A 72,089-nucleotide genomic window follows, 5' to 3' on the forward strand; every position below is an offset into this window, starting at 1 on the left:
TTGTAACTCTCAGTTTGCAAACACCATGAAGCGATATGGAGTATTCCACAGGGTTGGAACTCTGTATCATTCTCAAACTAGTGGGAAAGTTAAAGTCTCTAACTGCGAATTGAAACGGATTTTGAAGAAATCCATAAGTCAGCACATGAAAGATTGGGCAGATCATTTGGATGATGCCTATTGGGCATATCGGACAGCGTGTAAGATAACTCTTGAAGCAATCCCTTATAGGCTGGTCTACGAGAAAGCTTGCCATTTAATCGTTGAATTGGAACATAAAGCATACTGGGCTATTAAGCAATTGAATTTCGATCCTAATCTAATCGGCCATAAGAGGAAGTTCCAACTAAGTGAGTTGGATGAATGGCGCACTATGGCATATGAAAATTCCTTGCTTTACAAGAAAAGGATTAAGGAGTATCATGACTGACACATTAAACAAGGTAAGCACTTCAAGGAAGGGGACTAGGTTCTCCTCTTTAATTCGAGGTTACGACTCTTCCCGGGGAAGTTAAAATCAAGGTAGCACAGACCCTTCACAGTTTCACAAGTCTTTCCCTATGGTGCCATTGAGATAACTCATCCGGAGAAAGGTACATTTAAGGTTAACGGTCACCGACTGAAGCCATACCTATCTTGGAGCACTTCCCTTGGACTTCGAGGTAAGTCCCCACCATTTGATCCACCATGAGGTAAGAATGAAGGTACATCAAGCTAATGACATTAAACAAGCGCTTCTTGGGAGGCAACCCAAGTCTTTAAATTCATTGTCTTTAAATTTTCGTATTTCTTTTAGTTGCTTAATTCCTTTGTTGTGGTTGAACGCTTATGTTTGTGAGTTTCTCGTATTTTTGTTGTTGTGCTCACTCATGCTAAGGCTTGTTTGCTTGTCTTTGGCCTTGAATTAGTATTGTTTAGATGTGATTCATTGTTATTTTGGCGTTTAAGAGGTTGTAATTCGTATTTTATTGAGTTTGCAAGAGGAACCATGCCAATTTTTTCGATTTTCCAGGTCCATACGGGCTGTATACGGCCCGTATGGACACTTATGGCATGTTCCAGGGCCTTGCGGGTGTCATTGCGGCCGCAAGAGACCCCTCATGTGGACTATAGCCTAGTGGGCTGAGGGTCTCACGGGCGCCATGCGCCAGCGAGACCGACCGTGAGCCTCCCGGACCCGCGCGGCGCGCGGCCAGAAACGCTCACGGGCGCCATGCATCCGCATGAAGCCCGTGATGCTCTCGGGCTGGATTTTTCTAGCCTATGCGGGCACCATACGCATGCATGGGACCCGCATGGGCTGGGTAGCCTATTAAAGGGGCATTCTTCCCCTTTCTCTCTCTACTCCAACCTCCATCTTTTCCTCTTCGTTTTCTCTCATTTCTCTTTCACTCTACCTCATTTCTCCACCATTTTTCTTGGTTTTTTCTTATCTAATCTCCTCTCATCCATCTTGCAAACTCAATCTTGGGATTTAATATGAGTTTTACCATCTTTTTCGCCGGATTTCTTCACTCCAAGCTTTGAAGCCGTAATTCAAGGTTTTGCTACAAACTTGGGCTTTGTTGTGTTTTTATTTGATCTTTGAAATTTGAATGACATATTCAGTTGTTGTGATGTGGTGTGTGCTTAATTCCTAGAGTTTTTCCTTCATTTGTAAATTTTGGGAAACTTCATGTCAAGGAGAAACTCTCGGTAAAAAATTTTCACGAGATACTGTAGCAAAGGTTGAATTTTTTCGTTCTTCACATTGAAAATGTTGTGCACTCAATTTTTTCTTAATTCTATGATGATATGGATATCTCCTATGATTATATTCATGAAAATTGTGGTTTGATCTTGTATTTTGTGGTATAGGAATGCCGGTCAAGCGTGTTTTATCAAAGCGGCCAAGACACGATGCGGCACCTAGTGGAGTGCCATCCTTAGCCTTACGACAACATAGGGCATGCTACAACCTCTTGAAGTCCAAGCTTTTGGTGTTATCCAGAAAATTGAAGGAAATGACCTCGAAGTTCTAGGTTTGACCGAGACCGTGTCAGAATTAATCAATCATGATGTTTGGGACCAGATTTTCTCAATTAATGATCCGGCTTACCGTGAGCTCACCTTGGAGGTCCTAAGCACAATTAAATTAGTAAGACCATCCCGGATAAGTTTCCAAGTCTTTGGGACAATGCGCACCATTAGTGATACACAATTGGGTTGTTTCTTGGGCTTGAATGATGAGGGATTCGTGAACACACCCGCATTTCATCGTCTTCTTACAGATTTTCCGGCCACCATGACACACACACGGTTTTGGAATATTATCTATGGCCGGCGCACAAATGAGTCAAGGAAAGCATCTCGTCTTCACAATCCCGCGCATCGATATGTTCATGCACTCTTGAGTCGAGGTATTAAAGGCCGGGGTGATAGCACTGGGGTAATCACACGCTCCAATTTACTAATGATATACAGTATCATTGAGTGCTAACTGATCCAACTTGATCACATCTTTGCAGAGTTATTTGTTCATCAGGGTACTTACACATGCCTTGGATCTATTTTTGATGGGCCGTATATCACATGTATGATTCGAGGTATGGGTTTAATCGAGCACACCCGGGACATGCTCATTGTTGGTGGATTTTCATCCTTGGGGATGGCTACTATGTTTTCTATTGGATTGGTGGAGAAACTTGGTGACACATATGCCGTTATCCGGTACTCAGTCATAGGTCAGCACATCCCTGCTTCTCCACCACAGTCCGATTCTGAGCCAGACGATGCACTACCTCTAGTTGAACTTCACCTTCACGAGATTAAGGGCGAGATTCGTTCCCTTCATCAAGGACATCAAGAGAATACTGAGACACTTAGACAGTTGGCAAGGGATATGCGCGAATTTCTCTCTTTCGTGCATGGGTCTTCCTCATCCTCTGGCACCACCTCAGGGACTACCACATCATTAGCACCTGCTGCACCTGCTGCACCTACTAACGACCACCACCCAGCCTAGAGCAAGACTTTTATGGACTTGAGTTTATGTTTTGTATTTTGCATTGTTTTGTGGCTTGCTAGTTAAACTTCTTTTGTTAGCAGGGGCTCCTTCCCTGCTAGACTTGTATTACTTTTATTTTGACTATTATGCATGTTTTCCTTCCCCTTTGATTTTCTTATGTGTCGTGATTGCCTTGCTTATTTTTGCAGGACTTTTCAAGGATTGTGCCCCACCTCCTTTCCTCTTTGCTGGCCTTATTGTCCATTGACTACGCTTTCACTGCACAATCTTCATCAACCAAATGGGGCAGTCTCTTTACCCCTTCCTTTCATGCTTCATTTAATTATTATGAATTGTACACCTTGTTCTGCTGATTAGTGTACATTGAGGGCAATGTACTATTCTAGGTGTGGGGATGGATTATTTGCATGCTTACTTCACCAGTGATAGCTATAATTTATTGTTAAGAACCTCCTGGCTTGAATGAATGATAGTAATGAGTTGTAGTGTTATTTGTGCGTTAAGGAAGTCATGTTTTCTCTCTATGGCTTTCTTCACAGCTTTGACACAGAACTTCTACCTTGTTTGCCCCACCTAACCCACTGCTTTGATTTAACGGGTGTCCATTCACCTTAAACACATCCTTCTCCGTATGGGTAATTTCAACAGCACCATGAGGTGAAACTTTGGTTACAGTATAAGGCCCAAACCATCTAGACTTGAGTTTCCCCAAAAATAGTCGCAGGCAAGAATTGAACAACAACACTTGATCTCCAACTTTGAACTCTTTCTGATTCTTGATATGCTTGTCATGCCACTTCCGAATTCTTTTTATGTAAATCCTTGCATTCGCGTATGCCTTCATCCTCCAGTCATCTAACTCATTGAGATGAAGCATTATTTGTTTCCCCGCTTTGCTCAAGTCAAAATTCATGGCTTTAATGGCCCAATAGGCTTTATGTTCGAGATCCACATGCAAATGACATAACTTACCATACACCAAGTTATCGGGTGTGGTCCCTATTGGAGTTTTATATGCTATTCTTTGAGCCCAAAGTGTGTCATCTAAGCGCTATGACCAATCACGCTTCTCGTGCTCCACTAACTTTGTCAAAATCCTCTTAAGCTCTCTATTTGTGACTTCCACTTGACCACTTATCTATGGATTATAGGGGGTAGCAAGGCAATGATGCACTCCATAGTGTTTCAACACTTTTTCAAGTTGAGTGTTGCAAAAATGAGTTCCTCGATCACTAATGATAATTCGTGAGGTTCCAAATAGAGTGAACAACATCTTTAGAAATTTAACCACGATTCTAGCATCATTAGTAGGTAGAGCTTGAGCTTCCACCAATTTAGAAACATAGTCCACCGCTACCAAAATATATTGATTGCCATTAGACCTTGGAAATGGTCCTATGAAATCAATCCCCCATATGCCAGACACCTCACAAAATTACATTAGATTCTGAACCATTTCATCCCGTCGTGATATTTTTCGGCCCTCTGATAACTGTCGCATTGAAGAACAAACTAATGCGCATCCTGGAATAAATTTGGCGAATAGAATCCGGTAGCCAAAGCTTTTTCATCAGCTCTACTTGAAGTATAATGTCCCCCAACTGGCCCAGAATGACAATGTGCTAGGATATCCCAACCTTCTTCCTTGGATACACATCTTCTAACCACATGATCTGTACAAATGCGGAACAAGTATGGATCATCCCAAAAGTAATTCTTAAAGTCCCTGAAGAACTTCTTCTTTTGATGGATGGTTAGGCCCTTGACAAGGTCCCCTTGCGTATATCCCGCAAGTGCACGGGTTTGTCGAAGTAATAATCCTGGGTGAGCGGGTATCGAATCCACAGGGAGTAGGGAATAAAAATACTTAATTCAATTCTTAGCTATGTAGAAGATCAATGATAATGAGTGTGACAATGATTCAATTCTCAACAATAAAAGCAACAAGTAAGAGAGCAAAAGTAAAGAAGGGGTAAGGCAATCGATAAAGATGGGGTACCCGGATAATGCTCAACCTAGGATAATTGTTTCAAGTACAAGAACCCTCTATTATGCTTCCTAATCAATGCAATGATGAGTCGTGGAAATCCTTAATTACATAGTCCCAAATCTAAGATCAACTATGCCTAACTCTATACATGTCCCGAAGGAGAAATCGAACAATCTCAACACCTCGCACTCTCATAGAGTTGCAATGAGCTCTAGGGATCCCAAGTGATAAATCTCTTCCTTATTATAGACCTAACCCTTTGGTCCAGGTGGAAGGTCCCTAACCATAATTGAGCCCTAGATACTAAGATCACCTCAACGCTTCACTCCGTTGCACGCAGTCCCATAATTAGGGTTGAATGATAAACTCAAGCATTCAAAGTAAGAGCGAGACTACAATATGGATCCCAAATAATTAACTAACACACAAGAGTTTCCCTAAGATTAAGGAGCTCAACATGTCATCGATCATAGACCGTCATTGGTTAAACACTAATCATTAACAAAGCAAGCATGCAACCTCGCCCACAATGTCCTCTATTTAAGATGATGAACATGGAAAACAAACTTGAGACAACACAAAATGGATGGGGTTAGAAAAACTTTACAGAACACGGAGAGTGATGTTGCTGCGCTCAACGTGTGTGCTTTCAACTCCAAGCAACCATACAATTCCTGAAAGCAATGAAGGACACAGGTGAAGCTCCTAAAATATGAAAATATATAAAAGATAGAAAAGACTAAAAGGAAACTACAACTATAGTAACAGTAAGATAGCCAAACCAAAATGTAGCCGGGGACTCCCCATGCTAACTGAGTCAAAGGGTAAAATAAAAAGGAAGAAAAACAAATAAATGAAATGACAAAGGATAGAGTGTGGCTGAATTGATGAGCATTGAAAGGTGCACTCCCGACACGAGAATCGCTACCCGATCCAGAAGACTCTCGCAAATCAGAAGTGTCAACCCTGATATGATGACTAGGGTGCTCAGTGGATAGTCTCACAACCAAATGCTTAGCTATCCGTGTGACACTCCTCCATAGCCATCGGAAAGCTGTTGTAGAACAAATAATGTGGTCTGGGGCATGAGGTGGTGATCCAAATCTTAGGTGCAAAGTGGTGTCAGTTAGTGGTGGGGCAGGGGTATCCTCACCGGCCAGGTTGTACCTCAGAAGCAGCAGTCGAAGAAATAGACTGCCGAACTCTATACTCAACTCCATGATGAGTGCACTTTGCATACATGTTTTCATACCCTAATTTCATTATTTTAATTGTTCTCAAGTGTATTTTTATACATGAGCAGTGCTATTATGGGTATTTTTGTCATATGTGCAGAAATTAGGGGCTCAGTTTGATTTGGAGCAAATTCAGGATGAAAATACCCCATAGGAGTTCAAGTGTTCAAGCCTGACACGGGCGAGACACGCACATGTCATACCCCCTGAAGTTCTTAGCAAATTGTTGACTCAGTGAGATTTCAGTGCTGAAGGATATTTGTAAGATTGATACGGTCAGGACATGATCGTGTCAATGCCCCCGAAAAGTCCAGATCATTGGTGAATTCATTGGAAAATTATTGACACGAGCTGAGTGTCCATGACATGATTGTGTCATAACTTTGCACGGTAACAACACGATTGTGTCCTTGCCACGAAACTTCTCAGGCTGAGACACTCCTTGTTACTTATGTCGCCCCAGCATGATACGGTCTGAGACACGATCTTGCGCAGGCTGTGTCAAGCTCGAAAAGTGCCTTTTTAACTCCAAATTTTAGGGTTTCCTCTTCATCTTGGTTCGGGGATCTTCTTCTCCACTGGGAGGACTTTGATGAGGATGAAGATTGAGCTTATCCACAACTTCTAGGGTGTAAAGTAGCAAGTGGGAGGCACAAGAGAAGTGGTGTTAGCACAAGGAGCTCAACATCGGAGGCAAATCTTAGAGTGAAGGGAGTCATGACTTCTTTCTCTAGATCTAGCCTTTTCTCCTCCACGTTGTACCCACCCATGAGGAGCTAACCAGCCATAGTGCACCGAGGTGGGATCTTTGTACTTTGGATGCTAAAAACACTTACACTCTTTTGATCTATGGAGTTCTTTTGGTTCTTGTGTTAATCTTTTGTTGGTATAACTTGATGTGTTTGATTTGCACAGTTTCTTGGGTATAACTTGATGTGTGGATTGCCATAGTTGTGATTACCTTACATGATTGCAAAACTTGATGCGCAAGACGCCATAGTTATCTTAGCAAAACATGGTGTATATGAGAACCATAGCTACCACATTTCTACTGAGCACACACTAGAACCCTAGAATGTTCCTGGTAGAACTTGAGAGTGAGTGAGTATTACCGAGTGCAAGGGGAATATCCTGGGGCATTGTTCTTTTCTATTGAAACTTGATCCAATCACCTTTATCTCCATCCTTTCTCTTCATTATCTTCCATTTTAATGGTTCTTTTATTTTGCTCAACTTCATTATCTATTTAATTATTACTAAACATCAGTGTTAAGTTAGTATTTTTGGCCCATTCCCAAAGGTTTGATAACCCAACCCCTTACGGGGTACTACTATATCACCTGTGTGCGACCCGTATACTTGCGGAGAGCACATCAAGTTTTTGGTGCTGTTGCTGGGGACTGGCAACTATTTAGAAAGCTTATAATCTCGTGTTCTAGTTTGTTTATATTGTGCATATTTGTGTATATCTGCTTTCTTTTTTGATGTGTTCTTTACTTTGTCATTAATTTCTTGCTTTACTTTAAATTTTCAGTGAGCTAACATTGTGTTCATCTATGAAGTGCAAGTACAAGTGTATGACCCATGGGAGTACATCGACCCCACCAGTTAAACCTGATCCAAAAGTAGAGAGAACCTTCAGAAGGAGACTACATCTAATTAGTTTGAGTAATACATGGTCTGTTGAAATTAGAGTGGAAATGGATCAAGATGTAGAAATGGTCGGCAATCACCCACAGAGTATCTTATATTTTGCCCTACCAAATCTAGAAGGGGTCGGTTCTAGCATTGTTTATCCTCCTATTGCCGCAAATAACTTTGAGTTGAAGCCGAATTTTATCCAGTTGGTGCAACAAATGTGTCAATTTGACCGGTTTTAGGATGAAGACCCATGTGAGCATCTTAGAAATTTCTTGGAAATCTATGATACATAGAAGGCGAGCAATGTCTCTGAGGAGGTAGTTCGCCTGAGACTCTTCCCATTCACATTGTGAGGAAGGGCCAAGCAGTGGTTTAATTCCTTGTTACCTGGATAAAGTGCCTAAACCTACAAACATGACTCTCCAATTGGCAGACTGATCCACCCAAATACCACGGGGCATAATTGAGGATGTTTCGGTCAAGGTGGACAAATATATATTTCTGGTGGACTTCGTCTTCTTGGATATTGATGATAAAGTGGAAGTGCTGTTAATCATGGGATGACCATTCTGGGCGATGTCCAAAGCTCTCATTAATGTGAAAGATGGCTGAATGACTCTTCGAGTCTGTGATGAAGAAACCAAATTTAGGCTTCCCAGCTCCATGCGACATATGATGGATTTTGATGATACTTGTTATTTTGTTGATGTGGTTGATGAGCTTGTTTCTGATTTAATACTGGAGACATTCTTGAAGGATGAACTCAATGACCTTTTGGAGGACATCCCATTTGATCATGATGAACTGGGTTTGGCAATAGAGGAAGTCTAGGGTCTTGTAGTGTTAGTATGCATGGACTCTAAGCCACCTGAGAGGTAAATCTCCCGGGTAAAGAAGTGGTGGAAGAAGGTAACATGCAAAAAGAAGAAGACACTCACTTCATCGCCTAAACCGCGCGTCCCTCACCATGTTGGTACTCGGGCATTTGGTGAGATCCATTTAATTAACATGTTGCCTTCATATTTATGCAATTCTGTCTCGCATTGCCCAGAGAGGTCTCAATTTCAAGAACCTCCATAAGAGCGTAACAGGTACGCTAAGATTGTGACGTTAAACAAGAGCTTCTTGGGAGGTAACCCAAATTATATGTTTTGTGTTGGTTATCTCCGTTTTTTGTTTTTGTTTTGGGTTTGCTTTCTCCTAGCCTCATGACATCTGATCTCTTATCATCTTATGGTTGTCATGATCTCTTTGGTTTGATTTTCATGTTGTTTTCTATTTCAAGTTTGTCATGTGCTTTATCATTTATTTTGGGAGGAAGATTCTCTACTCTGAAAATTTCCAGGATAGACACAGGCAGGACACGGGCAGGACACGCTCATGTGTATGTCCCCAATTTTCTCTAGCCAGACATCTTGGTAAAATTTCAGTGCAGACACGGGCCTAACATGATTGTGTTGATGTGAAACATGTATTCTGTGCTCCTTGCACGATCATATCAGTGTTGAATTGTTAATTTCACCATTCTTCATTGATTTTGGGGGGAATTAGCACCCTTGGTGACATGATCATGTCACCCCTTGATTTTTGTGCCCAAACCCGCGATCGAACATGCACGTGTCATAGGTAGCAGCACCCCTTCGCTGCACCTCTTCCCCTTGATTCGCCTGACTCATCCTCCTACTTTTAGGCCTATTTAGCGGGGTACATTTGGTTGCAACGTCCATCGATGGCTCCCTTTTGTTGATAACCATCTTTTGTTTTTTCTAGTGTTTCCACAATTTTAAAATTTTTCTTGGTTTTATTGCAAATTCTTTCTATTTTGAGTGTGTGATTATCCGTTTTCCCAATTCTTCATGCTCGTGTTCGTGTGGATTGCATACCTTGTGGCTTTGTTCGTCAGCCTTTTTGGGATGTTGTTAGAGTCCCTCTTTGCGGACGATGACCGACCTTGGCACGATCGTGTCCGGCGTGACACGATCGTGCCCTGGCTGAATTTTGATTTGCCTCTTGCTTGGACATGGTCGTAGTGCCCCTAGGATGATCGTGTCCAACATTCAATTCGAAACTTTGACCTGAGTTATTTTTATGTTCTATTTGTAGATCATGGCGAAGAAGAATATTGTTGGTGGGCCTTGATTGATCACCCGCAAGTGTACGGGATCGCCAAGTAATACCCTGTGAGTGACACAGGGGTCGTAGTATTCCACGGGGCCAAGGAAGTATTATTACTCACCCTTCATCTATTATCTAGCCTACAATTCTTGGTATGAAGAACAAATGAAATAAAATAAAATAAACTAACTAATCTATGGTCGGGTAACTAGCACTACGGATGTAAATAAACAAGGGAGTATCAAGCATGAGAAGGTCGTGTTTGGACAAGGAATCCACCTAGGGTTGTCATTAAGTCCCGAACTAAGATGAGTTAAAGATGCATTGATGATAATTGAGACCAAGAGACCTCGTGAGTAGATTAGCCCCAATCTCTCGGTGACTAACCCCTGATCCCATACGAATGTCAATCGGAATCTCTTCCGGATTAACACACCTATGATCGCATTATGTTCTTGGAGTTCTCTAATAGGAGTAAACCTACTATCCTTCGGCTTAAACCTAGCAATGGAGGGCTACCAACACCCGATCTCTCGGCGTGTAGGCACAAGCATCCCCTTTCAATCTCTCCTAGATCTAGTACACGTGAGTAGGTCACATCTATGCATACAACTCATAGTAGAATTACGGATCTCTCCATACATGTAATTCTAGACATGAAAGCATGAAAGATTGAATCTCAAACAACCATCAAAATCAATGAAGAACAACATTCCAAGTTCATACACAAGATTAGCCCTAGGGTTCATCCAAATCCAAACACAACAATAAGTTAATCCCTCATGACAAGGGACACTTAAACAACATACAAGGAAAAGAAAGACAATAAAGAAGCAAGAAAACCCCCTCTACGGTCTAGATCCCCTTGAATGGATGAAGCCTTGAATGGTGATGCAATGGTGGCTTAGATCTTCACTCCAACTCCTTCTCCTATGCTCCTCTCCCTCTTGGTCATGATGTGTGCTCGTTTCCCACAAGGATCGTCACCGGAAGATGGCCGGAAGGCCTCAAGAGTGTGTGGTGGCGGCGGCCCAAGAGGCCAAAAAAAAGTCTCGCCAAAAGTCCCAAAAATCCCTCTATATACCACTCATCATACCCCCTTGATGGCCTCCATCCCGAGTGCTATACCACTCGCTATGGAGCTCAACATTGACACTATTTGGGGTAGGCAAACTCTATCAAGTAAATATCTTCTATTATAGCTATAGTGATCATCCCGGGCTCCATACCGGGCACCATTGAGGCCGTATGCCATGATCAAATTCCTGACTTGAAACTCTCCAGGTACTACAGTGACAGCTACAGTGACAGCTACAGTGCCCTTGCTACAGTGCCACTACTACAGTACTCCAGCTACAGTGCCGTGACCTGGTTTTCTTCTCTTTTTCACCCGAATCATATCCTCGTGTCATCCATGGTGTTCCCGTGCCCTGCAAAGCATATAACACACGATTAAGCACAAAACGGGCATCAATTCTAATAAAAATACATGCTAGAGGTAGCAAATATATGCACTCAAATACGTACATTTAGACACTTATCAGGCCTTCTAAGTGACCTAAGTCTAACACATCATCACCTGGTAGGGAATATCGGCCCACGGTTCATGCTCAGCCCCATATTAAGAGATTGGAATGTCCTGCGAGAGATCGGGCTTGAGCCTGAGGTGCGTTATTTATTGCGTGCTGGGGCATGGAGGCAGTTGTTTCAGACTATTGACAAAACCTATAAGCAGTTGGTACTCTAGGTGTTGTCCGCTTTTGAGCTTTTGAGGGGCACGATTGCGTTTCACCGTGCAGATTATATTCAGTTACAGGTTTTCTGCGTACTATAGCACATGAGCCTTACCGAGTTTTCTATCCACCTGGGATTGTACGATGCTGAGTTCACGCACACCCCTACCTACGATGCCTTGCTTACTTCTAAACCGGCAGGGGACCCCCTTTTTGATGCCTGGTGACAGTTGAGCTCCACTCCGACCTATGATCCCTGTCGCACCAAGGCCTGCGCACTCCACTCCCCTACAATGTGATTCATTCATTTCCTACACATTCATACTTTGACAGGTGTGATGTTTAAACTTAGGGGGACAAGTTTGTGTTAGTAACCATTATAGTGAAATTACAACTTACTTTCAGTTCCTCAACCTAAAACTCTTGTCACTTTACCCTACTTGTGGTTTAACATTTCTTGGGTTAAAAAAATGTTGGATAGTCAGGTTCCTTGTTGGGAATTCCCTACCAATAATTTTGCAAAGTTTAGTTATGTAAAAAGTTAATGGAAAGAGCTATCACCTTAGATGAGTGAAAGCCGCTCTTGAGTAGTCAAATTTTGGGCATCACAAATGTATATTTGACGACCTACCTGAGGAAAAGGCTACCCCTAGGGTGTATGAAGCTACCGACCTTACATTTAGTGTCATTGTTAATACTATTAACTGTGGGGAACACAAGTAGGGTTTTGTACACACACATACTAGGTTTTGGGAGCTTGTCGTTCTTGTACATTCATATCTTTACTAGCACCCATGTCTCCCCTTTGTTTAAAACATATCACCACTGTCCTGAGATCAGTAATAAGTGCTTGTGTATTAGTAATATGAACTATTCTTTTCTTACATTGAGCATTAATTTTCTCAGATTTTATTGGTTATACATGTGTATTTGTGTTCTTTTCTGCATATAAGGTTGTGGAGACAATAGTGGAAGAAAGGAGCTAAAAATAGATCATGGATGCACTTTGTTGACGAAATTTTAGAGTGAAGAAACACAAAGAAACAAGTTGTGCTCAAAGACACCTGATTGTGTGCCAAGCTCTATTGTGCAAAAGCAAACACATGGTTTAGAGGGGCACAAAGGTAGTTACAATCGCGTGTTCCGACTTGTGTATGGTTAGCAAAATCTTCATCAATGGGACATTATTAAAGATGCAACGCAATCTACCGCATAGATGTGTGAGCATTCATGTGGCCTCGATGAAGAGTGTGGATTCGGGAATATTTTGGTGAAGTACTGTAGTAGTTTACTATATTAAAATATTGTAGTAGTTACTATTCATAGCTCGCAGAAAACTGAAGTTCCAGAAATTCACACGAGCGTGTGGAAATTCCACACACCCGTGTGGATGCCCGATTCTAGCCTATTTAAAGCCGCGACTAATGACGTTTTGGGGAGCCATTTCCCAACCCTTTCCCTATTTCTTCCCCATCTTTGGTGGCGCTCGTGGCTAGGGTTTGAAGAGGCTTTCGCAAGGCTTTTGGAGTAGTTCTACGGCCTTCAACACTATGTTCCTTCAGAAGATAGTTATTGGGGGAGCTTTTATCGGCATCGATTCGGTGAGGTGTGCCCTAGGCTTGATGAGAGAATCTTTAAAGAAGACGAGTCTACTCCACCGGACCATCAACACGGACACCAAGGAGGTTTTAGTTATGGACTGCATGCATGTTTTTACATTCAATTTCATTATTGATTGTATCTTCCTTCATGGAGAGCTAAACCTCTAGTGGGTGCTTGGACTTGTAAACCCTAGGATGCTTTTGTTTTATTGATCTTTCATTATGTTTCTTTTGTTTTATTGATCTTTCATTATGTTTCTTTAATTGATGTTCTAATTGAGTTACAATCTTGAATACTTGTTGAGTTGATTTTCCCTTAGAGAGATACTAGGGTTGAGAATCCATCTTGGTAATCCTTGTGGATGAGTGACACACCATGAGGATTAGACAAAGCTATGTTAGAGAGGATTGAGAGGGTGAGCCGAGAGGTAGCAGAATGTCCCTTTTTCCTTCAGTTGTTATTTATCCTACCTCAGTGTTCCAAGAGTCCTTTGTGGTCAAAATAAAGTGAAGTTCTAAGAGAAGAAATCCACCAGGGCTTAGTTGTGCAAGCAACAGAGTGAAGCGTTGAAGTAATCCTTAGTGCTGGGGCTTAATTGTGACTAGGAGTATTTCGCCTGGACCAAAGGGTTAGATCTAGATTAAAGAATAGGGTTTACCACTTGAAGTCCCTAGAGCTTTAAACAACCTTGCACAGTGTGAGGCATTGAGACTAAGCGATTTCTCTGCTAGGGCATACTGTAGGGTCAGTCACGGTTGACCTTAGGTTTGGATCTTGTGTTTAAAGATTTCCACAACTTATTAGATATTAGTTGGAAGACATAACGATTGGTGTTGCACTTGGAGCACTAGTCCTAGGGTGAACAATGTCTGGATGCCATACCTTTGTTTGATTGCCTCTCTTATCATTTTATTGCATCTCTCTTTCTTTTTTTATTATTTCTTTTCTTTTTCATATTGATATTGTTCGCACTACAATTGATTCTTCTTGACTATAGTTAAATAGAAAATCTTGTGTTTGTAACATTATTCCCTATAGATATGACTACCCACTCACCACAGTACTTTTATTACTTTGATAACCCATGCACTTGCGGTACACAGGTAACGGGTGTTGTCAAGTTTTGGTGCCATTACCATCGAATAGCCATTTTGGAAACACTTTGCACTTTGCTATTTTAGCTATTCATCACTTGTTCTATTTCACACTTTCTTATTCTTCCAACTTTCTGATTTGTTTTCTTTTCTCTAGTTGTAGCTCTAGGTTATGATCCGAGGAAACCCTTCGACATTGGTTGAAGAAAATCTGGACATTGAATGAAGAATTCATAGAAGGGGAAAAGAACCTGTGCAAGAATAGTCAAATCAAGCTGAGATAGAAGGTGAAGGGTCTGATAACATGGCATAACAAAATGAGTAGCAGAGGATACTCTCAGATTATGCCAGACTCATAGTTCTTAGGGAGCAATCCAGTATTATGTGACCATCAATTACAGCTCAAAATTTTGAGCTCAAGCCAGGCTTCATCCAGATGCTACAACAATTGGGATAGTTTAATGGTTTGTCCAATGAGGTTCCAAATAATGACATTGAGAACTTCTTGGAAGTGTGCGGCATGCACAAGATTACTGGTGTTATAGATGATGCTATCAAGTTGAGAACCTTCCCATTTTCCATGAAAGGGTGATCAAAGCAATGGCTATATTCATTACCTAGAGCATCGATCACTACATGGGAGATGATGGTAGAAGCTTTTCTTGCCCGATATTTTCCTCCCAGAAAATCCGTGAAGCTTAGGAATGAAATATCATCTTTTGTGCAAACAGAATTAGAGTCTCTATTTGAGACATAGGATAGATTCATGGAGCTCCTGTGGAAATGTCCTCAACATGGGTTTCTCGAGTGGATGATCATTCAGACTTTCTACAATGGTTTGAACCCAAGCATAAAGCAGTTACTAGATGTTGCAGCAGGAGGTACCTTAGGAAGTAAGACCCCCGACGAGGCCTGACATCTCATTTAAGAAATGACTATAAATAGTTATCAGTGGAATACAAGAGACAGAAAAAAGGTAGTCAGACTTCATGAGATTGATGTAGTTACCTCATTAGCAGCCCAAATTGAGTCATTGAGTAAGAAGTTAGGCACTCTAACTTCTCCTAGAGTGGCGGCTATGATGAGTTGCACTGGGTGTGGGGGAGGACATGTTCCATCTGATTGGCCAATTTCTATTGGTGGCACATTCTCGTTGGAACAAGTGGATTTTGTAGGGAATGCAATGAGAGGCCAAGGGAATCCATATAGCAGCACCTACAATCCGAGTTGGAGGAGCTACCCAAACCTTTCTTGGAGTAATCAAGGGAAACAAAAGATGATTGCACCAACTGGTTTCCAATAACAACAACAAGCCCAAACATATAGAATTGAGTTTCAGGGTTAGAGAACAGGATGGCCGACCTAGAGAAAGCATTGACCAAGTTCATTACATTATCAGATACAAGATTTCAATCAGTTGAAGCCATACTTCCCAATCATAGCGCTTCATTGTATAACATGGAAAATCAAGTAGGACAAATTGCGAAGTTACTCTCAAAAAGACCTCAAGGGAGTTTGCCTAGCAACACGGAGGCAAACCCAAGAGAACATGTGAATGCGATCACTTTAAGAAGTGGTCGTGAAGTTGAGGGTAGGATCCAGAGTGAGATGACTAATGTTGAAGCATCCAAGGTCATGGAGGTTGAGAAAATAGAAAAAGAGAAGGGGGTGGCACTCCCACCCTACCAGCCAAGAATCCCTTATCCTTCGAGATTGAAGAATGATCAAAATGATGAGCAATACAAGAAGTGCTTGGGTCTATTCAAGCAGTTGCACATCAGTATCCCATTTGTATAGGCGTTGTCTCAAATGCCTCGTTATGCAAAGTTTTTGAAGGACCTCTTAACCAACAAAAGGAAGTTGGAGGAGAGTGCATCTGTGATTCTAAATGCTTCATGTTCGGTGGTGTAGCAAAAGATTATGCTGAACAAGAAGGAAGACCCCGAAAGCTTTATCATTCCATATAACATTGGCAATTTGGGTGAAGAAAAGGCATAGGCGGATTCAGGGGCTAGCATCAACATCATGCCTTACACATTCTTCCAGAAGCTCGACTTGGAAGAGCCTAGGCCCACTTAGATACCCTTCAATTGGCGGACCGAACGGTTAGACATCTGAGGGGCATCATCGAAGATGCACTTGTGAAAGTTGACAAGTACATATTTCTTGTGGACTTTGTAGTGTTGGATGTTGATGATGATGTCTATGTTCCGCTGATACTTGGGAGGCCATTCTTAAGCACTTCGAAAGCTCTTATTGACATGGATGGCGGCGAGTTGACCTTACAAGTTGGTGATGACAAGTTAACATACCGCCTCACCGAAGCTATGCGACATTCTATTAATTTTGATGATACTTTATATTTTTTTTTTACAATACTGATGAGTTAATTGATGAATACATGCAGGAAATGATGAATCCAGATCCGTATGAAGGGTTGCTAGACTAAGGAGTGGAGAACGAAGAAGTATTGACACTTGGTCTAAAGGACAAGTTGTAACCTATTCTGGGGATCATGAAGAGGATGGTCCAAAAGATGAAGCGAGCAAGGGGACGCCACAAGAAGGGGTCCAAGGCTAATGGGGATGTGCAAGCACGGAGTAATGGTGATGAACCCTTATGTGGTAACAAGCTCAACAACTCTCCCTCTATCTCGAAACGATTATGTCCATCATGCTTTCAAGTTGTAGGTAAGAGGAAAACCTTCATATATGAGCCCCCGTGAGGAAAGGTTAGGTACGTCAAGCTTAGTGATGTTAAATAAGAGCTTCTTGTGAGGTAACCCAAGTCTTTACTAATTTTCTAGGTTTTAGTTTAGTACTTGCATGAATAAGAGCTTAGTGTTGGTGTCTTCATCTTTTACATGCTATTGCTGTGTTTTTCTCATGGATCATTGGTGTTTTCTTGTGCTTAATTGTGATTGGCAAAGTTTCTTGGTAATTTGAGCATGCTTTGCATGATTCTCTGGTCAGTTGTTCATAATATAAGAAGTCTTTGTATCTGTATAAGTGTGCAAAAATTTTCTGCAGAGTCTGTAAATTTTTCTAAGTCATCTAGAGAAGACACATGACCGTGTGTAATTTCCACACGGGTGTGTCTTTGTTCAGAGCTCATCTCGAGAGGACACAGGGGTGTGTGTCTGCCCATGTGAATGATCTTGTGATGGTCACATGCCCATGGGTAATTTTCACACGGGTGTGTGTTTCTCTGCAGAGTTCAGAGCTCTATCCCGAGAAGACACGGGGTCGTGTGTCTGTCCCTGTGAGTACCCTTGTGAGTATCCACATGCCCGTGTGGAATTTCCACAGGGGCATGTGGAACACTTAGCCAAATTTTTCAGGTGGACAGAGAAGCCACAGGGGCGTGTGGGTGGCCCTGTGTTTCGGGCACACGGACGTGGGGAATTTCCACATGCCTATGTGGATGTGTTCAAAGGCAAAGTGTGTCATCCCGAGAGCATACAGGGGCGTGTGACTGCCCCTGTGAAGCTCCCCTATGGAGTCACACGAGTGTGGGTAATTTCCACACGCCGTTGTGGATGTACAAAACGCCAAGAGGTGTGGTTTTTCTTTAAAATCTATTCGCGTTTCTTCATCTTTTCACTACAAAACACTCATAAAGCACACCCTTTTCACTGTCCCAAATTCTCACCGTCGATTTAGAGGGATTACATTCGAGTTTTCATCTTTATCTTGTCGGAAAACCCTCATTCCTCTTTTCTTTACCAAACTTGATTTATTTGGTCTAAATCTGGTGAATACTGCTCATTTACATGTTAAATGCTTGGTGCGGGATTTAGAATGGGTTTCAAAAAAAATTTTAGATGTATTTTTGGGATTTTTGCATAGTGGTTGTGCGGTTTTCACGTACCGTGAATCCACACGAGCGTGTGGAATTTCCACATGACCGTGTGGATTTCTGCAGAATTAGGTTTTTAGGTTAATTTGATCAATTTTTGTTCAATTCTTGGACATATGGCTTCAAGTTTGAAAAAGCAGGCCGGCAAGCGTCCACGTGAACAATCTCCAGAGCCAAAACACATGGACTTTGCTATTCCCGAGCATCAAGCTCACTTCGAGCGCTTGTCCAAATTGAAGTTTGGATAATCTTGTTTTCTAGAGTTGAGTGCCCTGAGAAAGGCGTAGCGAGGTGATGAGATTACCGATGAGATTAAGGAGCTATTTGTAGTGGGTAGCTAGAGGAGACTGTTATCTAATCGGGGGCCGATGATTCATATGCTCACACTAGAAGTATTTGCATCATTTTTGTTCGATCGCTCTTATAGCTGCTTCTCGAGCATCGACACTATCCAGTTTAGAGCATTTGGATAGCACTTTAGCATGAGCGTCTTCCATTTTTTGGTCTGACTTAGATTGTATGATGAGGCATTCACGGATACAGAGGAGTACGCTCAGTTACTAACAGACTATCTTGGTATTTTGACCCCAAAGAGAGGGTACAGAACCTTATGCGGATAGGGGCAGTATGAGCCAGGAGTGCCTAAGGACACGTGCCTGTCCCGGTGGAGCTACAGATACATACACGCTGTTCTCAGCAGATTAGTGAGCGGCCGAGGTGACAACACAGGTGTTTTGATCTGACAGGAGCTTCTGAACTTGTATTCCATGGTACAAAGTGAGCTGAATCATCTGGGGCACATTGTGTTCGAGTACTTGCGTCACCAGGGCTAGTATGCCAAAATCGACGCTCTATTCTCAGGTCCCTACATCACCAGACTCATCATGGGGATGGGTTTGTTAAACGCTATCAGGGGAGCCGAGAAGGCTATTGTACCGTCTCCTCTCGGTATAGAGACTATGAGATTAATGGGGATGGTCAGGAGATACAGATGAGGAGTCTATGTGATGATCATGCCCCCATCTGAGATAGCTGAGGGAGAGGTAGTAGAGGGTTCTCAGCCTATGCAGGTGTCGCAGCAGGAGCCGATAGGATCGAGGCACCTTCCACCGTATAGGAGCCATCTCAAGTACATATTCTATCTCCTTCTCGAGCCTATGATCATTTTGAGAGGCTTGAGAGTATTGTGGAGGTGCTATGGACTGAGATCACTGAGGTTTACACGACACAGGCTGTGAACCACACAGAGGTTATGGCGCATCTCGATATCCTACAACAGATATTAGAGCGAGACACGACCTCCTCGTTTGTGATGAGACCCCATACTCCTCTATCGCCAACACCACCATCAGTCCCAACAGCAATGATTGATCCATCGGCATCATCTTCTTCACCGACAGCAGCAGAGCAGATAACAGCAGACACTGATGCTTGAGGCGTCTATTATTTTACTTGTTTTCATATTTTATTTTTGCATTTCATTTTGGACTTGTATCAGTCATAAAGGATCCTGCTTATGAGTTTATCTTTTATTTTCAGTTGTTTCGAGTTGTATTTCATTTCTATATCTTTATATACTCGAGTTTATTTTTGCTTTTGTTGAGCTTTATTGAACCCCCTTATGTATATGTGTAGATTGTCTTGTGAGTATGGAATTTGAGGACTAGTCATGGACACGGTCAATGTGATATTCACATGGCCGTGTGTGCTCCACAACTCATTGGAACTCAACTCTCAATGAATATAGCTCCATCAAACTTAGCATTAGGAGTTTAAGGGAGTATTATTTCAATTGCCCGCCTCTACATATATTTTTGATTGCTTTATTGTTTATTGAGCTTGCATGCGTACATTAAGGGCAATGTACATCTTAAGTGTGGGGGGGAGTTCACATTACACATGTTTTTTACTTATGCTTTAATTGTACATGCTCATGTAGCCAATGGCGGTTCACCTTAGTTGCATCTGTCGTATTCTTAAGTTTAGGAGAATTTTAAACATTGAATGATCTCATGTTCTAGTTTTACTTGATTTTTTAAGAATTTTTGCCTGATTGACACTTTGTTGCACTACTCATTCATTAAACCTTGTGGAAACTCAAGTTCGACGTTTAAGGGACTAGTTTTAGTTTGTTTCTTGCTTTCATTTCTTTGAAAAAAAAAGGTTATGTTTGTTTGTTCAGTGGGGGTGGAAAGAGCTACCACCTATAAAGTATGAAGCTACTCTTATAAGTCGGATACTAGTTATTCTCTAATGAGAAAAAGATCTATCTTATGGGATGAGTGAAAGCTACTACCTAGGTAGAAAGAGCAACCACCTCAAAAGGGTGAAAGCCACCTTAGCGGCCGCTTCGGAAAGGGATGCCTTAGAGGATGTGTGAAGCTACTACCTTCTCCTTTCTTTTTGTACATAAATAAGTCCTTTATACTTTAACCTTTGAGAAGTACATGTTGGATTGACTTGAGTAAGTTTACACACACTTATATGATTTCCGGTTTGTTGTCCTTTTGATTCGAGTTTTTAGCTAGAGCATTGATTTTTCTTATTCAGTGGAAAAAATTTTCCTTACTTGTAGAATGCTTCCCTTGCATGCTTTGGTGAACCTAAGGCCAAGCACTTTCAAGATTTCCTTCTTTGATGCTTTAATGTTTTATTTTTGCTTAAGGACAAGCAAAACATTAAGTGTGGGGGAGTTTGATAAGTGCTTGTGTATTAGTAATATGAAGCATTCTTTTCTTACATTGAGCATTACTTTTCTCAGATTTTATCGCTTATACATGTGTATTTCTGTTCTTTTGTGCATATAGGGTTGTAGAGACAATTGTGGAAGAAAAGAGCCAAAAGTAGATCGTGGATGCACTTTGTTGATAAAATCTTTGAGTGAACAAACGTGAAGACACAAGTTATGCTCAAAGAAATGTGACTGTGTGCCAACTTCCATTGTGCTCAAGCAAACACATGATTTGTAGGGGCACAAAGGCAGTGATATTCATCTGTTCTGACTTGTGCAAGGCTAGGAAGATCTCCATCATTGTGACATTATTGAAGATGCAATGTGATCTACCGCATGGATGTGTGGCCATTCATGTGGCCTCGATGAAGAATGTGGATTCGGGAACATTTTGGCGGATCAATGTAGCAAATCATTGTAGTAGTTACTATTCACAGCTCGCAGAAAACTAAAGTTCCAGAAATTCACATGGGCGTGTGGAAATTCAACATGCCCGTGTAGATGCCCGATTCCAGCCTATTTAAAGCCGCGACTTATGACGTTTTGGTAATCCTTTTTTGCAACCCTTTTCCTATCTCTTCCTCATCTTTCGAGGCGCTCGAGGCTATGGTTTGGAGAGGCTTTGACAAGGCTTTTGGAGTGGTTCTATAGCCTTCAACACCATGTTCCTTCGGAAGATAGTTTTTGGGGAAACTTTTGTTGGCTTCGATTAGGCGAGGTGTGCCCTAGGCTCGACGAAGGAACCTTTGAAGAAGACGAGGCTACTCCACTAGGCCATTGACACTGATACTAAAGTGGTTTTACTTATGGATTGCTTATTTTTACAATTGATTTTATTATTAATTGTATCTTGCTCCATGGAGAGCTAAACCCCTAGTGGGTGCTCGGACTTGTAAACCCTAGGATACTTTTGTTTCATTGATCTTTCATTATGTTTCTTTAATTGATGTTCTAATTGAGTTCCAATCTTGAATGCTTGTTGAGTTGATTTTCCTTTAGAGTGACACTAGGGTTGAGAATCCATCTTGGTAATCCTTGTGGATGAGTAACACACCATGAGGGTTAGACAAAGCTAGGTTAGAGAGGGTTGAGAGGGTGAGCTGAGAGGTAGCAGAACATCCCCTTTTTCTTCCGGTGTGATTTATCCTACCTATGTGTTTTAAGAGTTCTTTGTGGTCATGATAGAGTGAAGTGCTAAGAGAGGAACTCCGTTGGACTTAGTTGTACAACTAATAGAGTGAAGCATTGAAGTAATCCTTACTTCTGCGGCTTAATTGTGACTAGGTTTTTTTCGCCTAGACCAAAGGGTTAGATCTAGATTAGAGAATATGGTTTATCACTTGGAGTCCCTAGAGCTTTAAGCAACCTTGTACAGTGTGAGGTGTTGAGACTAAGCGATTTTTCTACCAGGGCATAGTGTAGGGTTAGTTATGGTTGACCTTATGTTTAGGATAGTGTATTAAAGGATTTCCTCAATTCATTAGACATCAATTGGAAGACATAATGATTAGTCTTGCACTTGAAGCAATAGTCCTAGGGTGAGCAATGTCCGAGTGCCCCACCTCCTATCGATTTCCTCTACTCTCATTTTATTGCGTCTCTCTCTCTTGTTTTCTTTATTTCTTTTCTTTTTCACATTGATATTGTTTGCACCACTATTGATTCATCTTCACCATAGTTAAATAGAAAATCTTTTGTTTCTAATCACTATTCCCTGTGGATACGACTACCCACTCACCTGGGTACTTTTATTACATCGATAACCCATGCACTTGCGGTACACAAGCAAAGGGCATTGTCAATTAGAAGCATCACACTCATCTCCTTTTTTATTGAATGTTTGATGGCTGCTTGAGGACAAGCAACAACTCAAGTGTTGGCGTATTTGACGAGTGAACTTTGCATACATGTTTTCATACATTAATTTTATTATTTTACTTGTTCTCAAGTGTATTTTTATACATGAGCAGTTCTATTATAGGTACTTTTGTCATATGTGCATAAATCAGGGGCTCAGTATAATTTGGCGCAAATTCAGGATGAAAATATCCTATAGGAGTTCAAATGTTCAAGCTTGACATGGGCGGGACACGCTCGCGTGTCATACCCCCTGAAGTTCTCAGCCCATTGTTGACTCAGTGAGATTTCGGTGTTGAAGGATATTTGCAAGATCGACACTATCAAGACACGGTCGTGTCAATGCCCCCGAAAAACCAAGACCATCGGTGAATTCATTGGAAAATTATTGACACGAGCTGGGTGACCATGACACGATTATGTTATAGTGTTGCATGGTCATAACACGATCGTGTCCTTACCACCGGATTTTTCAGGCTGAGACACTCCTTGTCACTTATGTCACCCCCAACATGATACGGTCTAAGACACGACCGTGCGTAGACTGGTTCGAGCCCAAAAAGCACCTTTTTAACTGTAGTTTTTAGGGTTTTCTCTTCATCTTAGTTCGGGGATCTTCTTCTCCACCAGGAGGACTTTGATGAGGATGAAGGTCAAGCTTATCCACACCTTCTAAGGTGTAAACGAGCAAGTTGGAGGCACAAGAGAAGTGGTGTTAGCACAAGGAGCTTGACATCAGAGGCAAATCTTAGAGTGATGGGAGTCATGAGTTCTTTCTCTAGATCTAGTTTTTTCTCTAAATCTTTGTACTTTGGATGCTAATAACACTTACACTATTTTGATCTATGGAGTTCTTTTGGTTCTTGTGTTAATCTTTTGTTGGTATAACTTGATGTGTTTGATTTGCACAGTTGCTTGGGTACAACTTGATGTGTGGAGTACCGTAGTTGTGATTACCTTGCGTGATTGCAAAACTTAATGTGTAAGAGGCCATAGTTACCTTAGCAAAACTTGGTGTATATGAGAACCATAGCTACCAATTACTACTGAGTACACACTAGAACCCTAGAATATACCTGATAGAACTTGAGGGTGAGTGAGCATTCCCGAGTGCAAGGAGAACATCCCGGGGCATTATTCTCTTCTATTAACACTTGATCCAATCGCCTTTATTTCCATCTTTTCTCTTCCGTATCTTTCTTTAAATTGTTCTTTATTTTGCTCAACTTCATTACCTATTTAAGTGTTATAAGAGATCAGTGTTAAATTAGTATTTTTAGTCAAGTCCCTGAGGTTCGACAACCCTACGCCTCATGAGGTACTACTATATTACTTGTGTGCGAACCATATACTTACGGAGAACACATCACTCCCTTAGCGGCGTGAACACGCTAAAGCATCCCCATCGACCTCAGAGTCTCCAAGGACATTGCTGCAAAACCCCTGACAATCCTCTTGCGATCAGTCCCTTGAAGTAGGCCCATACGTTGGATAACACAGGTGATGTAGGGGCCGACGAATAGGGCTCTAATGCAAGGATCCGTTCATTGATGTTCAATAAGACTGCCATCTCATAGGCTAAATGTAAGTGGAAAACATTTACCATGCTTAATAAAAAATCAAAATCCCAGGTGGGCGTCGTGCCCGGTAAGAGAATGATTGAGGAGATAATGGATGTACCGAAGTGCCAATGAGAGAAGAGTGGTGGCTTTGGTCTGACGAGGATCATTAATAGGTGTAGTACCCAACCGTCGCCACGCCTCCTCCACAAAATCCCCAGGTGGTCGGGAAATCAACAACTCATCATAAGCAAGAGTTTGGGTAAACTCCATATCATATAATCCTAGCCAAACTGAGAACTCCATCAACCTCATCCACTGTAAGGCCCCGTAGACTTGGAACTGTATAAAATCAGCTCGATGGAATGCGATGGTGCCATGGGACAACTCAAAAGTAGATAACACCTCGAGGGCCAACTGCTTGTAAGTGTTATCTGTGATCTGGAATAACTGCTACCATGCTCTGACAGTCAGCAATTTCTGAACTTCTTTGTTGAGTCCCACCTCCAGGAAAATATCCCAATCAGTCTCCCGGGATTCACCAAAATGGCGGCGGGATAAACAAATGTATCGATCCTGATGTGTTGTACAATAAAACGTTGGTGTGTAGTTAGCATCAAGTGTGGATGCCTCCACTCGGGGTTGCTTCGACAGTTACTTGATAGGACCGGTTGAGGTATGCTTCCTTGGCATTATCTATAAAGTAGAGGAGTAAAATTAGTATAGTGAACATAAGGAAACAAGTGGAGCACGATCATGCAAGGCGCACTAAAAGCGTGTTGTATTATCGGACACGATCGTGCACCACACTCTTCTCATGCATAAATGAGAGGACACGATTGTGCAAAGATTAGAAACATGATCATGTCCCAAAACAATCATTGTCCCTACAGAGATGCACACAGCGACTATACCAAAAATACCTATACATTTAGGGAAATACCTCAATATTGATAATGATAGACTAGGGTATCCAAGAAATGACAAGAAGAGGAAAAAAATTCTCTGAATGAAACTCAACAAAATGCCGAAGACTTACCGAAGTGGATGAACAAAACAACAATCGATGCGATGAAGATTCGACAAGAAACAAGATACAAACTCAGAGAAACCATTAATCAAAGCCGAGAAGAGGAACGGTCAAAAGAATGAGTTCAAATAACGCGGCTGGTGGCTAGGTTTTAAAGTGAAACAATGGAAGCCAAACATTCATGACCGAGCACACATGTGACACGTGCGTGCTCAGAGCACACAGGGTTTAGGCACTAAGCTTGAGGTAAGCACGATCGTGCATAAGATGTGTATCTCCCCCTGAAAATCTCAAGAAAACTCATCAAAACCTTGAGGAGTGAGACATGATCATGTCAAGCGCATGCCGTTCGTGCTTACCCTCCCAGCATGTTTGTGCACTCAGTACGAGCTTCCCCCTAAAAATCCCAAGAAAAAAATGAGAACCAACGAGAAGGGAAACACGAGCGTGCACAGATCATGCTTATCATGCTGAAGCTCAAGGCATGCTCATGCTTAGCCCATGCTTGCCTTGAAGATCTCTAAAAATTAAAACAATTGATAATCAGTGGGATAAGAAGGGGTGTGCTCTTCCCATTCTTGCACTGAAAAAGTTCAAAGCAAAAGTCCTACTCAGCATTAATCAAAGTTATCTCACAAGTTCAATTTGTGAAAGTCTCAGTTCCACAATAACTCAGAAATACAAACTGAGAGTCTAACAACAAGATAAATCACAGTGGAGGTGGTGATAAGGGAAATCAAATAAAAGGAAAATGATAACAAAAAAACACGAACAAAAAAAATCTACTCAATAACTTGCATTGCCTCCCAAAGAGTGCTTGTTTAGTGTCACTAGCTTGATGTACCTATTGAGAACTTAGGGAGGCTTGTGACATCGAGGCCCCACATCACTACCTGGGGTACAAAAGTAAGAATATGGCAGTAATGAATTGATTAAACTAGTCTCACCAAAGGTCCATCAATTTAGATAATTAGGAGCCGGTCGAAAATTGGGTTGTTTCTTCTTCTTCGTGATCCCTTTCTTCCGCCAACGAGCTGCTCGAAACACTTTCTTTATTGGTGGCTCGAGGAGTACAGCTACCTCCATCCTCGCCACATTTAAGCATTGTGAATCCTAAATTCCCTCTTACGTGACTTCCTCCTAAAGAGGGTTGTCCTCAAGTAGCTCAGCTAACTCGTCCTTCATGAACATGTCCTGCACATAGTCAGAAACCAAATCATCAATAGCATCCACTAAGTAACAAGTATCATCAAAGTCAATTGTGTGACGTATAGAATCCTAGAGTTTAAATATCACTTCATCTTCCCTCACTCGAAGTACCATTCGACCATCCTTGACATCAATAAGGGCCTTGGATGTTGCCAAGAATGGTCTACCCAGAATTAATGGCACTTCAACCTTGTCATCAACATCCAAAAATGATGAAGTCCATTGGAAAAATAAATTTATGTACATTAACTAAAACATATTCCATGATTCTTCGTGGTTGTCTGATGGATCTATCAGCCAATTGTAGTGTCATTGGAGTGGGCTTCGACTCTCCAAGGGCAAGCTTTTGGAATATTTTGTATGGCATGAGATTTATGCTTGCTCCCAAATTATCAAGTAGCTTTTCATCGATCAAACCACTAATTGTGCAAGGTATGATTAATCCTCCGGGGTCTTTTTCCTTCTTGGGGAGGGAGTTAGTGATCAATGCTGAACACTCCTCACTAAGTGTTACTGATGACATATCTTCTAGCTTTCTCTTATTTGTGAGCAATTCTTTCAAAAATTTAGCATATCTCGGCATCTGAGCAAGAGCTTCAACAAATGGGACATTGATGTGCAAGGACTTAAACATGTCAAGGAATTTCTTATATTACTCATCTTGTTGATATTTTCTCACCTTCGTAGGATAAGTGAGCTTAGGTTGATACACGAGTGGTGCACTCTTCTCCTTACCTTGATCGATTGTCTTTTCTTTTTCATCAAGTGGAGCTTCAAGGTCAACAATGTTAGATTGCTCAACATCTTTTTCAGCTTCTTTGTTAACATAATTTCGAAGTTGCTTCCTACTATTCAAGGACACACCCTTAAGGGATTCCTTTGGGTTGATCTTAGTGGTATTAGGAAGTGACCCTGAAAGCTTCTCCTCAATCAATTTAGACATTTGAGCCATATGGTGCTCCAGATTCCAAACTATGGCATTTGTGTTTCTAATCATCTCTTCATTATTCAATAGACGACTCTCTGTACCCTTTATAAACTGACTGATCAACCTGGTGAGTTCAGCAATCGAATTCGAGGAGGACGAGGGTTATGGTGATTGCTTGCTTGGTGAAAGACCTCTATTTTGTTGTTGCCCCTGCCCTTGTCCCAATTGGCTCCATGAAAAATTGGGGTGATTTTTCTACCACGGATTATACGTGTTGGTGTATGGGTTATTCTGGAATTGGTGGTTTTGAGCAACAAAGTCCACCAGTTCAAATTATACTGTAACCATAACAGTAGAGTTACTGGTCTCATGTGGGGGTGCCCAACTATCTCTCGACGATCCGCTGACTTAGGAGATTGACTTCATTGCATCCAATCGTTTCATGATAGCTTCAACCTGTGTAGCCGATTTGGTGACAACATTTACTTGGTAGATTCCAGCCGCCTTGACTGATTTGCTTCTCTCAGAAGTCCATTAGTAGCCGTTGCTTGCCATCTCTTTGATGAAAGTGTATGCTGCACTCGGTTGCTTATTGCATAATGGTCCCCCCGGAGGCTGCATCAAGCATCTCCTTGGTAGATATGTTTAGCCCATTATAAAAAATCTGGATTTTCATCCATTCCACAATTCCATGCGGTAGGCACTTTCTCAGCATTTCCTTATTCCTTTCCCAAGTGTCACACAAAGATCTGGACTCAAACTGTGTAAAGAAGGAGATGTTATTTCTCAACTTAATGATCTTAGCAGAAGGAAAATATCTTGTGATAAAGGTATCCGAGGTTTGCTTCAATATTGTTAATGACCATTTCGGTAAGAAATTTAACCACTGTCTAGCCCTTCCTCACAATGTGAATGGAAAGAGTTGAAGGTGAACAGCCTCCTCAGAGACGTTGTTCATCTTAAATGTATCACAAATCTTGAGAAAAGTTCTTATGTGCTCATATGGGTCCTCATATTGAAACCTGTCATACTCACACATTTGTTGCAACAATTGATTATGATTGGGGTTTAGTTCAAAATTGTTAGCCGCAATTGGAGGCCGAACAATGCTAGACCTCATTCCCTCCAAGTTTGATTGGGCATAATTTGAGATACTTTGTTGTTCATTGGACACGGTTTCACTCAAATTAATCTGTCTGATCTCTCTTCAAAAATTAATCTCAATTTTTGGATCAGGATTTACCAATGGTAAGGAGGTACTACCAAGGGTCATACGATTGTGCCAATGTCCTACAAGATAAATCATGGTGATCTCAAAGAATGAAAAAGAATGAAAAAGGTAAGGAATCAAAAATAATGAAATCAAAACAAACAAGAGACCAAATATCCACAAATATTCACAAACATACACATTATTAAGAAACTAAATCACTAGAATCCATATTTTCCTAAAAGTTACCAGCCCCGGCAATCGCGTAAAAAACTTAATGTGTTCTCTGCAAGTGCACGTGTCGTACACAAGTAATATAGTGATAACCCCTAAGGGGTAGGGTGGTCGAACCTTGGGGTCCGGACTTAAAGTACTAATCTATCTTTTGATGTTCAGTTAAATAAGAAGTGGTAAAGGATTTAATTAAGAACTAATAGTGAAGGAGGGAATGATGGTAGAAATCAGAGATTAGGATTGTGTTTTCAAGTACAAGAGAGCAATGCCCTGAGATGATTCCTTTGGGTGATAGTATGCTAACTTGATTAAAATGATTACCAAGTACATTCCATGATTCAAATGTGTGCCCTAAAGAAATATTGTATCTATGGATCTCAAACACACAATGTAATGCCAAGATAACTAAATTACCAAGGCAACTGTGCAATTCAAGCCATCAAGATAAGCAAACACAAGATTAAACACAAATAACTCAAAGAACTCCGTAATCATTCAAAATCAAGTAGTCAAGCATACAAAAACACATAGTTCAACAATTCGGGGTGCCGTCCACAGTTAGGCCCTCATGGATGGGTACAACAAGAAAGACTTAAATGAAGAGCAAGAGAAACAAGACATGGCTCCTTTCTACTCGAGATGATCTTTCGTGCTGAGCCCCGTATGCTCAACCCCACTTCTCTTGTGCCTCAGACTCCTCCTTAATCATCTTAGAGTGTTTGGTGAAGCCTGATCTTCACCTTCTTCAGTGTCTTCTAGGTCGAGAGTTGAGTCCTCGAACAAAGAAGAGAGCAAAAACCTAAAAACTTGAGTTAAAAAGGCTATCTTTGAGCTCGACATGGCCTAAGCATGATCGTTCTTAAACCATGTTTCCATTGGACTACTTTTGAGTGAATTGATTAAGTGTTCACATGAGATTTTCAGTGGAAGAAACTGCGGTCGTGCTGGCCACGTGTTTCCATAAGCATGATCGTGCTAGGAGCCCCCTGCACATGCTCCCCCCTTTGAGAAGAGTAACAACTCCAACCTAAAAGATTCAGGGGAAGGGACACGATCATGCTTCGACCATGTTCGCCCGGGTGTCATTTCCCCTATAAGCTTCTTCATTTGGTCCACACCAGGCTAGGAGATTCAGGGGGATAGAGCATGACTATGCTTTGCCCGTGTTGAGCTTGAACACTAAGCATACCTTCCAATTTCTATCATTCGATGACCTGATTCACCCCTAGTTAAATTGAGCTCCACAATTCCTACATTATGAGCAAATATACCCAGAATAATACCTAATATATACAAAGATGTGCTATAAGACAAGCAAAAGCATAAATTGACGGTAAGAAAACATGATATGCATTGCACTCATCACTCTCCATAGAAGATGTTTTTGCCAAGTATATGACTAGTAACGATGTTTGAATGGACAAGTTTCATATGACATTATAAAACATTCAAGCGTCAATCAAGAACTTCGAAAATCAAGTGGGACAGTTGGGAAGAGCTAGTATTGAAAGATCTTAAGGAAGCCTCCCAAGCAACACTAAAGCAGACCCAAGGGAGCAACTTAAGGCTATCTCTCTCTTCAATGGTAAGGCCATCAAGCCAAGGGCTGCTAAGGGACCTAGTGTCGTAATAGAGACGGAAACCATATAGGAAGGCCCTATTACTTCACAGGAATCCATGGAAGAAGAAGAGGAAGCAGTTGAGGAAGAACCAAAAGAGTCATCACCAACTCAACCCACAATTCAAGAATTTAAAACTGAAGTTCATTACACTTCCATACTAAAAGCCGATAAGGTGGATGTGCAGTTTATGAAATTAATGACTATTTTCAAGCAACTCTATATAAATATCCCCATAGTGGAAGCATTATCCCAAATACTGAAGTATACCAAATTTTTTAAGGACTTGCTCACCAACAAAAGGAAGTTAGAAGGGGTCAACATGGTAGCTCCCAATAGGAATTATTCCACCATCGTGGATAAAAAGATACTGACAAAGTTAAGAGATCTTGGAAACTTATTGGGTGATAGCATGGAAGAAAATGCACTCATCGATTCAAGATCTTGAATAAACGTAATGCCATACGCCATTTACATGAAGCTTAGATTGGGAGAGCTGAGACCGATAAGAATGACCTTGCAGTTGGCTGATAGGTCATTACGGAGACCGCGGGGAATTGTGGAAGATGTACTTGTAACTGTGAAAAAACTTGTCTTCCCTATAGACTTTGTAATTCTTGACATAGATGAGGATGTAGTGACCCCACTCATTCTTAGATGACCCTTCCTTCTTAATACATTTGGGGCCCTCATCAATTGGAGAGATGAAAAGATGACATTGAAAGTGGAAGATGAAGAAGTGGTGTACCAACTCCCAAGTGCCATGACGTACTCAATAAACCAAGATGATGAATGTTATTTTGCACACGAGCCTGATCTTTTCATGGATGATTTTGCACATGGTGAACCCTCCTTGTGAATAGGTGGAGGAGCAGCTTGGGGAAGGATAGATACAACTAGCAAAACCATGACTTCAGAGGAATAATAGAGGGAGTAATGTGAGAGCTGCATCAACAAAGAAGGTGTGGAGGAAGGTACAACTAAAGGAGAAACAAACTATTGAGGCAACATAGTCAAGTACTTTAAAAAAAAGTAATGAAGGAAAGGCTTCCCACATGCTTCAAGTAACCTATCAGAATCATCTTAAGGTAAGAACAGGTACGTCAAGCTCGTGACATAAAACAAGCGCTTCTTTGGAGGCAACCCAAGCAGTTTTCTAGGCTTTAGTTCATTTACTCTTAGTTTTCAATATTTTTTGTAGTTAATAAAATATAAGAAGTGGTAATTATTTTGAAAGTGTGAAATTGACTCACCCCTACTGAATTTTATGACCAAAACATGATTGGGGAATCTAATATTATAAGTAGGAATTGTTTTCATGTCGTTTTACATAGGAAAAATCTTTAGTTTTTCACTGTGAGCATCACAACGGGCATGGTAAACCCGTTTTACCTGTTGTGATGCCTAGGCAGAGAGTTATGCTTTTCTGGAAAAGTTAAGTGAGTTTGTAATGGGCTTACAATGCCCATTATGACTGCCATGGTAACTTATCATAGCTGTTCCACTGAGCTTTCCATGAGTCTGGGTTTTCCAGAGGTCTGGCACGATTTTGCCAAGGCCGTTGTAAGGCCATGGCAAAAACAACGAGCCCTAGAATGGCCGTTTCCAACACTTCAAAAATTTTAAGCCCCAACCGAGTTGACAATGTCCCCATAACGGGCTTATAATGGCCGTGGTGCCTTGAAGATACTAATTGCATGAACAACGGCCATTATTTGGCCATTCTTAACCCTGTTAAGGGAAGATATAGGCTCATTGATGGCCGATTCTTGGCCATTCTCACTCAAAACTCACTTTCCTCTTTGCCACATCACTAGAGACCCTTCCCTGATCTATGCTTAGTGATTCCAAGGAGCATGGGCTTGTTTCCACTCAATTTAGCACCACATCTACTAAATTATCACCGCAGAAAAAACTCTCTCTTTTCTGCCGATTTTGTAAGAAACCTTAAAAACCTTTTAAATCTCAATTTTATAAAGTTTAAATAGCATGAAATTATTTAATGATACTTGGAGAATAGTTTTATGTAAATTTCCATTGAAATAGACTAATGCATAGAAATGTTTCACAACGGTCGGGTATCACAATGATCATTCCTCGATGAACAACAACCATCGTGATGAAATCAAATGTAGCATGATACAATCAATAATAAAATCTAATGTAAAAGCGTGAAATTCATGAGTAAAACCCCCTTGTAGTCTGTGTTGATGGTCTTGTGGAGTTGCCTCATCTTCTCCAAGGGTTCCATTGTCAAGCCTAGGGCACACCTCGCCAAATCGATACTGATCAAAACTCTTCTAATAACTATTTTTAGAAGAAATGCGATGTCAAAAGCTGTAGAACCACTCTAAGGACCTAGCCAAAGCCTCTCCTAATCCCTAGCAGGAGCACCTCCAAAGGTGTAAAAAAGATAAGAAAAAAGATTCCAAAAAGATTCTGAAATCGCTGCTTTTATAAGACTGGAATCCGGCAACCACATGGGTGTGTGGAATTTCCACACGCCTATGTGAATCTCCAAAAGTTGATTTCCTACGAGTTATGAACAGTAAGTTCTACAGTGATTTTGTACAATAAACTGCTACAGTGCTTCACCAAAATACTCCTAAACCCACACTTTTCATCGAGGCCACATGAATGGGAACACATCCATGTGGTAGATCGCGTCACATCTTCAACTAAACCACATTGACGAAGATCTTTCTAGCATTGCACAAGTCAGTACACATGAGTGTGACTACCTTTGTACCCCACCAATTAATGTCTCCGCTCGAGCACAATGGAGGTTGGCACATACTCACATGTCTTTGAGCATAACTTTTGTCTTAACGTTTGTTCACTTCAAGACTTTATCAACAAATGCATCCATGATCTACCTTTGGTTTCTTTCTTCCATAATTATCTCCACAACCCTACATGCACAAAAGAACACATATACACAAAAAATAAGCGATAAAGTCTGAGAAAAGTAATGCTCAATGTAAGAAACGAATACTTCGTGTTACTTATGACAAGCACTTATCAAACTCCCCCACACTTAAGCTTTTACTTGTCCTCAAGCAAAGATAAAACATGAAAGCATCCAAGAAGGAAAAATTGAAAGTGCTTGCATTAGGTTCACCGAAAGCATGCAAAAGATGCATTCTACAAGTAGGGAAAATTTTCAACACTGAATAAGAAAAATCAATGCTCTAGCTAAAAATTTAAATAAAAAAGAACAACAACCGGATATCGTTTAAGTGTGTGTAAACTAACTCAAGTCAACCAAACGTATGCTCCTCAAAGCTCTAAGTAAGTGGGACTTATTTATGTACAAAAAGAAAAGAGAAGATAGTAGCTTCACACATCCTCTAAGGTAGCCCTTTCTTATGCGGCCGCTAAGGTAGCTTTCAGACTTTCGAGGTGGTAGCTTTTTCTACTAGGGTAGTGGATTTCACTTATCCCATGAGATAGCTCTTTCTCTCATTAGGGCATAACTAGTATTTGACTTATGAGAGTAGCTTCATACTTCATAGGTGGTAGCTCTTTCCACTCCCCAATACACAAACAAACAAACATATCTATATATATATTTAAAGAAATCATAACAAGAAACAACTAAAACAGTCTCTTAAACATCGAACTTGAGTTTCCACAAGGTTTAATGAGTGAGTAGTGCAACAAGTGTCGATCGGGCAAAAATTCCTAAACAACTTCAAGTAAAAACTAGAGCATGAGAACCTTCAATGTTAAAAATTCTCCTAAACTTAAGAATACAACTATTGCAACTAAGGTGAACCACCATTGGCTACATGAGCATGCACAATGAACGCAAAAGTATAGAACATCTGTAATGCGAACTCTCTCCCCCCTCCCCACCCCACGCACACTTAAGATGTACATTGCCCTCAATGTGCGCATGTAAGCACAATAAAATATATAAAGCAATCAAAACATGTGTGGAGATGGGCAATTGAAACAATACTCCCCTTAACTCCTAATGGTACGTTTGATGGAGCTAATTTCAATGAGAGTTGAGTTCCAATGTGTTGTGGAGCACACATGGCCATGTGAATGTCACATTGACCGTGCCAATGACTATTCCTAAAATTCCACACTCACAAGACCATCTGCATGTATACACATGGGGGTTTATTGGAGCTCAACAAAAACAAAATAAACTCGAGTCTATATAGATACAAAAATGAAATACACCTCGAAGCAATTGAAAACAAAAGATAAACTCATAAGGAAGATCCTTTTTGAGTAGTATAAGTCCAAAATAAATGCAGAAGTAAAATACGAAAAACATAAAAAAACATAATAGATGCCTCAAGCATAAGTGTCATGTTGTGCTGTCTCTACTGCTACTGCTGTTGATGATGATGGTGGTGCTGCTAGTGGATCAGCAGATGATGGTGGTGGTAGTGATGGTGATGCAATTGGTGGTGCTGGGGATGCTAGAGGAAATGGGGAGGTCGCGTCTCACTCTTATCACCTCTGTGTGGTTCGCAACATACACAACAGAGATGGCTCCTGTGCTGCAGGTGGTACCTTAGTATCCATCTACACCTTTTAGGGTTCCTGCGCTGGCTGATACCCCTCTGTTGTGTCATCCTCGGCCTCAACTATCTTAGGTGGGGGCATGATCATCACATAAACTCCATTCTTGTACCGGCGGATCATCCTCATCAACCATATGGTTTCTAAGCCGAGGGGAGACGTCACTATCATCTTCTCGGGCTTCCTGATCGCGTCTAATAAACCTATCCCGATGATGAGTCTAGTAATGTATGGGCCTGAGAAGATCACTCTCACCCTGGCATACTGCCACTGATGCCTCAGGTACTCTGCCAAAATGTGCCCAAGGTGGATCTGCTCACTTTGCACCATCAAATACATGTACAACAACTCCTGATGGCTCAGAACTGCCGTACTGTCACCATGCACGTTAAAGGACCTACTAAGAATGGCATGGAGATATCGGTACATTGGTCAAGAAAGGCACGTCACCTTGGAGACCCCTGGCTTGTACTGACCCTGGCCACATAATGTCCTGTATGCTCTCTGAGGAGTCAAGCTACCTGGATAATCGGTCGGTAATTGATCATACTCCTCAGTGTCAGTAAAGGCCTTATCATATAATCCGTTGGATCAAAAACTATGTGATGCTCATGCTGTGGTACTGACAAAATGCATGGAACTGAATAGCATCTATAGTGTCAAAACTGCTGTATAATCAATCAAACTCAAATGACACCAATGCCTCAAGCGTCAACATGCGAATGGCCGGTTCAAGGATAGAAAATAGTCTACGACAATTGCCCACAGTGAGGAGCTCCTCCACCTCGTCGGCCATCTCATCCCCTAAGTGTATCTCTTTGAGTGAGCTCAAGTTTCGGAATCACGTTTGACAAAACTTGAGCTTCGATATTCGCTCAAACCGAGCCTGGTGCTCGGGGATGGCAAACTCCATGTGTTCTGGCTTAGGGAAAGGCTCTCTTTGGTGCTTGTTGGCCACTTTCTTCGATCTGGGAGCCATATCTGTAAGAATTAAAAAAGAAATCAATCAAACAAACTCACAAGTCAATACTACAAAAATCCACACGGTCGTGTGGAAATTCCACACGCCAGTGTGGATCCATGGGGCGTGAAAACCACACGGCTACTATGCGAAAAATCTAAAAAATACATCAAAAATTCACTCGAAACTCTTTCTAAAAGGATACATCAACCATTTAGGCATGAAATCGAAGCAACATTCACCAGAATAATTGAAAGAAATGAAGATTTAGTGAAGGAAAGAGGGAAAGAGGCTTACCAACTAATGAGAACAAAAATCCTTGAATATAGCCAGAAACTCACTCAAACATCTATATATTGATGGTGAGGGGTCTGGAGAGTCAAGAGATATGTTCTCTGAGTTTTTGGGAGTGAAAGAACGAAGTGGCACGAGTAGGTTTTGAAGAAAAGCCGTGCCCCTTGGTGTTTTATGCATCCACACGGCCGTGTGGAAATTAACCACGCCCATGTAACTCCATAGGAGAGCTCATAGGGGCAGACACATGCCCCTGTGTGCTCTCGGGATATCCAATGATTGACTCTGCACGCATCTACACAAGAATGTGGAAATTCTGCACGCCCGTGTGCCTGACCCATAGGGGCACCCGCACGCCCCTGTTGCCTCTCTGTCCTTCAGACAATTTGGCTAAGTGTTCCACATGTCCCTGTGGAAATTCTACACAGGCATGTGGATTCTCACAGCGGTACTCACAGGGGCTCGCACACGCCCCTGTGTGCTCTCAAGATGGAAGTGAAGTCTCTGCAGAGTTTCAAACGGACGTGTGAAAATCACCAAATCCTGTGTGTAGTTCACAGGGATGTTCACAAGCCCCTGTGTTTTCTCGGGATGCAGTCTGAGAACTCTGTAGAGATCAACACGCTCGTGTCCTCTCGGGATGAGCTTTGAATGGAAACGCATGCTTGTGTAGAAATTCCACATGGCCGTGTGTCTTCTCTGGATGACTTAGAAAAAATTACAGACTCTGTAGAAAACTTTTTGCACACTTATACACACTCAGAGCCTTCAGATACTATGAAAACTGACCTGAGAAACATGGAAAACACACTCAAATGTCTAAGAAACTCCAATCACAATTAAGCACACCAAAACACCGATAATCCATAAGAAAAGCACAGTAATAGCATGTAAAAGATCAAGACACCAACACTCAAGCTCTTACTCATGCAAGTATTAAACTAAAACCTAAAAAACAGTAAATACATGGGTTGCCTCCGAAGAAGTACTTGTTTAACATCACTAAGTTTAATATACCTCTTTTTACCTCACGGGGGCTCATCAATGAAGGTTGCCCTCTAACCTACAACCTGAAAGCATGATGCACATAATTGTTTCAATGTAGAGGAAGAGTTATTGAGCTTGTTACCACACAAGGCTTCATCACCCTTACTCCATGGTTGAACATCCCCATTAGCTTTCAGGCACTTCTTGTGATGTTTCCTTGCTCGCTTCATCTTTTGGGCCATCCTTTTCATGATCCCCGTGGCAGGTTGCACCTTATCCTCTAGACCAAGTGTCAAAACTTCTTCATTATCCACCTCTTGTTCTAGCAAGCCCTCAAACGGGTCCGGACACAACATTTCCTGCACGTATTCATCAATTAGCTCATCAGTAGTGTCTCGAAAATACAATGTATCATCAAAATCAAAAGAATGTCACATGGGTTCTGCGAGGCGGTATGCCAACTTGTCATCACTAACTCATAATGTCAACTTCCCACCGTCCATATTAATGAGAGCCTTGGAAGTGCGTAAGAACATCCTCCCAAGTATCAATGTAACCTTGGCATCCTCATCAACATCCAACACCACAAAGTCTATAGGAAATATGTACTTGTCAACTATTACAAGTACATCTTCAATGATGCCCCTTAAATGTCTAACTGTTCGGTCGGCTAATTGAAGTGTCATCCAAGTGGTCCTAGGCTCTCCCAAGCCTAGCTTCTGAAAGAATGTATAAGGTATGACATTGATGCTATCCCCTGAATCCGCCAATGACTTTTCTTCCCCCAAATTACCAATGTTGCACAGAATGATAAAGCTTCCAAGGTCCTTCTTCTTGTTTGGTATATTCTTTTACAACACCGCTGAATAAGAGACATCTAAGATCACAGATGCACTATCCTCCAACTTTCTTTTGTTGGTCAAGAGGTCCTTGAGAAACTTTGCATAACGAGGCATTTGAGACAATGCCTCTACTCATGGGATATTGTTGTGCAACTGCTTAAATAGACCCAAGAACTTCTTGTATCGCTCATTATTTTGGTCATTCTTTAATCTTGAAGTGTAAGGGATTCTTGGCTTGTGAGGTGGAGGTGCCATCTCCTTCTCTTTGGCTCTATCCTCAACCTCCATGACCTTGGGTAACTCAACGTTAGTCTTCTCATTAGGGAGTCTACTCTAAACTTCACGACCACTTCTCAAAGTGATCATCTTCACATGTTCCCTTGGGGTTGTCTCTGTGTTTCTAAGTAAACTCCCTTGAGGTCTTTTCAAAAGTGACTTTGCAATTTGGACCACTTGATTCTCCAAGTTGTGTAATGATGCGGTGTGGTTACGAAGTATGGCTTCAACTGATTGAAATCTTCTATCTGATTATGAGATAACTTAGTCAAAGGCTTCTCTAAATCGGCCATCCGGTTTTCTAACCCTGAAACTCTATTCTCCATGTTTGGGGCTTATTGTTATTGTTGGAAAACTGGTGGTGCTATCACCTTTTGTTGCCCTTGATTATTCCAAGAAAGGTTTGGGTGGCTCCTCCACTACTGATTGTAGGTATTGCTATATGGATTTTCCTGCCCTCTCATTGCATTACCTATAAAATCGACATGTTCTACGGAAGTGGTACCACCAATCAAAATAGGGAAATCAGATGGCACATGTCCTCCCCCACACCCGGTACAACTCATCACGGCCACCACTCTACGAGAAGTTATAGTGTCCAACTTCTTGCTCAATGACTCAACTTGGGCGGCCAATGATGTGACTTCATTGATGTCATGAAGTCCAACTACCTTCTATCTGTCCTGTGTGTTCTACTGATAACTGTTCATAACTAATTCTTCGATGAGATGTCGGGCTTCTTCAGGGGTCTTGCTTCCTAAGATACCTCTTGCTTCAGCATCAAGTAACTGCTTTGTGCTTGGGTTTAACCCACTATAGAAAGTTTGAATAATCATCCACTTGGAGAACTCATATTTAGGGCATTTCTGCAGGAGCTCCTTGAACCTATCCTATGTATCAAAAAGAGACTCCAATTCTATTTGCACAAAAGAAGATATCTCATTACTAAGCTTTGCAGATTTATCGGGAGGAAAATATCGGGCAAAAAAAAGCTTCCACCATCTCCTCCCATGTAGTGATCAATGCTCTAGGTAATGAATCTAGCCATTGCTTTGCTCTCCCTTTCAAAAAAAATGGGAAGGCCCTCAACTTGATAGCATTATCCATTACTCTATTAATTTTGAGCATGTCACGCACTTCCAATAAGTTCTCAATGTGGTTGTTTGGGTCCTCATCGGCCAAACCATTAAACTATACTGACTGCTGTAACATCTGGATGCAACTTGGATTGAGCTTAAAATTCTGAGCCATAATCGGTGGCCGCACAATACTAAACTACGTGCCAAGAACTATGAGTCTAGCATAATCTAAAAGTGTCCTCTGCTGCTCATTATGTTCTGCCATATTATCAGACCCTTCACCTTCTATCTCAGCTTGATTAGACTATTCTTGTACAGGTTGTTTTCCCCTTCTATGATTCTCCTTCCAATATCCAGATCACCTTCAACTAAAGTCGAAGGGTTTCCTTAGGTCATAAACTGGAGCTGCAACCAAATAAAGAAAAACAAATAAGAATGATGGAAGAATAAGAAAGTGTGAAATAGAACAAGTGATGAATAGCTAAAATAGCAAAGTGCAAACTGCTTCCAAAATGCCTATTCCATGACAATGGTGCCAAAAACTTGACACACCCTTGCGTGTGTGTACCGTAATTGCACGAGTTATCAAAGTAATAAAATACCCTGGTGAGTGGGTAGTGGTATTCACAGGGAATAGTGTTCAGAAACACAAGTATTGCTATTTAACTATAGTGAAGATGATTTAAGAGTGGTATGAACAATATCAATGCAAATAAAAATAAAGTAAAGAACAAAGAGATACAATAGAATAATAGGAGAGGCATTCGATAGAAAATGGAGCACTCGGACATTGCTAAAACTAGGACATTTGTATCAAGTGCAAGATCAATCATTATATCTCCTAACTGATGTCTAATGAGTCATGAAAATCCTAAGACACACGGTCCCAAACCTAAGGTTAACCATGACTAACCCTTACATTATGCCCCGGCGGAAAAGGATACTCTTGATGCCTCAAAATGTGTGGGGTTGCATAAAGATTTTGGGACTCTAAGTGATAAACCCTATTCCCTAATATAAATCTAACCATTTGGTCCAGGCGAAAGACCCCTAGTCACAATTAAACCCCAGCACTAAAGATTACTTCAACACTTCACTTTGTTGCTCCCAGAACTAAGCCCCAGTGGAGTTTGTCTCTTACCACTTCACTCTATTGTGACCGCAAAGAACTCTTAGATGTGGAGGTAGGATAAATCACATCGGAAGGGAAAGGGGATGTTCCGCTACCTCTCGACTCACCCTCTCGACCCTCTCCAACCTAGCTTTGTCTAACCCTCATGGTGTGTCACTCATCCACATGGATTACCAAGATAGATTTTTAACCCTAGTGTTACTCTTAGGGAAAATCAATTCAACAAGCATTCAAGGTTGGAACTCAATAAAAAACATCAATTAAAGAAACATAATAAAATATCAATGAAACAAAATCATCCTAGGGTTTACAAGTCCAAGCACCCACTAGGGGTTTAGCTCTCCATGGAGTAAGATATAATCAATAATGAAATCGAATGTAAAAGCATGCAATCCATAAGTAAAACCCCCTTGTAGTTCGTATCGATGGTCTTGTGGAGTTACCTCATCTTCTCCAAGGGTTCCCTCATCAAGCCTAGGGCACACCTCACCAAATCAATGCTGACGAAAGCTCTCACAATAACTATCTTTCAAAAGAACGTGGTGCCAAAGGCAATAGAGCCACTCCAAAGACCTCACCAAAGCCTCTCCCGACCCCTAGCAGCGAGCACCTCCAAAGATGGTGAAAAGATGAGAAAAAGATTCTAAAAAGATATTGAAATCATGGGTTTTATAAGGTTGGAATCGGGCATCCACACGGGTGTGTGGAATTTCCACACGCCGTTGTAAATCTCCGAAGATTGATTTCCTGCAAGTTGTGAACGGTAACTGCTACATTAATTTTGCTACAGTATATTGATACAGTACTTCACTAAAATACTTCCGAATCCACACTTTTCATTGAGGCCACATAAATGGGCACACATCTATCCGGTTGCAAAGATTGCACAAGTCAGAACACATGAGTGTGACCACCTTTGTGCCCCTCCAATTATCATGTCCACTCGAGCACAATGGAGGTTGACACATACTCACATGTCTTTAAGCACAACTTGTGTCTTCATGTTGGTTCACTCAAAGACTTCATCAACAAATGCACCAACGATCTACTTTTGGTTCCTTTCTTCCACAATTATCTCCACAACCCTACATGCACAAAAGAACACATATACACAAGAATAAGCGATAAAGTCTAAGAAAAGTAATGCTCACTATAAGAAAAGAATACTTTGTATTACTTATACACAAGAACTTATCACAAAACTTGCCATATTTGAGAGTCATAAATACAACATTGGTTTTGAGCACCCGCATGAATCTTAGGATGAATCTGGTAGACATTAGAAGCAAGTCCATACACCTTTCACCAGGGGATTAGTCTTGGGCACTACTTTATCTCTGTGTTTCTCACCTAGTTTCTTTAAAGCCCTTACCTATCATCATTCCCTTTTTAGGTTATTTAGCTTTCACCTTTACCCTAAATTAGTGATCTGGCTAGAGATTAGAAGATCAATTAGTACTAGGAGTCCAATCCCTATAGTTCGACAACCTTTCCCCTCATGGGGTAATATTTTATTACTTGTTACAATCTGTACACTTACAGAGAATGCATCAGTTTCTAGAGTTACATGTAACTCCTCTTACATAATTGTATAAATTTTGCATTTACAATTATGGTGCTATTTGGAAATCCCTGATGTAAAGGTTATGTGAGAGTTTAATGAATAATGTCCCTTTCCTTTTATTTGATTCTATGAGGAAAGATATGTATTTTTTAGTATTTTAACTTGTCCGCTTGGAGGTAGGCTTTGCCTTGGTTTAAACAACATTGTCCTAGTGTTGTTTGTACAAATTTTACTTATTCAGATAGCCTTTGGTTAGATGAATCTGAAAACATAGTCAATTTAAAATTACTTTGTATATGTAAATCCTTGTATTTGAAAATACAACAAAATTAAATACAATGTTTGGCTGGATGTAACTAGAATGTTGGATTATAGGAATTTGTATTTGATTGGAATGATTGGTAAATCGTAATTTGGAAAACATATGCTCAGTTGAATTTACTCAATATATAAGGTGAGGCTAACTGTGACATTCCGACTTTTTCCTACTTCTCTAACATGTTTGTAACCTATCCACTCTCGTATATCTCGTGTGTAGGTGTTTTGGAAAGTGCTCCAACGTATTTCAACCCTAAAAAGGGTCATATGAGCACCATGTTGGCTGCATGGCACCTGCATGGGTTTGGCCGAGAGCGCATGCATGCTACATGGGCACCCAAATGAACACCAAGTTTGGGGCTTTCAAAAGACCTTCTTCTAGGGTTTTTCTTCCATCTTCTTATGCTCTTTCTACCCCCACACCTCTCATCCTATAAACCTATTTATAACCATTTTTACTGTAGCTATAGTCAACTTGGTACTGTAGTTTTTTTCAGCCCAGTACTGCAGCAGCTTGTTACTCTAGTAGCACGAATTCTTCTTTAATTCCTTCTTCTTTCCTTCTTCCTCTTTCTTTGTTTCTTTCGAACAAGCACCTAAACCCTAGAGAATTTTTCCAACAACTATCATAGGCGAATCAAAACACCAAACTTTTTCCTCTCTTACTTCTGAATTCGGTAAGGCTTCGATCTAAGGTTTTTCTTCCATATTTCTTTCGTATTTCTTTGCTTTTGGAAATCTTTGAAAACGTAGAAATACACCATGGATTCGGTTTTTTGTAGGCTCTAATCAGAGCCAATTTCTATGTTATTCATTTGTGTGAATGCTTGTGAAAAATTTCTTGATTAGATGATGTAAATCGAGAGAAAATCTTGGTATAATGGTTACTTTTACTGTAGCATTCCGAGATTATTGTAAAACCAGTGAACTTTAGTTGTTTTTTTGATTTCTTTAATTTAGACTGAAGCTCGAGACCTTAAAAAATCATTAGTAATCTGAGAAGCAAGTTTTGAGTTAACCATAGCATCGTTTGAGGGTTGTAAGTTAGTGTGTCCTAGGGTTTCATTTCTTTTAATTGGTATACTTTGTTTAATTCTGGTTATTGTTTGTGTGTTTGTGCTTTAGCTAGGAGATGAGTGCTTGCCTCTAGGTTGGGTGCCGCCATAGGATTAGTGCATCCAGGAATTTTAAATTATCTAAGTTGTGAGTGGCCTTTGTGATGCATAATTCTATTAGAGTATTACTTATATATCTATATTGCTTTATTTGAAAGTTTTCCTTGGTTTATCACAACAAATCGATGTTTTGAATGGCTTGGGAATAAGTTTCTATATTATTGATGCATTTAAGAAATTCTTTATGTTCGAATGAAAATATTATTGATTGTGCCTGTATTTGAATTTGGATTGATTTATGAGGCTATGGTTATTAAATCATGCTTTTAACATTGGCAAATGTGGGAATAATATTTTATTTTGGATATTTAAAGGTTATCCTAGTTATGGATTCTTTGATAAGGTATGCATGTATTGCATTTTTTTGGTTGGGGACATCCTATTGCAGTAGGCGGTTTCTACGGCCAGCTTGCTGAGGTGGCATGGAAGATAGGCTGAATTATTGGTCCATTTCTGGTGAGAGTGGAGAGCCCTGATTGGATATTCAACATAAAGCTAGGGTCACCAATTAGTGAACCAACATTAATGGCATGAGTACCTTGATGGCTTTGAATCTAGCCCCAACCATGGTGAGGGTTTAGAAAGATTCCTAGATAGATACTTGCTGGTTGCATTGCGAAGTCAAGTTAAATTTGTGGTGAGAGGCCAAAGCCCAGTTGTCATTCATAGGAGAGCAGTCTCCCACAAATTTGATTTGACAATGAGTATTATGTGTTCTGTATTTTTTATAGTGTCATCTTAAATTTGTGGTGAGGGGCGAAGCCCAGATGTTACTCATAGAGAGCAGTCTCCCCCAAATTTAATTTGACGATAAGTATTGTATTTTATGGATTTTGAAACTCATATTATATACGTTTTTATATATCAAAATGTCCTTATCTATATGTATTATTGTAAAAACTTGGCTTGATGTTCAACTTGTTTTATTGTTTAAAACCGATGTCTTGTATCTCGGATAATTGTCTGTTGAAGCCCTATTTGAAGAAAAGGTTCTTTTATGTTATCTTTGGTTTTATTGCACCTGTGATTACTGTTATATGTTATTATGTTCTAATCTGTGGGTATTGTTGGTAAAATCTTATACTGGTCATTTATATCGATTATTTTAATATATTCTTTTAGAGTTGTGCTAACCCACTCACTGTGTAACTTAGGTTGCTCACCCTATCTCCCCCTTTTTAGATTTTAGATTTTAGAGGCTATGCAGCATGGTGAAGTGCTGGGCATGGCTTGTATTGTTCATCTTTGTTTTCCTACAATCTTGTATATTTGTATCTGTGGGCATGTATGCATTGTATAACATTCATGATCCACTACTACCGTTAGGTTTTGAAAATTAGTATTGTTGTTGCATGTTCAACTTTATAGGTTATCTTGGTTGTGTGATGTCTTATTTCACTTTTGAATTCCTTTTATTTTGTTGTTGAGTGTGTAGCATCGTCTCTAAATATTTGTACTCCATAGGGTTGGATATTCTTGCTTGTGAATACACTATTTAGGGTCGTTGATTCCATATATTTTGTTAGCCTTGTGGCTACCTGAGCATAGAGTGGTAGGGTATCCCTCCTCGGGTTGTCTAAGTGGTTGTCACATCCTAGGGCCCGCGGGTCAGGGTGTGACAAAACCTCATTTTCTTCACCCCCAAACTCCCTCATTCCTTGCCTCTACATCAAGGGAAAATCAAGGTGAAGATAGGATCATCTTCTTCTCCTCTTGTTTCTTAGAAGTTTGAAAGTTAGTCTCTCCCATTCCTTCTTTCTTCCATTTTAATAGTTTCTTTGGGTGGAAATGGTGGGGAATCTCAGTGTTTGTATGAGATTGGAGTATGGAAAACTTGTATGGTTGTATCTCTTCCTGTTTGGTAAAGATTAAGGGAGATCTCTTCATCTGCCAAACTAGGGTTACTTTAGCATAGAACCAACTTAGATTTTCATTGCCATTTTTGTTGCCATTGAGTGTTGGGAGAGATTGATTCTTGTAGGATTATTTAGAGGAAGTGCTTAGTAAACTCTAGACGCATGTTTTCCATCTTCAGTAGTTTTCCTTATACTTATGTTGATTGTTCTTTTGCTTTAATGCATTGTTTTGCTTGGATTGTTTTAGAAGGTGAGACATCTGCCAAGGGTAATGGATAGGTGGAGAATTAACACCGGAGTTGGGTTGACTCATCAAGTTTGTGAGTGGGATTGTTAATTTCATGGACTATAATATCATGTATGTTTTACTATATTTGGTTTTTATTTCCTTTGAAAGATACTTTATATTGTTAAAACTTCTTTAATATTAGTCATGACTCTTGAAATCATCATTTTTATCTTAAATGAGTTTATTAAAATGTTTGCAAGTATGTATTACTTATCTTTGAGAACTTTGTTCTTGAAGTGTATATTCAAGTATTATTTGCAAATGATGTTTTCTTAGAGAAAAAAGGTATTGTTTCATGATGAAATGACATTCATTTGAGTTGATATGTTTGAATTAATCACTCTTGTAGTGGGGGTTGCTCATGTGAGAATTGTGAAATCATGATGAGATTTCTATACATTGTGATGATTTTACACTGGGCCTACTAGTAGTATTATGGTTATTGGTTTTGATGGTGACATCGGGGGATCCCAATCAAGTACTTTCTGCAGTAAGAGAGAGAGAGAGAGAGAGTATCCATGGGTCATCCTTCTTGCTATGGCATAGAGAACTTAATTGAGGTACCACCCATTAAGGAGGAGCGTAGAGAACCTGAAAGGTGTGCAAGGTTGGGAGCCCGAGGGCACCACACTGGTTCCCCAATGGCCAATGCCAAGGACGGGTATCTTGGAGGCTCTAGACCTAACTGCGCCCATGGTTAGTGATGGAGGGTTTCTTGGGGCTGTCTATCACATTGATGGTTTTTAACATGTTTCATTTCCATAAAACATTGATTTTGTGAATTGTTGAAAAGAAATGATGTTTATCAAACTGAAACCTTGTTTTGAACCAACTTATGTTGTAAAATTCTATCATTGATGTACATTATTCTTTGCAAACATCAACTTTACTCTACACTTAGTATTTTCACATTTCTGTGTAGTGGTAAACTTTTAAAATATTATTATTGATATATTACCTATATTTTTGAAATGTATAACTTTATAGATCCGTGCTAATCCCCTCACTGAGTAACCTAGTTACTCACCCCTTCTTTTGTCTCCCAAGATTAAAGCACAGCGTAGAGGTGCGGATACGTAGTGCTTGGGAAGAGTCTAGTTTTGGTGCATTTACTCTGAGTATTGTGTATGTTTATTTCTAGTCCATGGCATGTATTAAGTGGGATCCATTAAGGTATTTCATTAACTTATTTGTACTCATTTCCCTACCTTGGAAACCCTAGTATTTGGTTTTGTCTAAGTGTTGTATGAGAAACCATACTTAGGATTTGGTTTTATATTATAATCATGTATCTCATATTGTGATCTCCTATTTCCCCATATCTCCATATTGTCATGATGTTTATGTATAGGAAATTCGTTATGGATTATTATACTCTTCCATGTTGTTATAGTGATTTTGTACTGGTAATAGGTTAGTCTTACGATGATCCAGGGTTGAGATGGGGTTTGGCATTACTTCAGTTGGCGGTATGTCATGTTTGGGGCTTAATACGGTCTGAGCAAAACCGTGCTCAGACCATGTTAAGCCCAAAAAGTTGTATTCAAACCATAAATCTGAGAGATAAAAAGGACTTTTTGGGCTTAACAAGGTCTGAGCACGGTCGTGCTCAAACCATGCTAATCTTGGAACTTCTGAGCAAAAAAGGGCTATGTGTATCAAGGGAAAATCATGGGGAGAGCATGATCATGCTCCCCAGTGCTCAGCTTAAGCATGCTAATGAATGGAGCACGCAGATCATGCTTCCCCTAAAAGCACAAGCAACTCCCATCCAGAGATAATCAAGGCAAAATTGCATCCCCATGCTTCGCTCTTGCTTCCGCTAAAGAGTAGAGGAGTTTCCATCTAGAGAAAATCATGGGGAGATAGCACGACCGTGCTCTGCCCATGCTTGCCTTTGACACTTAGAGAAATTATCTTCGTCGACTGATTTTGTCCCTGATTTCACTCCTTATATGGTTTGAGCTCTAAAAGCCTGCAATAAAGACAAACATACCCAAAATAGCATCATTCATAAACAAAAGATGCTAAAGAACAAGCAAAAGAGTGCATTAGAGGTATGCAAAGTATGATATAAAATGCACTCATCAACTTTCCTCTATGAATAGAGGAGGCAATGTAAAATAGAGAAATTGACATATGGATAAGCAGGATAATCAATAGGCCTTTGATAAAGAGGGATAGAGCATTGGGTTCACTATGCCTCCCAAAGAGCTCATTACCAGGCCTTATGCAATTGTGAAGTAAGACTTGAGTGAGTTACCATATAATGGGGTTTAGAGTTATGCCTATTTTGGGCATAAGGATAAGTACATCAGTCAAAGTAATAAAAGCTAGTGTTATGTTTCGAAATCATTCTAACCAAACAAGCTATTTATAAAGTGAGGTACCTGAAGTTAGAAGTTACTTTAAATACCACTAAACAAATGCCACCTAAGTTAGTTTGTTTGTAAATTTATGTTATTTTTTATTTTTTTTTTATTAAAGCATTCAACTTTGACGGTTAATTTTCGTTTTCCTATTAATTATTTTTTGTCTAAATTAACAATGATTTAGGGTTCCATAATGTTTACATTTAATTCGGACCCTACAATATTGTTAAAGGCATTTTGCCTAATACTAGTTTAAATGTTCTAATTCCTCTAAAGTAGTAAGTAGGGCAAGGCTTTTAGGATGTTCCAAATTTCAAGGAAGTACTATGGAACTTAGCGATCAAGTCCAATTTTAATTTCAACTTCTTGAAGAATGATAAGCAAAGGGTTACAATTGCATGTGCTAAAAATGGCTGTCAATGGTGTGTACATGGATCAAGTGATCATAATATTGCTAGGAGGTTTACTGTCTTCCTTACAAACATGCAAATGTTGTAGTATTGCCAACTAACACAAATGTGCACACATGGCTTACCAGACATATGAGAATCTAGCATTTCCAATTCATGACCATGACAAACCCATATATAACTTTTGAGAACTTCATCTACGACTACCTTTAACAAAGAAAGAAAAATTCTCCAACTTTCAACTCCAAAACACTTCATTGTAGCGAGTGTCATAATTAGGCAAGTTATAATAGTAAAACATGTAAAGCTATGGTAGCAGATTGAATTTTTTGAATAAGTGTAGTACTTATGTATTTTTTGTTGGACTTTCTATGTGAAAATCTATTTATAAGCCCTTTGCCTCTGAAATGAACACAAATGCAACATTCAATTAAGTAGAAGCAACCACACAAGGCAAATGTATGAGAATATTATGAACACAATGTCAAGGATTAAACTAAACCCTTAAAGCTAAAAATAATCCCTCGCGCCTAAAAATAAGATTTGATATGGGTAACGAATAGAATGTTAATAAATTAGGCAAATGAAAGAAATGTAAATGCTTTTGTATAATGATAAATACTTCCTATGAACAATTAAAACAAACTAATCTAATTAACTATGTCACTCAAATATAAATACTTTTTTCTAAAAATTAACTATTGTTGGTAAAGCTACACACAATTTTTTTATTATGAGAAGTTAACTACAATAATAAGTACTCAGTGTTGAGATAAACATATTCAATAAGTAAAAACTATTTTGTTAGTGTTGTTTCAAAATATAAGAAGCATGATTACACTTATATCTTAAGTGCCACATATCGATTGCCTTTCCATAGTTACCTCTAGTACACGATAAGGTTTGGCTCTTTTGGTTGATTCTACAATTTGACCTTTTTTAGACCCTAAGGACAAATTTGTAATACTTCCACTTGTTGCCCCATCTTTCCTTCCATATGTTGCTTGCTCTTTGAGATTATCTGGTTATTGCTTCTCATGTTCATTCCATGGTGGTTTATAGGATCGTTTGGTAATGGACTAATTTTCATTAACTTTGAAATCATTTATTCTATCCAAAATGATCTTCAATGCATACGGCAACCATAAAAGAGACCATCGGCATGTGGTAGGTATAACTTCTCCTCATTCAAAATTTATTCTATGAATTGCATAATCGGGCGGGTGGAAAATCCACACGGGCGCGTGGATCCACGCGGGCGCGTGGATTTTTCACGCGGCCGTGTGGGCTGCTTTTAGGCCAAAAATTGGCCACACGGGCGCGTGGATTCTCCACGTGCCCGTGTGGATTTCTGCAGCTTGCCATTTCATGTATATTTGCATTTCTTTGGCAGTTTTCTTGCAGGTATGCCACCAAGGACCGAAAAGCTTTGATCGTATACGATTAACCTTGGATGGGAACATTCTTTTGACACACCGGCAACACCAAAAGATGACGTCGATGCTTGAGGCGTCCCACTCATGATTCTTTAGTTTTCTTTACTTTTGTTTTCATTTTTAGTTTTTCTTTATTTTATTTTATTTTTTTTAGACTTTAGTTAACTTTGTGTTTTGTTTTGTTTGTGTGTGTTTGTGCTTCATGTGTTTACTTATAAGAACTCATACATCTTTTCTATTTTGTTTAGCTTCAATGAACCCCTTGTCTATGTGCAGATGGCCTTGAGAGTGATGTTCATGGTGTTTTAGTCATAGACATGATCATGTGATATTGTTACATGGTCGTGTGAGCTTCACAACCCGATGAACACATACACCCATGAGTTAGGCTTCCACAAAAGAAGAATGAGGAGTTCAGGGGAGTCCTATTTTAATTGCATTCCCACACACATTATGCTTCCATTGTTATTATTTTATTGTGCTTGCATGCATATATTGAGGACAATGTACATCTTAAATGTGGGGGAGGGTTCACCTTATACATGGCTTTAACTTGTGTTTTCATGAGCATGCTCTTGTTGCCAATGATGGTTCACCTTAGAGTTAAGAGTTTAATTCTTAGTTTTTGGGGGTTATAAACATGGATTCTATCATGCTCTAGTTTGAATCCAATTTTATTGAATATTTTTGTCCGATTGCTCTTTATGCACTTTTCTCGCTCATTAGACCTATGAAGACTCTAGTTCATTATGTTTGGGATTTTAGTGTGCTAGTTTTTATTTGAAAAAAAAAATCAGAACAATTTGAAAAAAAAAAATTGGAAATTGTTTGTACATAGGTGATGGAAAGAGCTACCACCCATGATGTATGTAGCTACTCTCATAAGTCGGATAATTGTTATGCCCTAATGAGAGAAAGAGCTATGTCATGGGATGTGTGAAAGCTACCATCCTTGGTAGAGAGAGCTACCACCTCTAAAGTGTGAAAGCCACTCGGGAGGCATCTTGGGAAAGATCTACCTTGGAGGTTGTGTGAAGCTACTACCTATTCTTTGTGTTTATAAATAAGTCCCATGTTAGTAAGAACTTGGTAGTGGACATAGTGTTGACATGAGTTGAGTTTTACACACACACACGCATTCGGATTTTATCACATTTATTTTTGATTGGATTGTTTGCTAGAGCATTGATTGTTAAGTCTAGTGTTTTGACTTTCTCCATGTATGTAAAATTTTATTCTTATACTCTTTTGGTGAACCTAAAGCCAAGCACTTCTCTTTTCTTTCCATGAGTTTAATGTTTAATTTTTCTTGAGGACAAGCAAAGACTTAAGTGTGGGGGAGTTTGATAAGTGCTTGAGTAGACACATTTTTATATATGTTTTACATGCATTGAGCATCATTTTTACTATGGTTTATGTCTCATATTGTGTATTTGGTGTTCTTTTATGCATATAGGTTGTGAATACCTTGAAGAGTAAAAAGGAAGCAAAGATGGGCTATAAAGACACAATGTTGGGAGTTCTTGTTCAATTCAAGGACCAAGAAACGAGAGGAATTCATAAACATGGAGATGTGTGCCAACTTCCAAGAAGATTCAAGTCAATTCACTAGTTGGAAGGGCACAAAGGCAGCCACATCTTCATGTTCCTTCTCTTTGTGAAGATTGCAAGATCTGTCAAATATACGGCGATGAAGAAAAGTTTTATAGCCTACCACATGGACATGTGCCCGGACATGTGGCCTCAAGAGAAGAGTATTTGGATCGTGTTTTGTGGAAATTTCGCGAGCCCGCCTGGAAATTCCTGCAGCCCACGCGGGCGCGTGGAAAATCCACACGGGCGCGTGAGGGCACGTGACAGACGCGATCTAAGGCCTATAGATTGCCGTTTTGCCCTATTCTTTCTGATCTTTTGTGCGGCTATTGAGGGGTGAGACGGCTAGGGTTTGGAGAGGAGGCCTTTGCGGCTTTGGAGGCGCTTCGTCACCAACTTTGATCGATTCCTCCTCCATCATAGCATCAAGGAAGCCACCGGTGAACCTAGCTTCGAAGTGGGTCCTTCAAGACATCGAAGCTCTCCATCAAGGCCATCAGTTCATATATAAGGGGGTTTATTTCTATGGTTTTAATGTACTTTCATTCATTGATGGTGTGTTTTGTATGTTGCTCCATGGAGAGCTAAACCCCTAGAGGGTATTTGGGCTTGTGAATCCTAGGGTTCTCATCTTTTGTGGATTTGCTTAGTGTTTCTATTTAATCCGAGTTTGATTAAGTTTTAATCTTGTATTTCTCATTGCTTGCTTGTTTAATTAATCCTTGTGGTTGATTGGATTTGCATGATTTGTTACTTTGATGTGAGAGAGGTCTCCATTAGAGTTAGAACTTCAAGATTAAAGAGGGTTGAGAGGGTGAGTCATGAGATAGTGGAGTGTCCCCTCTCCCTTCCGATTGAGTGTATTCTATCTCCGTTCCCTAAGCTCTATGCAACTATATTTGGTGTGAGGAGTGAGATTCGGAGATTTCTCCGCCGGGACCTTGTAGGGGGTTAGGATCCTTCACCGGGAATTAGGGTTGGATCAATCTTTAGGAATCGGATACACCTCTTGGAATCCCTAGAGTGCTTTGCAGTCATATGTGGTGTGAGGTGTTGAGATTGAGCGATTTCTCCACCGGGACCTCGTAGGGGACTAGTATCGGTGATCGGGAGGTCGGATCCGATTATATTTGGATTTCCACGACTTAACTTACTCATCATAGAAACACTTTTGCTTATTCGGTACCTAATACCGAATCCTAAGGGAGCATTGCCCGAATACCCCACTTTTTACTCGATTGAGATCTCCATCCATTTAACCCCTTGCATATTCGTCTCCAAAGTATTCATTTCTTCGCACATTAGATCACCACACCTTTCCATTTATCATTAGGTTAGAAAGCGGAGAAGAAGTTAGTACTAGTAGCCCCTGCTCCCTGTGGATTCGACTACCCACTCACCGGGGTAATTATTACTTCGACACCCATGCACTTGCGGTTTACACGCATATTCGGACGCGTGTCAATAATGAAAACTAAGTAATTTGCAAAATCTATGTTTTGTTTATGTTTGTCATATCTAGTCAAGAAAGAATAAGTAATTGCTTGTGACATCTAGAGTCAAGCACAAGAAATGATCAAGTAAATCAAATTTTGAGGATAACATGCATCAATATTATAATTGTAAGTTGCTAACAATAATATCTTACACTTCAAAAGAGAACTTACCATAGTTGTTTCATTCTTGTTATATATAAGACTTTCATCAAGGAATAATAAAAGTATTCCTTTTTTTTTCTTTATTCAAAACTGGTAGAAAGTAATGCTTGTTCATGACAATGGTAATAAATTATGTCGATAAAATGGTCTTCATCTACAACATGTTACATTAATGGACTCCGAAAACATTAACACAAAGATATTGACACACCCTTTGCGTGTGTACCGCAAGTGCATGGGTTGTCAAAGTAATAATTACCCTGCTTAGTGGGTAGTCGTATCCACAGGGAATAGTGATCAGAAATACTAGAATTGCTATTTAACTAGAATGACGATGATTCCAAGGTGGTGTGAACAATATCAATGTGAAAAAGATATAAAGAAAAGAAGAAAATGAGACGCAATAAAATGAGAGGAAAGGCAATCTATAGCAAGTGGAATACCTGGACATGGCTCACCCTAGGACTATTACTTCAAGTGCAAGACCAATCTTTATGTCTCCCAACTAATGTCTAATGACTCATGGAAATCCTTAAACACATGGTCCCAAACCTAAGGTCAACCGTGACTAACCCTACACCATGCCCTGGTGAAGAAATCACTCAATCTCAACACCTCACACTGTGCAAGCCTGCTTAAAGCTCTAGGGACTTCAAGTGATAAACCCTATTCCCTAATCTAGATCTAACCGTTTGGTCCAGGAAAAAGAACCCTAGTCTTAATTAAGCCCCGACACTAAGGATTACTGCAACGCTTCACTCTGTCGCTTGCGCAACTAAGCCCCAGTAGAGTTCCTCTCTTAGTACTTCACTCTATTGTTAGTGCAAAGAACTCTTGGAATAAGGAGGTAGGATAAATCACACCGGAAGGGAAAGTGGATGTTCCTCTACCTCTCGACTTACCCTCTCAACCCTTTCCAATATAGTTTTATCTAACCCTCATGGTGTGTGACTCATCCACAACGATTACCAAGATGGATTCCCAACCCTAGTGTCACCTTACTGAAAATCACTTCAACAAGCATTCAAGATTGGAACTCAATTACAACATCAATTAAAGAAAATATAATAAAAGGTCAATGAACAAAATTGTGCTAGGGTTTACAAGTCCAAGCACCCATTAGGAATTTAGCTCTCCGTGGAGCAAGGTACAATCAATAATGAAATTGAAAGTAAAAACATGCAATCCATAAGTAAAAGCCCCTTGTAGTCCGTATCGATGGTCTTATGTAGTAGTCTCATCTTCTCCAAAGGTTCCCTCATCAAGCCTAGGGCACACCTCACCAAATCGATACCGACGAAAGCTCCCCCAATAACTATGTTCCGAAGGAACGCAGTGTTGAAAGTTGTAGAACCACTCCAAAAGTCTTGCCAAAGCCTCTCGGAACTGTAGCCGTTAGCGCATCCAAAGATGAGAAAAAGATGGGCCAAATATCCCTTAAAATGGCTAAAATCGAGACTTAAATAGGGCTGGAATCGGGCATCAACACGGCTGTGTGGAATTTCCTCACACCTGTGTGAATTTCTAGAAATTTAGTTTTCTGCGAGCTATGAACAGTAACTACTGCATTACTTTGCTATAGTGATTTCCTACAGCAAATTATTGCAATACTTCACCAACATGTTCCATAATCCACACTTTTCATTGAGGCCACATGAAGGGGCACACATTTATGTGGTAGATCACGTTGCGTCTTCAATAAATGTCACATTGACAAAGGTCTTGCTAGTGTTGTACAAGTTAGAACACATGAGCATGATTGCCTTTGTGCCCCTCCAATTTTCATGTTCACTTGAGCACAACGGAGGTTGGCACACTCACATGTCTTCACGCACAACTTGTGTCTTCACGTTTGTTCACTCCAAGATTTCATCAATAAATTGTGTCCATGATCTACTTTTGGTTTCTTTCTTTCATACTTGTCTCCACAACCCTAAATGCACAAAAGAACACAAATACACATGCATAAGCGATAAAATCTGAGAAAAATAATGCTCAATGTAAGAAAAGAATACTTCATATTACTTATACACAAGCACTTATCAAAATCCCCACACTTAAGCTTTTGCTTGTCCTTAAGAAAAAATAAAACATTAAAGCATAGAAGAAGGAAAAATTGAAAGTTCTTCGCCTTAGGTTCACCAAAAGCACGCAAGGTAAGCATTCTACAAGTAAGGGAAAATTTTAACACCGAATAAGAAAAATCAATGCTCTAGCTAAAAACTCGAATTAAAAAGGACAACAAACCCAATATTGTCTAAGTGTGTGTAAACTCACTCAAGTTAACCTGACGTGTACTCCTCAAAGTTCTAAGTACATGACAATGCCCTTTTTGCGTGTGTACCGCAAGTGCATTGGTTTGTCGAAGTAATAATACCTAGTAAGTGGGTAGTCAAATCCTAAGGAAATAGTGATCAGAAACACAAAGATTGCTATTTAACTAGAATGAGGATGAATTAATAGTGATGTGAATAAGAATCAATGCAAATAAAAATAAGAAAAGAAGAGGAAGGCGCAAATAAAAGATAGGATAGGCAATCAACGATAAATGGGGCACCTAGACTTTGCTCACCCTAGGACTGTTGTTTCAAGTGTAATACCAATCATTATGCTTCTTAATGAATGTATAATGAGTCATGGAGATCCTTAAACACATGGTCCCAAAACATAAGGTCAACCGTGATTGACCCTACACTATGCCCCGGTGGAGAAATCTCTTAGTCTCGATACCTCACACTATGCTAGGTTGCTTTAGGCTCTAGGGATTCCAAGTGATAAACCTTATTCCCTAAAATAGAACTAACCCTTTGGTCCAGGCAAAAGAGCCCTAGTCATAATTAAGCCCCAGATACTAAGGATTACTTCAACACTTCATTCGGTTGCTAACGCAACTAAGCCCCAGCAGAGTTCGTCTCTTAGCACTTCAATCTAGCATTATCTAACCCTCATGGTGTGTCACTCCACTCTCTCTCGACTCACCCTCTCGACCCTCTCCAATCTAGCATTGTCTAACCCTCATGGTGTGTCACTCATCCACAAGGATTACTAAAATGGATTCTCAACCCTAGTGTCACTCTAAGGGAAAATCAACTCAACAAGCATTTAAGATTGGTTTTCAATTAAAATAGTAATTAAAGATAGCATAATAAAAGGTAAAATAAACAACATTATCCTAGGGCTTACAAGTCCAAGTACCCACTAGGGATTTAACTCTCCATGGACCAAAATACAATTAATAATGAAATCAAAAGTAAAAATATGCAATAAATGAATAAAACCCCCATGGTGTTCATGTCGATTGTCTTGTGGAGTGGTCGTGTCTTCTTTAAAGGTCCCCCCGTCAAGCCTAGGGCATACCTCGCCGGATCATTGCTGACAAAAGCTCCACCAATAACTCTTTTCCGAAGGAAACACAATGTCGAAGGCTGTAAACCCATCCAAAAACCTAGCCAAAGAGGAAGTATGGACCTGAGAAGATCAACCCGATCCCTGATATACTGCCCCTGATGCATCAAGTACTTTGCTAGTATATGACTAAGATGAATCGGCTGGCTCTATACCAAGGATCTACCCTTACTTCCACTTTGCGTATTGTCTAGTGAACAAATTCGAAGGGATGCTCTAGACTATTAATTAAAATGAAAGAACTACAAGTGGAGTCTAAAACAAGGTAAGGGTATAAAATCAGGGGAATGAAATGGTCAGGGATGCAGATTCCCTAAGGGCTACTAATGTGCAAAGAATGCTAAGAATGTCATCCAATTAGAGGTTTGGACCAAGAGACTTCCTAAAATAGATCAACCCAATGGTCACGGCAATTGACACCTAATTTCATACAAGTATTGATACAGAATTTCTTCTGATCAAATCCTCATACGATTGCATTAATAATGGGAAAATCTAAAATTAGGGCCGGAACGCAACTAGGCCTAACCCTAATGATAGAGGGGTACAAAATACCCGATGGTCACAGCGTATTTGTACATGAATCCCTTCCAAACTTGGTGTGTCTAGTACAAGGGCGATGGTCACGCTACCAAGTACAACCTAGGAGTTGCTTTACAGAGTTCTCATGTAAACAACACATCAAATCCATCAAGGATAAATCAACAAACGCAACAATTACAATAAACATAATTAAATTATCCAAATACACAAGTTTACCCCAAGGTTCACTGGCATTAGGTGACCTTGGGGTCTACTCGTCCATACAAACAAACACAAACATTAAGGTCATGAAAACAACTACAAATGGTATAAGAAAACTCCCTCAAACAAATAAAGTGAGATGACAAGCCGAATGGGGTGGAAAGCTTCCACGGACGCCGTGTTCGAGGGTTGCTTCCCTCGCCATCTATGAGCTCCCAAACAAGAGATCAATGAAGATCTAGCCAAACCAAGCTTCTCACTTTGATTCCCCTTCTCCAAAATGTGTGATCTTGCCTCCTCAAAGCTTTTAGAAGTCGGCTACAAGAACTCCCCAAGTTTTCTTCTTCAAAAAGCATCTCCAAAAACCTTAACCCCTTTGTCCTAGAAAATCAACCCAATATATATCCCATCAGGTCCATACAGGATCTATGCGGGCGCATGGATGCCCATGAAGCTCACTATCTTTTTGCCAAGAAAACACGTCAGTGCTATAGTAATTTAGCTACAGAAATTTTGCTACAGTAGCTACTATAGTGACACATCTATAGTAAGGAAAACAGTAACTCATCTACAGTAGTGCTATAGTAGCTTGCTACAGTGCCAAAACCCTGAAAACACGTTTTTGGTGTCTAATTCCTCTTAATTGTGTTCTCAAGTTTCGCTCGGCTGTTTTAAGACCTGCAACACCTAAATAACCAATTTAGACTTAAACGCGCATCAATTCATTAAAATATACACAAATAATACAAGATTAATACTGATAAGTGCTTGTGTATTAGTAATATGAAGTATTCTTTTCTTACGATGAGCATTAATTTTATCAGGTTTAGCGCTAATACATGTGTATTTGTGTTCTTTTGCGCATGTAGGGTTGAGAAGCTATGTATTAAGAAAAGAAGCCAAAAGCAGATCGTGAATGCACTATTTGATGAAATCATGGGAAAGAACAAATGCGAATACACAAGTCGGGCTCAAGATACAAGAATGTGTGCCAACCTCCAGGTATTTAACCGAGTACAATGATGTTGAGGGGCACAGAGGCAGTCACTTTCGAATATCCTGATTTGTGCATTGATAGCAAGATCTTCACCAATGAGATCATTTATTGAAGAAGCAACGCGATCTACGGCTTAAACGTGTGGCCGTCTATGTTATCTTGATGAAAAACATGGATTCGAGAGTGTTTCTGAGCGGTACTGTAATAGGTTACTGTAGCAAAACACTATAGCAATTTATCGTAGTAGTACTATTCATGGGCGTCTAAAAATGAGATTTCCAAAGAATCCACACTGGCGTGTGGAAATTCCCCACGTTCGTGTAGATGCCCGATTCCAATCCTTTTAAAGCCATGATTCAGCCCGATTTCAGCATCCTTCTTTCCATCTTTTCTCTAACTTTGGAGTGGCTTGCGGCTAGGGTTTAGAGAGGTATTTTCAAGGCTTTTGGATGGGTTCTACGCCTTCGACACCGTGATTCTCTTGGAAAATAACTATTGGTGGAGCTTTTGTCGACACCGATCGGGCGAGGTGTGCCCTACTCTTGACATTGGGACCTTTGAAGAAGGCGCGGCCACTGCACAAGACCATCGACACGACTATCGAGGGGGTGTTCCTATGGACTATTTGTTTTTACTTCCGATTTTATGATTGATTGTATCTCGCTCCATGGAGAGCTAAACCCCTAGTGGGTTCATGGATTTGTGAACCCTAGGATGTATTTGTTTTATTAACCTTTTATTATGCTTTCCTTAATTGATGCTTTTAATTGAGTTCCAATCTTGAATGCTTGTTGAATGATTTCTCCCTTAGAGTGACACTAGAGTTGAGGGTTAATATTAGTAATCTTTGTGGATGAGTGACACGCCATGAGAGTTAGACAAAGCAAGATTGGAGAGGGTCGAGAGGGTGAATCGAGAGGTAACAGAGCGTCCCCTTTCCCCTCCGGTGTGATTTATCCTACCTCTACATTCCAAGAGTTCTTTGCGGTTATAATAGAGTGAAGGGTTAGGGGATGAACTCCGCTGGGGCTTAGTTACGCGAGCAATAGAGTTAAGTGTTGAAGTGACTTTAACACCTGGGGCTTAATTGTGACTAGGGTTCTTTCGCCTAAACCAAAGGGTTAGATCTACATATAGGAATAGGGTTTATCACTTGGAATCCATAGAGTTTCTTGCAATTTTATACAGTGTGAGGTGTTGAGACTGGTCGATTTCTCTGCCGGGACATAGTGTATAGTTAGTCACGGTTGACCTTAGATTTGGGACCGTGTATTGTAGGATCTCCATGACTCATTAATGCATTACTTAGGAAGCATAATAGTTAGTTTTGCACTTGAAATGATTATTCTAGGCAGAACAGTATCCGAGTACCCAACTTTATATCGATTGCCTTTCTTCTCACTTATTTATGCTTCTCTTTCTTGTTCTTTTATTCTTGCTTACATGACACTTTATCAACATAATCATTGTTCATCATCATTTGTTTAGTATCAACTTAAGTATTTTTATTCCCTACTCCTTGTGGATACGATACCCCACTCACCTGGGAATTTATTACTCAAGAAACCCGTGCACTTGCGGGTCACACGCAAGGGGTGTTGTCAAGTTTTTGGAGCCGTTTTCGGGGAGTAGGCGTTTAGAGATACTTTGCACTTTGCTATTTTAGCTATTTATTATTCATTCTATTTCACACTTTCTTCTTCTTCCATCATTCTCATTTGTTTTCTTTTGTCAGGTCTTACTCTTTCTTGCAAGAAGCTTAAATGATGATTGATTAGCTCATTGCTCTATATTCTCAAGTTGAAGCTCTGAGTAAAAAAGTTGATAGAATTGTTACTTCACAACAACATAGCAATCCATGTTACAGCACATATCATCCAATTGAAGTGGGATACCCAAACCAATTATGGAATAATGATGGACAACATTGGGAAGCACCTCAAGGTGAATGTCAAAAGGGTGAGCTACTTGGAGAGGATGCGCTTCAATTGCAAAAATTATTAGCTAATTTTATTGAAGCGACTGATGTCCGTGTCTAAAATATTGAGAACACATTTAGATGTCATGAAGCTTCCTTTAGAAACCTTGTGCATCAATTTGGAGGGATACTTGACACACTATCTAAGGAACAACAAGTATTTGAGCAAGCAATTCAAGTGCCTTATGAAAATGATGTGGCAGTGAACGACAATGAAGAAGTTGGGCAAATTGAGTACATTGATGCAGATAATGAAAAGAAAGAAGTTGAATAGTATTTTGAGATTTTGGATTATGTGAATGAAGATTGTGCTTGTGAGCGAGAAAATTTTCAAGGGGATTTGCTAGTGTCATGCTCTTTTCAAGCTGAAAATACACAAGAAGAAGCAAACCCTAAGGTAATGGAACAAGCATCTCTCTTTGGGATTGATCAACTCATAAATTGCCAGAAAGAGATTTTGGGTTTAGAAGAAGATGTGGGTAGAAGATTAAAGCCATCCAATGACCCACTTGTGCTAAGCTTGGACAAATCCCAACCCAAATTGTCTCCTTGGAGGCCAAAGGTAAGATGGTTGGACTCTCCAACAAATATTCCGCCCCGGCAAGTAGATTTGTGGTTTAAATGAAGTAGCTATGCAATGTCTAGTCGGAAGGAAGACACTCTTTTCAAGCCCCCATAATGTAAGGAAGAGGTATGTCAAGCTAAGTGACGTAAAACAAGCGCTTCTTGGGGGGAAACCCAAGTTTTTAATGTTTTTCTAGTTTTTAGTTAGTATTTGTAAACCCGTGCAAATACTCCCAGTGGATATGATACCCCACTCACCTGAGAATTTATTACTCGACAAACCCGTGCACTTGCGGGTCACACACAAGGACGTTGTCAAATACATATAAAATATGTACATTTAGGCGTTTATCAAACATCCCCACACCTAAGCATTTGCTTGTCCCCAAGAAAACACACATGAAAAACATGTTCAAGAGGATAAACGGCTAAATGTACGACCTCAGGCTGAAAAAGTGAAGAACCCCACAAGCACAGATGAAATGAAATCAAGAAAATGAGTTGTACAATAACCAACTCAGTAGAGATAGTCATGACTCCTGTAGAGTACTTCCCTCATGAGTGTGTGTATGCTTTTTCCCTCGCTCTCCCTATTCACACCACATTCAATGACTATCGGTGTTAGAAATGTTAAAGACGCCCTCATTAGTAAGTCAAGAGTCCTTTGGTTCACAGTCAACACTTTAGATTCAATGTTAATGGATGATAGAGCCCAGGAGAATACACAAAATATGTTATAATCTTTCAGAAGAATACACATGCTGATTAGGCACAAGAGCCACCTGACTTACTTGATTACAGTCTGCATAGATGCATTCATGCTAAATAAGCCGAGGAATACTGACATAGACACATTTTTTATTTTTTTATTTTTTTATTTTTTTATTTTTTTAAGATGACAAATATATACATGTCTATTGAGCTCCTTCATGCAAGACTTTACTTAGTGCTAATGGAAAATGAACAAAAGAACCAAAAGCTCTTACAAGACCATTGAGGGATGAATTTAACAATCTAACACAGAAATCAAAGCAGTGGGTTAGTTGGGGAAATCAAGGCAGAAGTTCTGTAACAAAGTTGTGAAGAAAGCACTAGAGAAAAAACATGACTTCCTTATAGCACAAACAATACTACAACTCATTACTATCATTCATTCAAGCTAAGAGGTTCCTAACTATAAATCATAGCTATCACAGGTGAATTAAGCATGCAAATAACCTATCCGCACACCTAGAGTCGTACATTGCCCTCAATGTACACTAATTAGCAGAACATGGTGTAGAATTCATAATAATTAAATAAGCATGAAAGGGAAGGGTAAAGAGAGACTACCCCATTTGGTTGATGAAGAGTTGCAGTGCAAGCATAGTTAATGGGCTACAAAGCCAGCGATGGGTAAAGGAGGTGGGGCTTAGTTCTTGAAGTACCTACAAAAATAGGCAAGGTGATCACAACACTCAATTAAATCGAGAAGGTGAAAACATGCATACTAACAAAATAAAAGGAGTACAAGTTTAGAAGGGAATAAGCCCTTGCTAACAAAAGAGTTCAAACTAGTAAGTCACAAAACAAGATGAAATACAAAAACATAAACTCAAATTCATAAAAGTCTTACTCCTAGGCTGGGTGATGTGCATTAGTAGGCACGGTAGGTGCTAGGGATGTGGTAGCTCCTGAGGTGGTACCAGAGGAGGAGGAAGACTGATAAGTGCTTGTGTGATAAGAATGTGAAGTGTTCTTTCCTTATGATGAGCATTACTTTTATCAGGTTTAGCGCTAATACTTGTGCATTTGTGTCACTTTCATGCAAATAGGGCTGTGAAGCTAAGTATTGAGAAAAGAAGGCAAAACCAGATTGTAATCACATTGTTTGGTGGAATATTGGAAGGAACAAACACGAAGACACAATGGGGACTCGAAGATACGTGAATGTGTACCAACCTCCATGAATTCAAGTCACTACAATGGATTGGAGGGGCACAAAGGTAGTCACATTTGCATATCCCAACTCGTGCATTGATGATAACATCTCCACCAATAAAGCTTTTGATTGAAGAAGACGTGTACGTCATAAACGCGTGCCCATTAATGTTGCCTCAATGAAGAGTGTGAAATTGGGAGTGTTCTGGCCAACTGCTCTACCAGTACTGTTCACAGCCAGCCAAAAATGAGATTTCCAGAGAATCCACATGGGTTTGGGGAAATTCCCTACGCTCATGTGTAAATTCCACAGGCCCGTGGGAAACATCCATAGGGGCGTGTGGATGCACGATTCCAATCCTATTTAATCCGCAATTCAGCCCAATTTTGGGGATCTTTTTCACCTCTTCTCATCTACTTTCTTTCATCATTTGGGAGGCTGTTGGCTAGGGTTTCGAGAGGCTTTTGGAATGTCTTAGGAATTGTTTGAAGTATTTGATATCGTAATTCACGTGGAAGAAGGTTATTGGGGGAGCTTTCGTTGGCATAGATCCGGAGAGGTGTGCCCTAGGTCGGACAAGGGAACCCTTCGAGAAGACTCAATTACTCCATAAGACCATCGATAAGAGCACCGAGGGGGTTTTTCTATGGATTACTTACTTTTACAGTTGATTTCATTGTTGATTGTAACTAGCTCCATGGAGAGCTAAACCCCCTAGTGGGTACTTGGATTTCTGAATACTAGGATGCTATTGTTTCTTTAAACCTTTTATTATGCTTTCCTTTATTGATGTTTTAATTGACTTCTAATCTAGAATGCTTGTTGAATGATTTATTCCTTGGAGTGATACTAGGGTTGAGAGTCTATATTGGTAACCTTTGTGGATGGGTGATACGCCATGAGGGTTAGACAAAGCTAGATTGGAGAGGGTTGAGAAGGTGAGTCGAGAGATAGCGGAGCATCCCCTTTCCCCTTCGATTTTACTTACTCTACCTCCATGTTCCAAGAGTTCTTTGTGGTCATAGTAGAGTGAACAGGCTAAGGGATGACCTTCCATTGGGGCTTAGTTGCAAAGGCAACAGAGTGAAGCGTTGAAGTTATTTTAGCACCTATGGCTTAATTGTGACTAGGGACCTTCCGCCTGGACCAAAGAGTTAGGTCTACACTTAGGAATAGGATTTATTACGTGGAATCCCTAGAGCGTCTTGCAACTGTACACAGTGCGAGGTGTTGAGATTGATCGGTTTCTCTACCGGGACTTGGTGTAGAGTTAGTCATGGTTGACCTTAGATTTGGGACCATGTATCTTAGGATCTCCAAGACTCATTTATGCATTACTTAGGAAGCATAATAATTGGTTTTGCACTTGAAACAATTATCTTAGGCGGAGCAGTATCCAAGTACCCCACTTCTATCAATTGCCTTATCTCTCACCTACTTATGCTTCTTTTTATTATTTCTTTTATTTTTTTTACACCACACCTTATCAACACAATCATTGTTCATTTTTACTTGGTTAAATAGAAATTTATGTATTTGTACTCCCTACTCCCTGTGGATATGATACCCCACTCACCTGGGAATTTATTACTCAACAAACCCATGCACTTGCAGATAACACGCAAGGGGCATTGTCAAGTTTTTGGTGCCGTTGTCGAGGAGTAGGCGTTTAGAGATACTTTGCACTTTGCTTCTTAGCTATTCATCATTCATTCTATTTCACATTTTCTTGTTCTATCATCTTTCTGATTTTTCTTTTCTTTTTGGTTGCAACTCCTGGTTATGGCCTAAGGAAACCCTTCACAAATTGTTGAAGGAGATCCTGAGCTTGAGCGAACACTTAGAAGAAGGGGGAAAGAACATGTAAAAGAATAGTCAATCCGAGATGAAGTAGAAGGTCAAGGGTCAGATAATATGGCAGAACAGAATGAGCAATAGATAACACTTTCTGATTATGCTAGATCCTCAGTTTTGGGCACACAATCGAGTATTGTGTGATCCCCGATCTGACTCAAACTTTGAGATGAAGCCCGACATTTATCCGAGATGATTCGATCGAGAAAAGTTCAATGGTTTGGCAGATGAGGATTCAAACAACCACATAGACAACTTCTTAGAAGTTTGTGACATGCTGAAGATCAATGGTGTATCTGATGATGCTATCAGATTGAGGGCTTTCCCATTTTCTCTCAAAGGAAGTCCCAAGCAATGGCTTCATTCCTTGCCAAAAGTATCCATCACGACTTGGAATTAGATGGTCGAAGCTTTCCTTGTAAGATACTTTCCTCCGAGAAAGTCGGACAAGCTTCACAATGAGATATCAACATTTGTGCAGATGGAATTGGAATCATTGTTTGAGGCATGGGAGCGCTTCAAGGATCTTATGCAGAGATGTCCACAACACGGATTTCCCAAATGGATGATCATTCAGACTTTCTATAATGGGTTGAATTCAAGTACAAGGCAATTAATAGATGCCACCGCAGAAGGAACAATGAGGAGTAAAACCCCCGAAGAAGCCCGACAATTAGTGGAAGACATGGCCATGAATAGTTATTAGTGGAATGCACACGAAAGGAAGAAAGTGGCCGGACTACATGAAATAGATGCAGTCACTTCTTTGGCGGCCCAAGTGGAATCATTAAGTAAGAAGTTAGACCTTCTAACTTCTAATAGAGTGGCAGCCATGACTACTTGTACTGGATATGGTGGAGGACATGCCCCCTCTGATTGCCCGATAGCTGTTGGTGGTACACCCTCCGTTGAGCAAGTTCATTATGTGTGTAATACAATGAGAAACCAAGGCAATCCTTATAGCAATACCTACAGTTCGGATTGGAGAAACCACCCTAATTTCTCATGGAACAATCAAGGCCAATAAAAGGCCACCGCACCACCGAGTTTTCAACAACAACAAGCCTCAAACATGGAGAATCGAGTTTCAGGTTTGGAGACCCGGATGATTGATCTAGAGAAGGCCTTGACTAGATTTGTGCAATCATCGGATACACGGTTCTAATCGGTCGAGGCTACACTTTACACACACACCGCTTCATTGCACAATCTAGAGATTTAAGTGGGATAAATTACGAAGTCTCTATTAGAGAGACCTCAAGGGAGTCAACCTAGCAACACCGAGACTAATCCGAGAGAGCAAGTGAAGGCGATCACTTTGAGAAGTGGTCATGAAGTTAAAGGTAGACCTAATAGTGAGAAGACCAATGTTGAAGCACCCGAGGTCGTAGAGGTTGGGAAGGAAGCAACCAAGGAGAAGGAAGTGGCACCCCTACCGTACAAGCCAAGAATCCCTTATCCCTCTAAATTGAAGAACGACCAAGTAGATGAGTAATACAATAAGTTTATGGGTCTGTTTAGTCAACTACAAATAAACATTCCCTTTATTGAGGCATTATCCCAAATGCCTAGGTATGCCAAGTTCTTGAAAGATTTTTTTACCAATAAAAGGAAATTGGAGGAGAGTGCCTCCGTGATTCTAGATGCATCTTGCTCGGCGGTGTTGCAAAAGAATATGCCAAACAAGAAGAAAGACCCAAGAAGCTTTATCATCCCGTGCAACATTGGCAATTTGGGTGAAGAAATGGCATTGGCAGATTCTAGGGCTAGTATCAACATCATGCCATATATTTTCTTCAAGAAGTTAAGCTTGGGAGAGCCTAGGCCCACTCGGATGACATTACAATTGGCGGACCGAACAGTGAGACATTCGAGGGGCATCAATGAAGACGTTCTTGTCAAGGAAGACAAGTACATATTTCCTGTAGACTTTGTAGTATTGGATGTCGATGAGGATGTAGATGTTCCTTTGATACTTGGGAGGCTATTCTTGTGCACTTCCAAGGCATTGATTGACATGGACGGCGGGGGGTTGACACTAAGGGTTGGAGATGATAAGCTCACATACCACTTCACCGAAGCCATGCGGTATTCTCGTGACTTTGATGATACTCTTTATTTTCTCAACACTACTAATCAGATAGTTGATGAATATGGGCAGGAAATGTTTAATCCAGACCTATATACGAGGGGTTGCTAGACCAAGATGAGGTTAATGACGAAGTAATGGCACTAGGTCTAGAGGAGAAGGTACCATCTACTCCGGGGATCATGAAGAAGGTGCTCTAGAAGATGAAGCGGGCGAGGAGATGCCACAGGAAATGCCCTAAGGCTGGTGGGGATGTGTACGAACTGAACAAGTTGGATGAATCTTTGCTAGGCGGTACAAAGCCCGATAACTACCCCTCTACCTTCAAGGGCCTTTGCTCATCATGCTTTCAAGTAATGGGTAAGAGGGTAACCTTCATCTATGAGCTCCCGTGAGGTAAGACAAGGTACGTCAAGCTTAGTGACATTAAACAAGCGCTTCTTGGAAGGCAACCCAAGTTTTTACTGTTTTCCTAGTTCTTAGTTAGAGTTTGTATGAATATGCATGAGTGTTGTTTCGTGATTGTCAAATGCTTTTACTGTGATTTTTTCTTGTGGATTTTTGATGTCATTGTGTGCTTCATTATGTTTTGGCAGAGAATTTTGGTTATTTGAGCTTATTTTCATTGTTTTCTCTGGGTAAAGTTGCTTTATAAGGTAGGCTTGAGTTTATTTATATGTTAAGGAATTTTCTGCAGAGCCTGCAGTATTTTCGAAATGTCCAGAAAAAACACACGTCCGTGTGGAATTTCCTCACAGGCGTGCATTTCCTTTCAGAGCTCATCCAGAGAGAACACAATTACGTGGACTCGCCCCTGTGAATGACCTTGTGATGGTCCACGCCCGTGTGGAAGTTCTTCATGAGAGTGCATTTTCCTGCAGAGACTTACAAATTTATCCCGAGAAGACACAGGGGCGTGGACTCGCCCGTGTGGATGACTTTCCCATAAACGCACGAGAGTGGGTAATTTCCGTACGCCCGTGTGGATCTCTGCAAAGAGCTTCTTCTCCATCCCGAGAAGACACAGGGGTGTGCGTTTGACCTGTGAACTGCCCTGTAAGAATCCACACCCGTGGAAAATTTCCACATAGGCAGTTTAAATTGGGAGTGTCCAAGGCCACATGTTTGTCCTAGACGAGCTACAGGTATTTACACTCAGTTCTTAGCAGATCTGTGCATGGCCGAGCCGACAACATAGGTGTTTTGAACTGGCAGGGGTTACTCTATTTATATTCCATGGTCCGAACTGTGCCGATTCACCTGGGGCACGTTGTGGCGGATTTCCTAAGGCACCAGGGCCAGAATGGAAGAGTGGGAGTATTATTTGCTTGGCCCTACGTCACTAGACTTATCCTGGGGATGAGCCTTGGGGATGTTATCTGAGGGACCGAACATATAGTTGTTCCTACCCCTCTTGGACTTGATACGCTCAGGATGATAGGACTAGTGCGCAAATATGGGCCGGGAGCTTACATTTTGGTTACATATACCACCGAGAGAACCGAGGTCAGAGGAGGCTCATCGGAGGGTTCTGCACAGATGGAGATCGAGGATCCAGTGCACACGTTCACTCCTTCCTGAGCCTATGATCATATTGAGAGGCTCGAGAGCGCTGTGAGCATATTACAGTCATAGATCACTGAGTTTCGAGCGATACAGTTAGCACAGTATACTGCAATGGTGGCCCGTATCAACATGTTACAGCAGCTATTCACTAGGCGATCTCCGGCTCCACAGCCTCATCATCACCCGGACCACCAGCACCTTTTGATTATCCAGCACCAGCAGAGCCGACACCAAGTGACACCGACACTTGATTCCACTTTTCATTTCTTTATTTTTGCATTATATTTTGGACTTGTACACTCGGAAAGGATTCTCCTTCTGAGTTTATTTTCTCTTATCTTTGTCTCGAGTTGTATTCATTGTTTTATCTTTTATATACTGGGGTTGTTTTTGTTTTATTGAGCTTCACTGAACCCTCTTGTGTATGCCTGTAGATGGTCTTGTCCGTATGGGAATTGAGAACTAGTCATGGATACGACCAAGGTGCTTTTGCACTTGGTCTTGTGTGCTTTACAACCCATTGGAACATCACTTTCAACGATTTAGCTCCAGCAAATGCAACAGTAGGAGTCAGGAGAGTGTTGTTTTGATTGCTTCTCCCACATATATTCTTGATTGTTTTACATTGTTAGTGAGCTTGAATGTGTACATTGGGGACAATGTACAACTTAAGTGTGGGGGGGAGTTTCATAGTGCACATGTATTTTATATTAGTTTTGATTGACATGCATGCTCACATAGCCAATGGCGGTTCACCTTAGTTGCAATGATTGTATTCTTGATTTTAGGAGAATTTTTAACATTGAATGTTCTCATGCTCTTAGTTCTTTCTTAAATTTCTAGGAATTTTTGCCCGATTGACACTTGTTGCACTACTTGTTCATTAAACTCTTTTGGAAACTCAAGTTCGATGTTAAAGGGACTAATTAGTTTTGTTTCTTGTCTTTATTTTGTTGAAAAAAATGGAAAAAGGAAATAAAAGAAAGAAAAAAATATAGTGTTTAGTTGTGCATTTGGGGATGGAAAAAGATACCACCTATGAAGTATGGAGCTACTCTCATAAGTCAGATACTAGTTATGCCCTAATGAGAGAAAGAGCTATCTCATAGAATGAGTGAAAGTTACCACCTTAGTAGAAAGAGCTACCACCTTGAAAGTGTGAAAGCCACCTTAGCGGCCGCTTTGGAAAGGGCTACCTTAGAGGATGTGTAAAGGTACTACCATCTTTTTAGTTTTTGTCGCTTTGTGTAAATAAATAAGTCCCTTATACTTAGAACTTTAAGGAGTATAATTTGTTTTGACTTGAGTGAGTTTACACACACTTATACGATTTCGGGTTTGTTGTCCTTTTTTATTCAAGTTTTTAGCTAGAGCATTGATTATTCGTATTTAGTGTTGAAATTTCCCTTACTTGTAGAATGCTCTCCTTGCATGCTTTGGTGAACCAAAGGCTAACCACTTTCATTATTTCTTTCTTCTATGCTTCAGTGTTTTATTTTGCTTGAGTACAAGCAAAAGTGACAAGGTCCCCTTGCGTATATCCCGCAAGTGCACGGGTTTGTCGAAGTAATAATCCCGGGTGAGCGGGTATCGAATCCACAGGGAGTAGGGAGTAAAAATACTTAATTCGATTCTTAGCTATGTAAAAGATCAATGATAATGAGTGTGATAATGATTCAATTCTCAACAATAAAAGCAACAAGTAAGAGAGCAAAAGTAAAGAAGGGGGTAAGGCAATCGATAAAGATGGGGTACCAGGATAATGCTCCACCTAGGATAATTGTTTCAAGTGCAAGAACCCTCTATTATGCTTCCTAATCAATGCAATGGTGAGTCGTGGAAATCCTTAATTACATAGTGCCAAATCTAAGGTCAACTATGCCTAACTCTATACATGTCCCGGAGGAGAAATTGAACAATCTCAACACCTCGCACTCGCATAGAGTTGCAATGAGCTCTAAGGATTCCAAGTGATAAATCTTTTCCTAATTATAGACCTAACCCTTTGGTCCAGGTGAAAGGTCCCTAACCACAATTGAGCCCTATATACTAAGATCACCTCAACGCTTCACTCCGTTGCACGCGCAACTAAGCCCCAGCGGAAGTTCATCCCTTAGACCATTCACTCTATTATGGCCGCAAAGAACTCGAGGAACGGAGGTAGAATCTATCACGCCGGAGGGGAAAGGGGACGCTCCTGTACCTCTCGACTCACCCTCTCAACCCTCTCCAACCTAGCTTTGTCTAACGCTCGTGGTGTGTCACTCACTCACAAGGTTACGAACAAGAACTCTCAACCCTAGTGTTACTCTAGGGGAAATGTTCATACAATCAAGCATTCAAGGTTGGAACTCACAATAAACATCAATTTATTGAAAGCATAACAAAGATATTCAAAGAAACAAATACATCCTAGGGTTCACAATACCCGAGTACCCACTAGGGGTTTAGCTCTCCATGGGGCTAAGTACAATCAAAGAAATAGAATGTAAAAGCAATGAATCCATAAAGAAACCCCCTCAATAGTCGTGTCGATGGTCTTGTGGAAAGTCCTCTACTCATCGTCCAAGGATTCCCTCGTCCGGTATAGGATACGCCTCGATGGAAGCTTCCCTACCAACCTTCTTCCTAAGGAATGACAATGTTGGAGTAGTAGAACACCTCCAAAACTTTGTCCAATACCCCTCGAAACCCTAGCCGAAGCCCTCTCTCAAGTTGGGGAAAAGATGGAGAAAAGAATACCAAAATCGGGGCAGAATCGGCTTTAAATAGGGCTAGAATCGGGAGAAAAGAATACCCTAGCCGAAGCCCTCTCTCAAGTTGGGGAAAAGATGGAGAAAAGTAAACACTTGGGTTGCCTCCCAAGAAGCGCTTATTTAACGTCACTAAGCTTGACGTACCTTGCCTTACCTCATGGGGGTTCATGGAGGAAGAATACTTCTCTATTGTCACTGCAAATCTCTCCGCCATAGTATGGTTTCAGCCTATGTCCATTCACTTTGAATGTGCCCTTCTCCGGATGGTTAATCTCAATGGCTCCATGGGGTGAAACTTCGGTTATGATATACAGACCAGACCACCTCGATTTGAGTTTCCCCAGAAATAAACGTAGACGAGAGTTAAACAGTAACACCAGATCGCCTGTTTTAAAGTCCTTTGGCATCTTAATATGCTTGTCATGCCACTTCCGAATTCTCTCCTTGTATATCCTTGCATTCTCATATGCCTTCATCCTCCATTCGTCTAACTCATTGAGATGTAACATTCGTTGCTCTCCAGATTTGCGCAAATCGAAATTCATCACTTTAATTGCCCAATATGCTTTGTGCTCTAATTCTACCGGTAAATGACAAGATTTTCCATACACTAAATTATAGGGAGTGGTCCCTATTGGAGTTTTATATGCTGTTCTATGAGCCCAAAGTGTGTCATCCAATCTTTCGGACCAGTCTCGTTTCCCTTGTTCCACTGATTTGGTTAATATTCTCTTGAGCTCTCTATTTGTGACCTCCATTTGCCCACTTGTTTGCGGATG

At 40.5% G+C, this 72,089-nt stretch overlaps 1 protein-coding gene and 3 non-coding genes across 4 annotated transcripts; 1 reads left to right on the plus strand and 3 right to left on the minus strand.

Moving 5' to 3' along the window:
* Window positions 1–15,111: 15,111 nt before the first annotated feature.
* On the minus strand, window positions 15,112–15,218 carry LOC120264036. The gene has a single exon (XR_005537218.1). It is a non-coding gene; the product is annotated as a small nucleolar RNA R71 (small nucleolar RNA).
* Window positions 15,219–26,592: 11,374 nt separating this feature from the next.
* On the minus strand, window positions 26,593–27,658 carry LOC120263170. Its single transcript, XM_039271059.1, has 4 exons — window positions 27,341–27,658; window positions 26,906–27,244; window positions 26,773–26,850; window positions 26,593–26,646 (listed from the first exon to the last, which is right to left on the minus strand). The coding sequence occupies exons 1-4, from the start codon at window positions 27,656–27,658 to the stop codon at window positions 26,593–26,595; spliced, it is 789 nt and encodes a 262-aa protein (XP_039126993.1).
* An 11,742-nt stretch (window positions 27,659–39,400) lies between these two features.
* On the plus strand, window positions 39,401–39,507 carry LOC120264062. The gene has a single exon (XR_005537242.1). It is a non-coding gene; the product is annotated as a small nucleolar RNA R71 (small nucleolar RNA).
* A 25,840-nt stretch (window positions 39,508–65,347) lies between these two features.
* Window positions 65,348–65,454, minus strand: LOC120264211. The gene has a single exon (XR_005537380.1). It is a non-coding gene; the product is annotated as a small nucleolar RNA R71 (small nucleolar RNA).
* Window positions 65,455–72,089: the final 6,635 nt, after the last annotated feature.

The sequence above is a fragment of the Dioscorea cayenensis genome, chromosome 6, assembly GCF_009730915.1.
Source record: "Dioscorea cayenensis subsp. rotundata cultivar TDr96_F1 chromosome 6, TDr96_F1_v2_PseudoChromosome.rev07_lg8_w22 25.fasta, whole genome shotgun sequence".
NCBI classification, from domain to species: Eukaryota; Viridiplantae; Streptophyta; class Magnoliopsida; order Dioscoreales; family Dioscoreaceae; genus Dioscorea; species Dioscorea cayenensis.

Bases quoted from the DNA above. Each gene is read 5' to 3' on its own strand.
- LOC120263170 (XM_039271059.1), bottom strand. From the start codon at position 27,658: ATGATTAGAAACACAAATGCCATAGTTTGGAATCTGGAGCACCATATG. The intron at 26,851-26,905 runs GTACATAAATTT...GTTGATGACAAG, and splicing joins TGGAATATGTTTTAGTTAAT to GTTGAAGTGCCATTAATTCT. The intron at 26,647-26,772 runs GTACTTCGAGTG...GACTATGTGCAG, and splicing joins ATGTCAAGGATGGTCGAATG to GACATGTTCATGAAGGACGA.